Source organism: Sturnus vulgaris, chromosome 2, assembly GCF_052056855.1.
Source record: "Sturnus vulgaris isolate bStuVul1 chromosome 2, bStuVul1.hap1, whole genome shotgun sequence".
NCBI lineage: Eukaryota > Metazoa > Chordata > Aves > Passeriformes > Sturnidae > Sturnus > Sturnus vulgaris.
The window spans coordinates 94,918,840-94,990,928 of NC_142244.1; the positions used below are offsets into that span (position 1 = coordinate 94,918,840).

The 72,089-nt window shown below is 41.1% G+C and overlaps 1 protein-coding gene across 3 annotated transcripts; it reads right to left on the minus strand.

Annotated features, from left to right (window-relative positions):
* Positions 1–563: 563 nt before the first annotated feature.
* Positions 564–49,515, minus strand: NAXD (NAD(P)HX dehydratase). Of its 3 annotated transcripts, XR_015801735.1 has the most exons (13): positions 48,711–48,781; positions 47,480–48,060; positions 45,919–46,290; positions 42,422–42,572; positions 41,333–41,378; positions 39,658–39,746; positions 26,848–26,956; positions 12,618–12,668; positions 12,433–12,537; positions 11,951–12,071; positions 8,892–9,011; positions 3,401–3,521; positions 564–970 (listed from the first exon to the last, which is right to left on the minus strand). XR_015801735.1 is itself a non-coding variant. In XM_088160163.1 (12 exons), the coding sequence occupies exons 1-12, from the start codon at positions 48,764–48,766 to the stop codon at positions 820–822; spliced, it is 1,953 nt and encodes a 650-aa protein (XP_088016289.1). In that variant the 5' UTR covers positions 48,767–48,781; the 3' UTR covers positions 564–819. The 3 variants fall into 3 exon arrangements, 2 of the variants coding, with proteins under 2 accessions (XP_088016289.1, XP_014738715.1); XM_088160163.1 differs by lacking the exon at positions 8,892–9,011; XM_014883229.2 differs by lacking the exons at positions 8,892–9,011; positions 45,919–46,290; positions 47,480–48,060; positions 48,711–48,781 and adding an exon at positions 49,388–49,515.
* Positions 49,516–72,089: the final 22,574 nt, after the last annotated feature.

Genomic DNA, 72,089 nt, shown 5'->3' on the forward strand with positions numbered 1-72,089 from the left:
TGAGAGCTGAACCAGTTCTGCTGGCTGTCACGGAGTTTCTTGCCCCGCCTAGTACCTCTCCAAATGACAATTTCAAAACTTCATTGTATTGAGTCAAAACCAGATAAGAAAACAGAAATTTATTTCTTTTTCAGGTAAGCCTAATTATTGTTTAATGACTTTTACTTCTAGGATTTCTATAGCATATCTTTATTCTGCCAAGGGGAAACCTTTTAAAAAAAATTAACAAGACATTACAGGGATGCCTTGTCCTAATGAATGCTGCCTCTGAGACCAGGAATGGGAAAAGGCAACTAATTACATTCAAAATCTACAGCAACTCTCATGCATTCCCTTTCCAAAGAGGCTTACTTTTTGCTTTTTACTATACTAGCATGGCAAAACATGAAGTGCAATAGCTAATTCTAGACAGAGGGTCTAATAATGACAAGTGACAACCTTGCTGAAATCCAAGAAATTCAGTTGAGCTGGTGGAAGAATTTTATCTAAATATCAAGTGCATTTTTTTTGTTGTTGTTCACACTTTAGTTATTGCTCAATAACTATCAAAAAGAACAGAGGAATACTTTCAGTTTAGTTTTATTATATTATAACAGTTCTGCAACTACAGCTTATTTCAGCCAAAACATTTTTGTATTCCAAACTCTTAAAAAATATCTACATTAATCATATTTTTCTATTCTTAAAAATAAAAAATATCTACCTAACATACCAATGCTGCTACAGCACTTGAAAGGGTGCATTATGTAAATTCTACGGTACATGTAATTACTCTTGCAGTCATTGTTCTTCCTTTTCTTCTTCTCTGCAGCTTTGGCTTCAGGTTTCAAAAAGTTTGTTAAAAGCTGTTCCAACTTCTGAAATCATGTCAGAGGCTGTCATTGAACGTCCGAATTTCTGAAAGGCTTGGTGGTTAGACTGCCTTGTGAGAGAGCAAGCTCCAAATGCAGCCACTAGAAAGGGATTTTGACTGAAAGGAAAAAAAAAACAGAAAATTAAAAAGAGAATCTGAACACTTCTATGCAATTTATAAGGTGGTGGACATCATCTTTGTACTTGTAAATATTAGCATTGCTAGGAAGGCCTCTTAAGCAAACATGTTCTCAGACTCTTGTACTGCAGAGCATTTTTGTCTGAATTTTTTTAAACAAATACTTCCCTACCCATGGCACAGCAAGTGATTGAGTGAGAAACACCAGGGCCAAAGCATGCAAAAGGACAACAGGATTAAAAAATGGGGAGGGTGTTCCACGTTTAGTTTTACTCGTGAAGCTTCATGCTTTCCTTCAGAGGAGGACCAAAGGCTCACCTGACATTTCAACCCCCTTTCTATTCTCTGGGTAACTCCATTTAGTTTTGTCTTGCTGGGGTGGGGGAAGGTCATGGGGATGCAGACAGATGATTTTCAGCAGGGCTACAGAGACTGCTCCAGGGCTTTCAGTAGATCAGTTTCACAGGGGTACAGTGGCAAGTGAAGACCACAACACAAGCTAAGGCACACTGCTGTAATGCCTCCTACACAGTTATGAACTGCCCAAGAGAGTGTACCCAGACCCAGATCTGTAATGCTGAACCTTCCCCAGAGAAGCCAGCACAGTCCAAAGCCACCTCCACCTTTTACCTCCAGAGCATCTTTTCATAGGCTGGGCCATGGGAGTCATTCTGCTGCCTTAGAACAGAAAACATCTGCAGAGTAATTCAGCAGTCAGTGCTGTGCTCCAGGTCTGGCTGATAATAAACCTCACAAAGCTCAGCTTCAGCTGAGCATTGCTGCCTGGAACACACTAAGGACCTCCTGACTACTCTGCCAAGTTAAGAGTTCTGTGAAGGATCCCAATGTAAAACACAAAGAAAGCAAGACATGACTTTACAATTAGGTGTTACCTAAGCAAAATTTCCATGTACTCATCAAGGAGCAGGAGTATTTAAGCCACCTTGAGAGTGAATCCTGGATGCCCAAATACTGCTCTGAAACAAGAGCTGTGTACAGGCTCTTGGGCTCAAGGCAGCTAAAGCACCAAACACATCAGCATCCTCTCTACCCAAGTGAGGAATCCCACCTACTGTACCTCTAGCACCCCTGAAAGCCAGCACAATGTCAGTGTTTGAAAACCTCTCTGTACAGACCCATTTTGAAATGCCAGTCAGGCACAAGCTGGAAGGACTGGCTGGACTGCCTGCAGTGCAGTCTCCAAGTGGATGCCCTGACTCACTGTACCCAAAAAGCTCCTCCTCTCCTGCAACACATGAGGTAGGCAGGATTGGTACAGCAGGTGTCTGTGAAGGGTCACCTTAACACCACTGCAGGAGACACAATGCATTGCTGATGCCAATTATACTTTTCCTTCCTCTATAAAATAAAGGAGTTTCTGAGCGAGCTGTTTAGAAAAGCCATGGGAGCTCATGTCAGGAGAGCCTGGAAAACGTGCTGTGTTTGCTAATCTCTCCAACAATTTAATACTGCTGTGCTGTACCCCATGCAAAAATGAAGGCACTCTTTTAACGACTTAGAACAGAATTCCTCCTTTCGTGGCAGCTGCAAATTCAGATACCCAGGATGACAAAGGAAACCAAGATTTAGATTTCAGAATTTTGAAGCCTGATTCAACTCATTCCCCCTAGGGCAAGGACAAGCACAGCCTGGATAACTCCCATGGATATCTGACACTGTGCACTGCATGCAGCATCCCAAAGACTATGAAAGGTCTCCACTCCTCAAACTTCCATAGCTCGTTACTTATTGAGAAGAGGGACTGTAACTCCCTGACTGCTTATGTTGCTTCCAACTTTATTTAAAGCTGATGCTTTCACATAAAGACTCCAGGACTATCTGAACCAGCTAGTTCAGCAGGAACTGACATAATTTAACTAAAATGCCAAAAGCATGGCTGCTTTATGTACAACCAAAGTGGACTGCCATTTGGCCTTAAAACGATTACTCTCTTTGAAACTGTATTTTATTTGCAAGTTTCAGCATACCTGCCCCACTGAATTACTTAGCCACAATACAGGAAGACTCACCAAAAGAGAAAAAACAAAGCCAAACAACATGTCTTTTGAATTACAGAGATGTTATTGCCAATGACTACCATTTATTTATCCTTTCTACTTTCTGCCTACGTTCAATTGTTTTGAAAACACGTACCTCATACATAGAAGTCCTTGTACACAGATCTAGAGGCTCATTTTTCTGCCCCACACTTGGGAGACATTAGATTACTGAAAGGTTTGTCCTATTAAAATTATTACTGTTATACAGACTGCTCTAGACACCCTTACGCTTTTTAAAAGTACATGGATGCTTTTTAACCAAAATCTCCAATTTCATCTGGAAAGCAGGTCTACAACAGTTGCCATAGGTGAACACAGACTCACAGCAATTATTAATTAATATTCATACCCATTTGTTTTTTCAGCTCCAGCAACAAATGCCCAGTGTGCCATGACTCCAAGAGAGCCAGAAAGGAGGTCCCCCTGTCCACCACATCTCCGGCTGCTTCCTTCGTGACTGCACACAAGTACTGTGAACAGAAAACCAAAACCAAAGTCTTGTGCTTTCATCCCTCAGTTTACAATGACAGCACTGCAGTTCCAAGGGTTACCCTCTGAGGCACACAGCAACTAACAGGTGAGAGACAACACAGTCAGAAGAATACACTGAAATACACTAATCTTAAAAAAAAATTGCATTAACATTTTAAAAAACACTTTCCTTATTACCTTTTAATCCTTTGTACATAACATTACACAATGTGTGCACTTTCTTCACTTCACTCAGCCTGCACAGGTGAGTTTAGTTCATGTGCCATCATGAGCCATCACCCCAAACTGGACCAGGTCCTTCCACAAAGCCATTGCACAAATACAACTCTTCAGTGTCTCTGACCTTCAGAGCTTGCCAGTGTAAACCAAGGTGTTTACAAAAAGCAAATGCAAAATAGAACTAAAATCTCAAATATTCTACCATGTCCATCACAGAAGTATTTTATTGAAACAGTCTTTTCTTTAGGCTTTGTAAAAAGCACATACAAGACAGATTTATTTTTGCCTGCCAGTGGACAGTGTCCTCACCATCCGTGTATGTTTCTGTCAGCAGTGTCATCGTGGGTACGCTGTGTCAGGATATCAGATGTTACATTTCTATTTTAAATATACAAAGGACCTTGGTCAAACTGATCTTTTTGTGCAGCTTTAACTATGAGTACATGTAAATGGTTTCATTACATTTAACTCCTTTCTTTTCCACTCTCAACAAGCCCAAGCAGGAAGGCTGGAGGACATATAAGGCACATAAAAAGAAGACAGCATCAATTCTGCTAGCCTTCTCTGAACTCTCTTGTGGGTATGTACCTACCCTTAGCTTTTTACTTGCTTGGCTCTGAAAAAAAAAACCCAGAAGAAATTTATTTTCCTCTCCTAGGACGATGGAAGAGATGGCAGAATCATGACTGGCCAAGTGTGATCCTTAGTATCTCCAGTCAGCTGTTGCAGGATTCAGGATTGTGCACACAATCACTTGTGTGCTTCTGAGCATGCCAAATATACAAGCTAAGGATAAAGCAAGATCAGGCATTGCTTGGACAACAGCTCTTACCTCAGGCCTGGGCTGGGTTTCTCCAAAGAGTATAAACAGTGCAGGCCAAGTGTTTTAGAGGGAGTACTGCCCATATTTTTAAAATTCGAAACAGTTTTTCTTTTTCAAACTAATGGAAAAAACTTGCACAGAACTGAAGTACTTGCAAATACATCTTTCTAACTAGCAAGTGGTAAAATACTACATAATGCCAATAAACTCCTTCCAGTTCATTATGTGCAACAGCAAAGAATTGTACTTCACTTCCATTTCCTACCGATCCTTCCAGCAGTAATTGCGGGGCTAGCAGGGCCAGGCAGTTGTGCGTGTTTGCTGCCACGGAGAGGGCAAAGATTCATTAGTCACCACGAGCACACCACACACCACTGCAGCCCTGCCAGCAGTTCATTTTCCCAATCACTCTTCTCCCCTTCCCCCTCCCCCTCTCAAATTAAGATTCTGGATGTGTTTCCCAGTGAGCAGTAGCTAATGTCAGATTTCACAAGTGTAATGCCCTTCTGAGTTAGCTATCTGAAGAAGGTATGCCCTTTTAGGTGCCGTGATTTATTCTTATTTTTATTTTAAATACAGTGCTTTGGAGAAATTACCTCTAATTCTACTACTTTGAAGATGCTATCTCACAGGATTTTCACTTTGAGGGCTTGAACTCCTGGCAGGAGGCAGGATGGAAATCCTCTGTTCAAAAGCTTTGGGGCCTTCTGACTGACAGCTGAGCACAAGCCCCTGCTTATTAGCTGTATGTCACCATCTGCCACTATTCTGTAGCCCTACAACCTTCTAGTCATTTTTGAGCTGTACAGGAAAACAAGATCTCCTCAAACTAGGCCAATTATAATACTCTGCTAAATAACAAAAAAAAGTGGTCTTTTGTTTATGGTTTTAAAAAGTAAGTCTCGAAAATGTGCAGACTACCTCACAGGCAACAACAAAAGCAGACCTTTGTACTCTGCACACAAATGCTGGAAAACAAATCCATGGAATACCTTCAAAGAAGCAGAACTAGAGGAAATTCACTTGAATGAGGAGGGAAAGATATAACACACAATTCTTGTGCAGAGGCTCAGCTGATCAAAGAATATCTCAAAATAAAAGGATGATGAACATGACGACAGGCAATAGGAAAAGGATTTAAAAACACTTCTGAATTACAGCCATTATTAAGAGCTTTTAAATATAAGAAGGAATCCCACAGTGGCACCAAGACAAAGTGGCATACTGCTGAATCAACACAGGATTCTTTTCCCACCCTTCTCCTAGAACAGAAAAATGAAACTGCTGTCTTCACACTCCCCCAGTGTAACATCCCCCACTGCATGTCAGTTCCAGCAGTTCTTTAAGGACCATGGGGGTTTACGTTGCACTAAGAAGTCACAACCAGTGGCAAAATTACAAGAGCTCTATGAGCTGGACATGGCTGAATAGCCAGCCATGAGAAGGTGGGCAGTTCTATTCCCTGGAAACATGCACAATGCTCTATTTAGGGAAGGATGAAGCTGTTTTTGATCAGTTGTTCGTGTACATCAGCAAACATAGAAAACATGGCTCTTGGAAGAGCTGAGGAGATCAAGATGACTGGATGTGGGACAAAGGGAAACTACAAAGACTGAAATCACCACAATGTGTCAATTTTGAAAAGGCAGCAGCCAGGGCCACTTAAGGTCAATTAGTTTGACACCATTTTGGATCAAAACAATGGAGAAGTTCACTTACAGTTCCACTGACAGAAACACACAATTCATGCTGGTCAAGCTGGCTGTTAGAGCAGGGTGTCTAGTTCTGCTTTCCAACAGGTCTGAGCAACCAAACCCGATGTCATTATTTCTCAGGGTAATGAATCAAAGGAAACCCACCTCAGTGTAAGTAGCAGACAGTTTTTTAATGGAAACTTATTTACACCAAGTAACTCTCACGGATAAAAAAGTTACCCAACTCCCTAGCACTTATTCATGCAGCACACATATCAGAAGAAAAGGCTAGATGAAATAAAAATGTCATCACTGAGGAAATGCCTGCAAGGAGATCTGCTGGAGTCAGAACAACCAGAGTCCTATTCACCAGTTTCAACACAGTCTCAGCAAGTAAACATCACATAAATACTGCCAGAGCTAAAGGCAGCAAATACAACACATCCCTCACATATAATCACAAGGATTTCTTGTGTACCTAAATCCATGGAAATAATTGCACTGAAATGAGTGCAACACAGAAACAAAAAATTGAATGCTGTCACACTGACAGAATATTGTAATGTAGAAATCCAAGAGTTCTAGCCTTCAAACAATTCAAAACTCTGCCCCAGACTTTCTGGGTTACTAGGGCCAAGTTATTTAGTAGCTCTATGTTTAATATATTTCAGGCCATAAAATATCTTCAAGAAGTGCTGAAAAGGGAGCAATGGTAAGATATACATTTATATTTCTGAAAGCATTCAGACCATGGTGTCACACCTAGCTGTATCATTGCCAAGTTTTAAGCTGAAAGAACCCCCAGCCCAAATTTTGCTGCTGCCAAAAGCCCAGAAGAATGACCTATTTATGGGTATTGTATGCTTAATTTTTTAAAAACCCAAACCACAACAGTCTGTTATGTAACTGTAAGTAGCTGTCCTCTCTTTGAAGGAAAAAAAAATCAGAATGAAGTAATTTTGCTGACTTCAAGCACTACAAGTTAACTGGGAAGCACAGATTTTGATATGGCTGTATGCAGGCAGCACCATTTCCAATGCCAGCTTCTAGATACATCACAGTTAGAAATCCAAGTTTTTCTAACTATAAAAGGTAGTGTGTATCTGTTTCTTCCTGATTCACCATGTTCACCAAGTAGTGAAAAAAATAAACTAATCTCTAGGGTGGTTTTTACTTTTGCATTTAGAGCAGGGCATGTGAAACATGGGATAATTTAGTTCTTCTGATGATGGTTGAGAAGACTGAAGAGCCTATGTGAAATATCACATTTATTGAGACTGCAGACTGAAAGACTGGAGATTTTTAACTCCTGAATTTCAGACATCCTAAACAAATTCCTTGCACTTGTTTTCCTCTTATAGAGGAGGGGTATTACACTCACCCTAATGTGGTGAGGAATCCATGTATGAAGCATGACCATTCTAACCTCTGATACAGCCCAACTGGATCCATCAGCTAACAGCCATCCCACACAACAAACACACTCCAGTTTAATTAAAAGGCTCAAGATTTTCATTTTCTATGCAAATAATGTAGCTACCAAGGATCTTTTTGCCTCATCAATGCAAGATTTAGATCATTATCAGATTTTTAGTAAAATCTCTTACCAATATACATCTCTCACCTAGCATGTACTTATACTAGTAAGAAATTTATCTTTTTCCTTTTGCAAGTTAGTTCACAAAAGCACATAGCTGGAGATCATGGAATCCCGGGAACATGTCCCAGAGTGCATACAGACAGGGAAACCAAGTTTAATGACTCTGGCTGGAGAAACAACTCAACTGATGTGGAAAATGTAAGTTGGCTTTTATATAAAGGGTGCTTATACTTTTTTATTCCCTAATCACACTTTTAAAACTTAGATAAGTCCTTGAGTGCAAGATAGAGCAGGCAATTTGAGATGAAAATGACCCAAATTTTCCATTAGTTTTGCTGGATAGGCACAGGAGGCAGGGGCCAGGTGAACAGTGCCAGGGAGAAGCTGGCTGGGCTGCATGTGCCAGAGACAGCACAGTGGCACCAGGGACAGGAGCCATCACCTCCCCATTTTGCTCATTCTGCAGAAGCAGGACTGCAGACAAAGGTGCTCTCAGTTATAAATCTAGGTGAGATTTGCTCAGCAGCTGTGAGTGAGCCAGGCAGTGACAAGTATGGAACAGCTTCCTTTCCAGCTCTGTGGGGGGATGAATGGCTGGAATTAGAAGTACTACTTGGGGACTCATGGCCAGAGTTTGGCTTTTTACCCCACAGCCAGTACTCAGTATTCTGCTTTGCATGCTTCCTTGCTTCTTCTGACCATAGCTGCAGCTGAGCAACTGGAGAGAAACGCAAATTTAGCTACTGGTTCCAGGAAAAAGTAGTTCCAGGCAGTAGTAGGACAGTTCCCATGAAGCCTGCCTTTTGGAAGGGAGGAGGGTCAAACACAGAAAAGCTCACTATAATGTTTAAAAACCAAAATCCAAACACTCGAATTCAAGGACCTAACCAAATTTTAAACATGTTAGGAACTAAGGCTGGTATAACCACACTTTATTATTGACCAGTTCTCCAAAGAATAATAAAAAGATAACCTTAGAGAGCTGTGCCATAGTGAATAAAAGCTGACTTACCTTTTACCCATAGGCTGAGTACTCATTCCTACCCTGGTCAGTGATGGCACTGATATCACCTACCAAGAGCATGGTGAAGCTCATCTTTGTAGAGCAGGGAATCAACAACTGTAGACCAAGCTATAATGTGAAATTGCAAAAGGAAAGAGAAAGAGAGTATATAAACTTAATTTAAAATCTTGGTGATTATGTTTACAGGCCAGTTGGCAGCTCACTACTGAAATAGAGACAAATTTTAGAAAAACCTCCTTTATACTGGAGGATTGCTACTGCTTTCACAGAGGCCAGTATGTGACTTTGAGGCCATAAGGAATCACCTGCACCAGCTAGTCTGATCTGTGAAAACAAACTTTAGAGGTATCCAGATACTTCAAAGTTTGTGCATCTAGCAAAGTTTCAGGTATGTTGCTGTACTGGTTAATTTGTCTAGGTTAATTTGTCTAAACCTTACTTTGAATTTATTAAACTTCAGCTTCCAATCAGAGTTATCAAGTCTCTCTGTGTAGACTGCAAAGCTTTTTGCTGAGAATAATTCTTCAGCAATACTTGACACCAAATCACCTGGTAACCCTTTCTGTTTTCAGGTAACAGAAGTAAAGTGTCTACTGCATTTCCTACAGACTTATGAATAAAAGTACTGTGAAAATAACCACTACAATCACTCTAGGCTATAAAGCACTCACAAACCCAATCTTCCCTACTGCAAAATTTGGCATCTTCAAAAAGCCTTCCTCCCTTAACAACTAAGCATAAAACACTAAAGTTACATGGTTAAGTTTGCAATTTCTCAGTTTCTGGTTTCCCTGGAGAGCACTGAGATTTACTTTTCTCTCTTTTTTTTCCCTCCCTTGAAAGCACACATGTAGTATTTTCCCAAAGGAGATAGTTTAAAAGTAATATATGCAAACTAGAGTGTCAGTATGCTGAACACAGGAAGTCAAGCAGGAAATGCCGAATAGGTAGGGCTTAAGAACTACAAATAGACGATGACACATTAAATAAAAGGCAAGAGGAGTACACAGATCTTTTCATAATGTTTGATTGTGCTCAGAGGACATTGGCCCGATCCAATAACCTTGGATTTCCCTCATGTATGTAGTCTTAGCTGAAAAAAAATTACATCAGATGAAAAGAGACAGATGAAAAATACGAGCAAAAAACCTGGGAAAGAATTCAAGGTCAGTGACATGACAAGATATTCCATGTTTGGCACAGAGCACATAGTAGAATCTCCTTTTTCAACATAATTTTGCATTTGAGAAGCTTTTAAAAAAGCAGATCAGACCCAAAGAACATTGTTGTTAAAAGGAAGCTGAAGTCTTTAGCTTCTGCAGAATTCTCAAGAACCTTCTTCCAAGTCATGCAAACTCTAAAAACAGTTCTTGTAACAGACATTATAACCTGCTTTTTTAGTTCAGCAATGCTGCTTGTAATGTCTGTAATCCAACAAAGCATCAGTGATAGCACCAAGGTAAGAACAAGAAAGCAGCCTACAGCTGGACATCAATCAACTGCTGTAAAGGCACAGAACTGTTTTTATTTCAAAACAAAAGCCACTTCACTAATAGGAGAAAATGCCAGAACACAACAAAGACAAATAACAAGGTGGGAAAAAATAAAACCAATAAAAAACCCCCAAAGCACACAAGACCTACATGAACTTGTGCCACATATGAACATTCAAAATTGAAACTGGAAAGAACTTCACTTGTTTCCTGATTTTTTTTAATCCTGCATGGCAAGAGACATTGGAGACTTGTCCTGTCTCTCCAGGAGGTGTGGTGATACACCAATCTCAAGAATAACCATTCAAAAGGAGAACAGACATATGCTAGATGATGTACTCAATCTAAAGTGCTCACCCAGTCTTCCCAACGTTCATTTAAAAAGCAACAATCCTGTATAAAAAGAAAATTATTGACATAAAAGCAGAGAAAGAAGACAACTACAATGCTCTAAAGCTCTCTAGCTGGCATAAACTGGAGTCAAGACCTTTTATCCTCCAGCAGAGTTCATCCACCTTTAAGCCTGGCCTAACTGTCCAAGGTTACAAATCAAATCTGCTAGAGGTGCAAATATGACAGCAGACTTCCTGTGGGGAAACCTGGGTGCTGTGTGAGGAAGGTCCTTTAGCACACAGATGTAACCATAACCATATTGCTGCCAGGTCCCACTTGCTGCAGTCTGCTACAATGTCTGCACTAATGGGGTATGTGGAAGATGGCTCTGCACAAACCAGTTGTCATATTACATCTGCTTTTCTGTTATAAAAGGCTTCCATTCCTCTCAGTAATGAAAAATTGACTGTATATACAAAACAGTTCTGAAGCAGTATAAACATTTATCAGAGATTAGCATTTCAAGTAATTAAAAGCAGAGCTGCTGCTTGTTATGTATGTGAAATAAGACCATGCAGGCAAAATGTGACGAAGGCACTCATGAATTAATTTTACACTGATCATAGTAAATGATCAGTATAAAAAGCATCAGACAAGCAGCTAATATAAGTATACTTTAAACCACACTGGTATGAAGACTGTTGCAAGGGCAATCTAGAGTTAATTTTTTTAATTTGTCAGGGCTGCTGTAAAGTTGTATATGTGCATGGTTATCTGCAGCCCCATGATGGACAGCATAAAGGAACTGAGCAGGTCATAAGCCTCAAGACATCTTCACTTCTCACACACACTGATACATCGTGAACTAACAGTATTATTTTGTATCCATTTAGCAAAATACAGCTTCACTTACATAAACGATCTCAGCAAAGAACTTTCAAACAGTTCACAAAGATTAAATAATTAATTTCTCAATACCCATGTAATGTAAAATATAACATCTATAAATGTGAAATAAAATTGGCTACTTTTTTCAGCAAATAAATTCAGTTGCACTCTTAAAATATCAATTTACACAAATCATCTGAAGGTGATCTGCAAAGGAAGCAATCCCTTCATCTTCAACAGAATACAGCCAATTGCTATACACTCTACTGGACTATGACTGAAAGCAAACAGAACAGAACAATCACATTGCTAAAAGCAGAAGGCTTCACTTACCCTTCTCTCCATCTGAAATAAGATCTCTTTCTCCCTTTTGCACAACTGTCAAATTCCCCATGGCTTGGCTGAGTCTCAACACACATCCATGATGATCACTACTGTCTACGGGGTCTCTAAGCTACAACACAAGAATTCCATACACAGTACATATTTTGCTACTGGAACAACATGTTCTAACACATGCTACTTACATATGCATGGGGGAAAAAAAAGGGCAACATCATCAGTCTTTCTGTGTATTTTTTCTATACCCACTGCAATGTTAAAAATTCATGAGAATGAGTCTTCTTTAAAAAAGAGCTCAGTTTAGGAAAATGCATTGCTGTGGCAATTATCCCATGGAATAATAACCCAGAGAGTGTTTTTATCACATACAAGAAACAGCACACAATATTTAAGCCAGTAATAAGTTACTTATTTTCAAGGACAAACAGACTAAACTTGCACATAGTGAAATACCAAAAAGTCAAACAGCTCACCATGGCTTCATACAGTCTACTGAACTCCATATAGTTTGGAGTAAGAATAGCTCGCTGGTAGCCTTGAATTAGAGAAGGCTGCTGGGAAATGAGCCACAGTCCATCCTGCAAAACACAGTAAGAAGAACATCACTGAATAGATTCTTAAATGTTAAACCACTGACTGAAATTAAAAAAATACTTACTGCATCAATAATGATAGGAATTCCTTTCACTTTCGACTTCTCTATAATACCCTGCAAAAAATGCAGATACTTTAATGATGCTTGTTAATTTAAATCTTGTAAGATCCAAATCAAATTCAAACAATAAATCTGACCGTGTAAGTTGTTTTTACAAAGTGATAGAAAAAATCTACAGCAGGTAATATCAGCAGGTAATTTCACAGTCACAATGTTTTCTCCCTGGTTTAAGTGTCCACAGAGTTGGTATGTGTATTGGGTACTCAGGGCAAAGTTTTGGGAAGGCGAAGACGGGCAACAGAGCTTCTCTGAGAACTTGTTGGAAGCTTCCCTCTGTCCAACAGAGCCAATGCCAGCCAGCTCCAAGACAGTCTTGCCACTAGCCAAGGCCAAGCCCATCAGTGACAGTGGTTACATCTCTGGGATAATAGATTTAAAAACAGGATAAAGTCACCATGCTGAATCAATTGCAGCCAGAGAAGAGAGGAGTGAGAATATATGAAGGCCACAGAAATTCAGGTCAGTGAAGGAGGAAGAGGGGGTGTTCCAGAGCAGATATTCCCCTGCAGCCTGTGGTACAGTTCACGGTGAGGCAGCTGTGCCTCTGTAGCCCATGGAAATCCACACTGTAGCAGAGCAGGTGGATGTCCAAAGGAGGCTGTGACCCCATGGAAAGCATGCAGTGAAAGAGGCTCCTGGCAGGACCTGTGGCCCCACGGAGAGAGGAGCCCACACTGGAGCAATCTGTTCCTGAAGGACTGTACCCCATGTGAAGGATCCATGTTGGAGCAGTTTGTGAAGAACTGCAGTCCATGGGAAGTCCACTGGAGAAGTCTGTGGATGACTGTCTCTTGTCAGAGGGATCCCATGGTGGAACAGGGGAAAAATGTGGAGTCCCTTCCCCGAGGGGGAAAGAGCAGCGGAGACAATATGTGATGAACAGACCAGAGTATCCATTTCCCAACCCCCTGCACTGTTGACAGCAGGAAAATGAACAGTTTTGGAATTAAAATAAGCTTGGGAAGAAGGGAGGGGTGGAGTCAAAGTGTTTCACCATTTGGTTTTATTTCTCGTTATCCTACTCGGATTTTATTTGTTATAAAACTCCATTAATTTCCCCAAGTTGAGCCTGTTGCACATACTTCAACAAAACAGTAACTGGTGAATGATCTCTCCTGTCCTTATCTTAACCCACGAGTCTTCTGTTATATTTTCTTTCCCCTGTCCAGCTGAGAAGGGGAGTGACAGAGAAGCTTTGATGGGCACCCGGCATTCAGCCAGGGTTAACCCACCACAATAAGCAAACAAACAAGCAACCTCACCCACTCTGCCTGCCGTAGGAGGCATGTAATGCCAAAACAAATCTCACATAGTAAACATACATCTTCAATTACAAAAACCCCAGAAAAATCCCAGTGACTACTACCTTGACAGAAATCTACCAATAGCTATAATACTAACTTCAGTTGCTTTGCTGCTGACAGCTCCACTGCAGGATTAGTTTATGTACAAACATCTGAGATGAGCAGTATGTATGATGTCATTTCACCTGTGGTTCTGGAGGTTTAATGCTTTGAAAGCAAAGCCAAGGTGGCCCAGACAAGAGACCATTTGTCAAAGTGGTTTTTTCAGCAAGCAATATCTCTAAGCAGACTGTCTGCCCTTGTTCTCTCTCCTAACTGAGCAGCAGCAATGACTGATCCTCAGGCTTTTTAATGAGCAGTGGCCAACAGTCAAGTTTTTTTCAGTGTTAGTTATTACCAACTCATCTTTGAAGCTGGAGGGTTTATCTTTTTCCTGTATAAGATAAAAGAGCATGGTATCCACCCAAAAGTTTAATTAATTTTGAATGTTATTAAGCTCTTCAAATTTGCTATCATATGGCACTGAGCTTCACAGGTTAGCAAGACATGATGCAAAGAATAAGGAAGCAATTTTTTATTAATATTCAGGGTATTGAATATCTCTCTTTTTTTGTTTAGTGCTCAAAGTCAACATCATCCACCTAGCTGCCTGTAAATTATTACATATGACATATACATATCCTCACAAACATTACTACCTGACTTTGATTTTTCCAATACCAGTGGAAGATGTTCCCCTTCTATTTTGTTTGTTGGACACTGTTTGCAGTTTGGAAGCATGAGACTACCCACTGCTCCAAGCCTGAGGACTTGTCTCAACACACAGCTGGGCCTACAGTAGAAGCTGCTAGGGAACAGAAACCTTTCCTACATAGACTTGCACAACTTGGGCTGTGTGTCAGACTGCCAGGTGCCCACCTCCTTTGAAATCCCTAGGGAACACCTAGGAAAATTATTGGTTCAATAATTTTGAACCAATGGCAAGTTTTACACAACTCATACTGTTCAGCTACTGCTAAATTATTCAAACTTATTAGTAAGTAAATTTAACAGCTGTGTGAGGAGGGGGTCTTAAAACCCAGAATTAACTGTGGCATTCTGAAAACCAGAGTGCCTTACTTTCAAAGCTTTTAAGAAATGTATGAGAGAGTAATTTCTTAATTCATTCATGTTAATCTGCGCAGATGTGCACAGCTCTGTTTTCCTTCACAGAAGTTGCACTGCTTTGCCCCTGCTCTGTTAAATTCATTAAAAATTACATTTAACTCGGCTCACTTTGTAACAATAAAATAAGGCCGTGGATCTAGCAGCCAGAATTTGTGTTTTGCTGTTTGTATTTTCCTTGTATAAATGAATGTTACAGATCCAACAGCCCAATTATTCCTGAACCATACTAAGCTCTTCTGATTAGATATCACAGGGCACTGAGACCCAGACCTCAGCAAGATCCTCCTCCCCCAATCTCTGAAGGTACAAACACTTTTTACTGCAACCTGGTTTTCTAACTGGTTATAATTAGAATATTTTTGTACATTAGCAGCTTCACCAAACTCCTTCAGTACACTTAAAATGATTACTGCTCCACTTCCCACTAACATGAATCACCAGTTTATTCTAGTATGGCAACTTCAGTAAGCCAGTCTTTCATGACACTTGATTTTCTAACACAATAAAGATTTCTCCACCAGAGTCAGTAAGGAAGTCTGAAGGAAGACACCAGATCTCAGGAGTCCTTATCCTTCCAAACTAGTCTCTTAAATGCATTATAAGCAATCTAGGGAAGGAATTTTGCCAAAGTTCTGTTCCCAAAACAGCTGAAGTTTGGCAGTTGTTGTTATTGTTTGGCCCCTTTTCATGTTTCCTCATAATTGGCATCGTGGCTATTGCAATCTCTCACTCTCTCCTAAATAAGCAATCCTGAAGATCCATGGTATACCAAAAGAATGTATAAGATTAAAAAAAGTGGAAGTTACAAAGCATGACAGTGTATCTACAGCTAAATAGCATCTGGAAGCCCAGATCACTGGTACACTTCAGAGAAATAAGCCATTTTTTTCCTAATAATGTTTTGAGTTCCTACCTCTCTAGCACATCCTCCACAATCCTGAAATATTGACCTCTACTCTGAAGAGAAATTTCACCTTGCTAAATAAAACCTACTGGGCAAGCAACTTTTATTGTGTACCAAGTCTCTGAGGGATCAGTTTCTAATCTAATATACTGAATGATCTTTGCTTGTTCTTCCTCTCCTTATAAAACAAATAATCAGGGGATACAAAGTTGTTTGTCTTTTTTAGAAAGCTCGTTTTTGATTTAAAAAATGCCAAACAATAAAAAACAAACAGAGCTTTTATCCTAATCATTTTCCTTTCCTCTTCCTTTCCTAAACCCAGACAGAACCTGCTTGGAGACAGACAAGGAACCTCAGAGAGGAAGTTCTGGGGAGGGAAGGGATGATTTCAAAACTAGAGTAAACCAGTAAAGACCAGGAACCCCCTAAGACAGCCCCACGTTTGAAGGACACAACATTCACGGGAGAACCCGTTTCCTACTGATGGTGGGCAGGACCACTGGAGAGCAATTCATCCCATGCAGCTTAGACACCTCGTTTAGGGTGGGATGAATAGCCAATAGACATACCTGTCTCTCCTCAGCTATCACAGGGGGTGCAGAGACTCTTTACTGTTTTATTTTTAGACACCAAGAATTAGGTGAGATGAAGCCCACTTTTAAATACTCTATTTCTGCAAATACCGTATTAAAAAAACCCTTAAATATTTGCATTAAGAGGAGTTTATGGCAATAATGGCAACATCCTCTATGCAGAGTACTTTGCTCCTAGGAGCAAAAACCAATTTTCAGCTGTATTTGTACCTTGGTATTTGGCATGGACTTTTTTGATTAATACCTGTAGATACAGAAGAACCTTCACTGGTTATTGCCCAATTAATACAGCTCAGACTAAGTCTGCTTTCACACCAAAACCTATATAACAGTTCCTGATAGAATTCTATGTATGAGCACAAACCATTTGTTCATTTTTATCCAATGTAACAATTATTTCTATGGGAAAGGATTTAAAACAGAACATTGACGATTAAAAATATTAAGAAATGTCACTAAGATAAAAGCTGAAATCAAAACACCAATGACAAGTCAACAGCAACACATACAGATATCAATGACAAGCCCAAGACATCATCCCTTCCCTTCAAACAGCATTGTGAATATTAAGATTTTGAAGATTCTAGCTCCAGGATATCCCAGTAGAAAAACTTCCTGTGCACAGAATGTCTTATACTACAACAGTGGTGGTTCAGCTTGGAGCAAGGCAGGAGCACTTCCTTCAGTTGATTCCTAAGCCCTCAAGGACATCCAAAACTGAAGCACTGGACTCACAAGGGAACCTTGGCACGAGTCACAAAGCAGAGAGGACAATGATGACAAGATGATGATGATGCACTGTTGTCACCCAACCTTAGCTACACAGTGTGCCTGTAGGTCATAAGATATCAAAGACTGAAATTTGGATCCATCCTCTGCAATTCACAGCCTGGGCCAAAATTCAGTCTCTTACCTTTCATACTGAGAGTCTTAATAATGGGGTTCGGGCAATCTCTTGCTAGAGATATTCTTCTTTGTATTGGCTGGCTAAATACTTGGTAGTCCTCTGAAACAGCGATTCAACATTTGTGTGAGAAAAGGAAAAGAGGTGTCAACCCCCTTATTAAAATCAGTGATGATTAACTGTATTGCAAGACTGCAGTACTAGTGCTAGAACAAATCTGTAACAGGAGTTTCCTCTCCTAATAACAACACCAAATCGGAAGCTTCTGTCCTCATCAATCCAAACAGGAAAGTACCTGGGATTCACACATCCCACAAAAATGCTCTATGGGACAAACTCTCTCACAGTTATTATAATTTGTTAGCAGCACCAAATACTTGACATTTAGTGTTGCCCAAAATAATATTTCAGTCATTTCAGTTTTTGATGGCGGTGGTTCAGGGGAAGAAAGCCAGAAAGGGTAAAATTAACTTGAATCTACTCCTACTCTACTCTTAAAATACACTATTTCCTGAAAAAATCTTTTTCTTTGACTCGTTATTCAGGACTTCTACATAAGCAACCTACTCGGTAAGAACTGAGAAAGAACTTGTGTCACAGTAGAAACCACTGGTCTATCTGAGGAAAGGTAACTCTTTACTGTAATTACAAAAATGTACAAAGTAAGGATGAAAAATTAATGTGTTTTAATTATTTTTTTTATTTTCATGGAAACGATTCCCTTAAATGCAATGCATTCATTGCAGTAGAAATCTGTTTTCTGTCCCAACTTTCACATGGGAATTTTAAAAGTGATTCCCAAACCCAAATTCCAATCTTTAAAAGAAACCCAAAAGGCAAAGCTGACACACAAAAAAAGCAAAACCACCAAAACAAAACCAAAATACACCAATCACTGCACTTCCCCCAAAATAACGTGAAACACAAAACCTGTATAACACACACACAAACACAAAATTATTCAGGTTGGAAAGGACTGCAGGAGGGAGCAGCCTGAAGGAACAAACACAATGCAGTAATGCAGAAAAGCATGATATGATTTAACCATTTGATAGACTGTAGCTGTGCTGTGAAATGCAAGGTTCACCTGCACTGTACTATCATGGACATCCAGGACTCCTGCACACTTCCACAAGTATTATGGAAAAGGGAATGGGGCTGAGATGAGCCACTGGTTCTAAGAAACAGCCACGTGGAGAACAGTGGGGAACATGTGAGGGAGGAATAAATTGCTATGGAGCTCCTAAGTACAAGCAGAGGATTCCTTATCAGCCATGCAAGTCTTCCCAGAGCAGCCACCCTGAGGCCGCAGGGGCAGAGAACAGGTGGTGCTCTCTCAGTGAGTACCCACAGCCTCTTTGGAAAGAAACTCTGCAGTCTGGACTTCTCCACCCGAATCCACGAGCCAGCAATAACTCCCATCTTATTTATGCTGCCCACATGCAACAGCATAAAAGCTGGCTCTCCACACATCCACAGAAAAGACAATTATGTAGGTTTGCCACACTTAAGCGAGATACACTTTTCAGCTTTTTTAATTAGATGTGGATTAGCGGAAGAATGCCTGCAATGACTTTTAATATATTAGTTGTTTTATCTTAAGTTCTTCCCCATGAGCTAGTTCAGCTACACAAAACTTTGGCATTTGGTATTTACAAAGGGAAGAATCAGGAAATTAGAGCCAGTCATTTAATTATAAGATGGAATTTTAATGAAATGAACAGAAAACCAGATTAGCAGAATATGTAAAGCAACATCTATCCCACAATGGTAATTAATATTCACACTGCCATTTTTCTACCTAGCAGAGGAAAGATTGTTTTACTTGACATCAGCAAAACCCACTGCGTTTCCTCAGTCTCTTCAAGAGTCATGTCTTGACCCACTCTCAGGAAAAGTCTTATTCATGTTCTCAAAAAGAAATTCAAGCCTTAACATGCCATAATAATGGATAGTATTGACCAAAATGGCATGCAAACACTTTAGGAAGCAGCGTCTTCAGCCCACTGAAAGTACACTCCACTGCAACCTGCAAATGCCAAGTATGTAACTACAAACTCTGGTTTGGTAAAGACATGCAAATGTGCATAACCTGGCATTGGCAGTGGCAGTTCCTTTTACAAAGAACCCTCTCCTGAAAGCTGGGATCAGAAACTGCTGTTGAAACACCACATGCAATTGCTTATATTTTCTGCATGGATGCTGCTCTCATCCAGCAATCTTGAATCCATGATTTTGTCTGAAACAGAGAGATAAAAGAAGAAAGGAGCCAAAATTTTCCTGCAAATGTTGCAGCTCAAAGCATTTCTACACATCTTCCTCCCCAAGGTGACCGGGAGGAACAAATAAGTTCCACCCCAACACGCTGCAAATCGATTCCTACAAACAGGCATTGAAAGCCCTAGGAAGCATTTCTGCCTTGCTTGCTTCAAGTCTAGATAAATGCAGAGTTAGCAGGGACTCAGCTGCAATAGAGGTCAGGATGCAGCTCTCTGGTGGAGATGCCTGGAAAATGGGCTTGGCAAGCAGGAATTTGTAATCTTGCACAGCTAGAAGTAGGCAAATATCCCAGGCACAGGCTGTGCTCAAGGCTACAGTCGTAGCTGGCAGGGGGGAGAAGCTTCCCTTAATATATTCTATTTGATGCAAGAAGTTTGAAAAACATTACGAATGGAGTTCTACTGTTTGAGATTCTTCCCATCAGAAATTTCAAAACTGGTTTTAGGCTTTTTATTGGCTTACTGGTTAAAACGTGCAGCTGTCTCTTAAACGTGCTTTTATTAATTCCTACACATTGATTCAGAGAGTCATCCTCCTTTCAAAATTCAGCAAAGAGAATGAAAATCTCTCCTTGTGGACAGGATATATATAAAAATCACCTTTAAGAAGCCTAATTGCCTGAGTTTTACTTCAGGTATTTCTGTATGCATACCTATCACTAATTCATTATTGCTCCACTAAGCCCTCAAAACTCATGCAAGGAATGGCCACCACTTGTGAATGAAGAGTCACATAATAGAGATGAATATCCCTCCTCTGGAACAAATAGATTCTTCATCTCATGGTTTAAGATGGTCTTTTGTCTTTTAAATGTAGTACCACATGCTAGGCCCTGTTTTCCAAAACAGATCTTCAGGTGCACAGCAAAATATTTCACTTAAGCCAGGCAGAGTGTGATAAGGACTCTGAAGAGTACCCTCCTACACCATCAGGCTCATTAAGTGTTTTGGGAGATGTTAGAAGCTGTTACAATTAAGCTGAAGACACTGTAGATGGTAGCTAATCAAAACTGCATTAAAAAAGAAAAGATATGAAAATTATTAATTTCTAGATTCCTTCTCTGAGTTCAAATTAGATCACTTGCCTGAAGCATGGAGGAAAACTGCAACCAACAGTTTCTTAATATCAGCTTCAATCACATGCTAAATTCTTAAAGTAACATAAACCAAAACAATGCCTGAATGCAATAAGAAAAAGCAAAAGCCTCTGAAATACTCTCCTAGTTATGAAAAAATCCAGAGCACTCCTTTTTGCCTATGCTCGCCCAAAATGACGGCCAACCAGAGACCATTTGAGAAGCTAAATTTATGCATACATTTCAGCCATATACACATGAAAATCCACTTTTAAGTATTAATCCCTTTTATTGTAATCCAAAGTATAAATATCTACATTAGAATAAATAAAAGCAGTAATTTTTCTCATGCTCTCATTCACTGAATGTTTGTACTCACAATGAAAACTCTACAAGGTTTCCAATTTATGGCTGATTATGTTAACTAGATTTGGCTTAAGATATTCATGGTCACCTGTTGGCACTGTCTTAAATAAACATAAACTTAGAATGAACTTAATGAACTGAATTTATCACTGCCAATTTCTTTTTAGGATTTCTAGCTGAATGAGCTCAGATAGAGTTGAAAAGATATCCAGCACCAGTGTTTTGCTTACAAATGCTTTTGCGTATCAAAATCAAGTTAAACAACAATATAAGCCTACATGCAGAAAGTAAATAAATATCCCACTTCACTGTGAATGATTTTCATCAAGATCCATTACACATATTAGAAATAAATTCTGTTTGCAAGTTGCATAAACCTGTATTTAAGGTACTGTTAGCATATATTCAAATACTATTTTTCTAATCAAGACATCTGTGAGGAAGCCACAGAATATTAATAGTTCTTACCACAAGCAGCAGTAGTTTCCTGACATAACCAAGAGGGTATCTCTGCCTTGAGCTGGTGTTCCCAAGCTTTATCCACACCAGTAACACCACTAGAGATAAAGACCTGCACCCTAACTCAGCAGCTGCCCCACCTCAGGGGACAACATCCACAAATCCCGAGTCTCCTCAGGCCTTTTGAAAGCAATGAAGCTTGGCTAGCTGGAGATCAGTTTTTCACTGGATTCTGTTTGTGATATGTGCATCAATGCTGGGCTTTGGGTGAAGGCTGACAGCACACGTTCTCACAGAGAGGGCATGTACATCTCACTGGATTTTTGCCCTTGCAGTACCCCAAACACAAGATTTCAGCTACCTAACCTCCTCCTAGCTGAGGGCTGAGAAGAGGCACATACTTGCTGCTTCTTCAGTTCCTTATGAACTGCTGAATCCCCACAGCAAGAGCCTCCAAGGGGTATAAAGAGGGAGGAAGCAAATGCACATGACCCACTAAAGAATGAACTTTCTGGAAAATAATTCTTCTGCTGATTTGAGTTGCCATGAGCAGTGACTCCGAACAATAATGCATTCTGTTGGTTCATATTTGTACATGGTGGCAGGTACCACAGGCAATACTAATCTGTCACCTGCAACATTCACCTGGGATGCTTCTCAGGTGTCTTACACCTGTGTACAAATAGAACTGAGAGGGCTACTTAGATACCAAGAGGAAAATCCTTTTCAAGGCCCACAGTGACAGATTCAACTCTAACAGACTTATATGGTAACAACAGGTGGCTCTGTATTCTGCAGTGCTTTTGATCTTGCAAAAAATGAGTGCAGATAGTGTAGTGAAGCACCTGGTTCCATTCTCACAACTTACTAGGGCTGTGAAGCATTGCCTAAATCCTGAATGCACGAGGCTTGAAAGCAAGAAAATAATCTGACTAATCAAACACAGAAAGGCTGATGGCCTCAGTCAAGGCAGAATTGAGATTCAACCCATCTGAAAATTTCAAATGGGTTCTCTCTGGGCACACCTGATGGAGATGATCAGTGACAAGGGCCCAAACCTCCCTCACCACATAGATGTTAACAACAGACAAGACATTTTAACATAACCTTAAGAGGATGTCACAAGGGGTGGAAAATGAGATTCTGAAATTTATATTCCAAGAGATAGCAGAGATCTTTAAGGGCAAATGGCTGGCTGAGGGAAGCACTGCAGGGCAAGGGGGCCAAAGGAAGAAAAACAGCAAGAGCAATAGGCACAAGTGGCAGCTAGGCAGGGCCTCAGCCAAAAGAAAACCCAGGCTGGTATTCCTGACATGTTCTGGAAGTTAAAACAAAGACTGAGAATTAAGCAAGAGGAACAAGCATATGGTTTGAAAATCTAGTCAATTTTATCAAGTAATCTGAATTACACAGAGCTATTCTTGCCATTGATCATTACCTCTCTCCTACAGGAGGAAAGTAAGCAAGCTCTGCTGAAAACAGCATTCTGACTTCAAGCAAGACACAGGAAGTCTGGAAGACCAGAGTCCAGGACTTGGTGCTGCCACTTCAAGGAGAGAGACAAGGAACCCAGCAACAAGCAAGGGAAGATTCCAAAATCAAAGAGTTCACTTAAGGAGAGGGCTCTTCATCAGGACGAATGCTTATCTATGAGATCCCTACAGTAACTGCTATTCCACCAGCAGTCCTGTATCAGTCCATTTGGCCTCAATGCCAGAAGGAATAGGGGAAAGGAGGTGACAAGAGGATGGAAAGTGACGAAGGACATGGCTCAGCCTGTAACTGCCTAACTGCTAGGTGGCAGCAGAATGCAGAACATGCTGGAGCATCAGGCAGCATCTCCTGCTCTCCCAGGAGGCTATGCAAGGAACACTGTATTTTTAACAAAGTCCTCTCAGAAGCTTGTACTCATCACCCTGTAGGTTCTCTCACACACCCAAGAAACAGCTCTTGATGGGACAGGCAGAAATTTCCCTACTTCCAAACTTCTCCTAGAACGAAAATCAGATCAGAGCAAAGCCAGAAGTGCAAACATACATGCAACAACTGAATGAAATAAACTGTGATTGGTAGATGTGATAGTGACTTAACACTGCTGCTGTGTGAAAAAATGGAGAATATCCAACAGCTTTGGAAATATGCTGCTTCTAAGCTGAGGACAGTCATCAGGATCTTGGCCTTGCTTCCACATAGCAGCTAAACTCTTTCTCAACAGGCTAAACCACCAGCAGCAGCACTTCAACTGAGCTGAACTCAGTAGCATAACATACTAGTATCTCTGGCCAGAACCAATCATGGACACTGAAAGGAAAAAAAAAGATGGCCTGATGTTCCCTACACGAAAGTTGACATCTTGGCCAACTTTCACATCAGATGTGGTAACAGCATTTCATAAGTCTGAAGTAGTACGGGGAGCAGAACCGCTTCAATCTGCACATTCGAGAGCTGAGAAGTGGAGCAGAAATGTGTTTGGGCTCTTTTCTCTTGAAGAGAAGCTTCTTGGACTGCTTATTTGCTTTGGAATTGGAAGGTCTAACCAGGCTGAGACTAGAATTGCCACATCTGCAAGGGATCCAGGTGTACAGCTATCAGGACACAACAAATGATTTCTTTAGGAGAATTCTCTGAAGCTGCAGCTCCTGGTCTCACAAACCCATGGCTAGAAAGCTCTGACAGAGCATCAGCTCCAAGCAGCTGAGTAACAGCATGTGAGGGTTCTGGCACAGACCCACACAAGTGGCTTATAAAAGAAGGATATAACTTGCAGAGCAGCTTCTTGTAACAGGACTTGTAAATGGAATTACAGCCAAACCCACAAAATTGCAGGAAGCCAGTAAATATGTATTCAAAGACTATCAAGGTGCTCAAGGAAAAAAAAATCAAATCAAAGGAAACTGATCACAGCGTGGGTTTTTTAAAATCAGACTGTTGAAAGGAGCTCAAATGCCACAGTGAGTAGTGCAGGCGTTAAGAATGAGGGAGGCAGGTGACACAGTAAAGATGCTGAGGAAGTAAAGCATTCTTTGATCTGGAGATGCTGCACCATCTGGTCAACAAGCACTCAAGCTATTCCACAACAAAACACTGTCTCTTGGCCATATACCACAAATTGAAGGTTACAGCACTAGTAATTAATTTCTTAATTTCTCAATGCTCAGAAGAGAGAAGCAACCCAAACACATGACTGTTTGGAGAAGCACATTAATTGGAAATGTGTTGGCACAATACTAACAAGAACTGACATAAAAACAGCTTTAGAGAGATGCCAGAACATGATGCCTCAGCACCTTAATGGGACAGAAGGAGGCAGAGGGGAAGCTCTATCCCACCATCACTACCACTCTGACACAAAACCCTGACCAGAATGCACACACTCACCTACCTCCCAGCCCTGTGTTCATACATTAGCTTAAAGGGATCCAGAAAATTTTATACCAAGCCAGCCTCGTATAAAAGTTTAAAATAACAATGCTATCATCTCTTGGTTTTTTTCTTGACACTTAAAATTCACTGTTGAAGCAGGAAGGAGACTCAGCTTTCTCTCAGCACAGAGCAGCACCACTCTTCCTCAGCCAGGCAGCCAGGGTTCACCTGTCCCCAGTGACATGTTAAAAACCTCAACACTGGGCACTAATGAACACTTACACAACTACAGTGCAGACAAAGAACTTGAGCTTTAATGTGACTTGAAATTAATAAGGTCAGATCCACAGCTCATATGAATGTGCCCCGAGATTTTAGCAAGCAGTAACTTCCAAATGCCTTGTCTTTATTGGCTGGGTTTGTTTCTTTAACTCTAAGCTGGCTTACACAAGACGGCCAGACTGAAGTAAAAGTATGCTTGTAATTCACTAAGAAAGCAATATTATTTTTAGCAATGAGGAAAAAAATACAATCAAGGAATCTTCCAGATACTTCTGTAGTACAGATAAGCACATAAACCCTGGACAGAATTCTGACATAAAAGAAGCTTATATTAGATATTCTAAATGAATTCTTATTTTCTTTTCCTTAAAGTTGTTTTCCTTCAGGAAAAAACTTCATCAAACTAGTATTTTTTAGCCAAGAAAACAAAGAATTGTCTCAAATATTTTTTCTGTAAAAAAAATTCTGAAAAAAATGTTTTCAAAAAATAAAATCTGCTTAAATTTTTCACTCATAATACAATTTGATTTCTTCATCAGCTGTAATATATTTATTTTCTTTCTTTTCTAATCTTTATTAGTTTTGCACCTCTGCATTCCTTCAAAAAAATGAAAGGAGCAAGAAATTCCTATAGCAACTTTCTCTAACAAAATCCTAGCAACATCACCATTCATAGTTCTCAAGGTATTCTAAATACTTGGATAGTGTGATCTCCAGTCTCTTGCCTGCTCTGTTTCGTGATTTCACTGTGTAACTGTCAACATTTCTGTAAATTATATTAATTCCACTTGTTAGTGCCACTGATTAATTCAGTAATACTGCTCAGGAAAAAAAAATACATTGTACAAAATTAGATTGACATTAGACGGAAAGACACACTTCGAGCACACAAAGATGTGTTGAAAGCAATACAAAATATCATTGGGAAGATGGTCTAAGTACGTATTATTCAAAGTAAAAAAACATCTAATCTCCTGTTTCACCTCTCCACCAAGGCTCGACAGAAAATAGGATTATCTCTTTATCCAAAGTAGAAATCTGCAGCATTTATAATTATGACTATTATTTCTTATTGCAAGAGGACACAGTCCCTGTTCCTTGGTGCATCTGATACAAGCTGTCAAAAATTAGGAACTCAAATCCATATTTATGTGCTTACAGTACTGGTGCTTTGCACCTAAGAAAACACAGAGCCTTTTATCTAGATATGCCAACACCTATTTCTTAATCAGTGACTTTCACAAGCTAAACAAAAACAAGTCAGATCAACCATACAGGTGCCTAAAATTCAGACTGAAAGTTACATTTTAACAATGAAGACCACAGATAGAAACTGTAATTTTCAGTCAACAATATTTTATTAAATTTGATATTTATCAACCATAACAAGAACATTTGTGTAATGACGTAAAATATAGGAATGGTTAATACAATTCAGCATAAAGACACAGGATAAAATATCAGTATGCACATTACCTTAGCATTCTCAAGCAGAACTTCATCTCTACCTAAGCCAGGTCCTATGACAACTGAGTGCAGCCGTGGTAACCACTTTTCCACCTCATGGATAGCATTGGGACTATCACTACAAGGAAGTGCAAAGAAGAAAAGAAAAAAAAGAGAGAGAAGTTTAAAAAGGCTTCATTTTAATAATCATTTAGTAATCATTTTAGTAATCTCAGCAACTGAATTCAGGATGCAAGATAGAAAGAGGTATTTCCTATCTTGAGTGTCAGGCAATTTTATTCTCCAAACTACCAAGAATCTGTGACCCAGGAAATACTGAATTGTTGTCCAAATAGCTAAAATGAAAAATTTCTCTCGATTCATTCCTTAGGGGATACCACATAAAAATGACGAGGTAACTGCAAGTATCCACTACAGCTGTTACAAAATGAAAAAAATAAAATCCAAGCAGGAAATCAACAATTTTTAGAGTCTGTCACAATTCCCTATTTAATGCTTCTCTGCAGAGGTTATACCCCGGAGAGAGATCCACCATTTCACAGGTATATATTGCAGCTTGCTGGAAATGATGCAATTGTTTATTACCCCATATGGCAGAATGATAAATCTACTCATATGCTTTTTTTGTCAGTTGCTTCATAAGAATTTGTTCCAACTGACTTACAGCCAAATTGTCCCATTTCCCCAAAAGGCAACAGGAGAAACAATTCAGTATGGGCACTATCTGCTTGTAATGCTTAAAATTTCTATAGCATTCTGGGTTTTGTCTACATTGGAAAAATTATGAGAAAATTCACTGCCAAATATAGCTGCCACAATACAGCATTCAGCCACTGACCAGAACTATTTATTTTGTTCTGATCAGTTTTGTTGTGTAAATAGGTCAGAATATTTTGAAAGCACTGCCCAGCATTTGCAGTTAATCCTTACTGACAGTATGGAAGGAAAATTTACCCTCCCTCCTCATCTCTGACATCAGTGACAACAATAAATGAATATTTTAACTGAAGCACGGGGGAATAAAGCTCCCTGTAGGCTGAGCAAGGGGGTACTGCTTCATAGTATTGCTCAGATTATTGTAAGCTTGCAATACTCCAACAAAGCTGTATTATTACAGACGAAAGCCACTGCATGTTTTTCATAACCAACAGCTGTCCTGATGGGACGCAGCACTTGGGAACAAGTGTTTAGGTTGTGTCTGGCAGAATCAGCAAATTCCACAATGATTTCTGCAAATGCCAGGCAGGAGCCCAAAGCTTTTGCAGCTGCAGGGAGCGAGGCATCCCACTCAAGGGCACAGGGATGCGGTGCCTGGCCGCAGCCCAGCGAGCCGTCCCTGACAAGAGCTGCTCAGAAAACCCAGAGGTGCTCTGTGCTGACACCACAAAATTGCTCTGTCTAAACAAGGCTGCTGCAAGGGCAAGGGACACAGGGCATCATGGCAGGACATGGCTGTCCCTGGAGCAGCCCCTGTTTTAGCAAGCTAAACTTCCATCTGAACACTGCAGCTCCCTCCCTCCCTCCTCCTCCACCTCACATGGAGACTACAGCAGCTCAAGAACTGTTGAACAGCTCACTTTTTATTCATCTCTGTACAATCACCTATCAGTTTATGATGTAGACAGAGGCTGGAAATAAAAATTATTCAAGAAATAGTTAAAGCACTATTAAAAAATAAATAAAAATACAGGTCTTTAATATGTGGTAGGTTGAACACGTGAAAAACTGCCTGCAAACCAAACTCCAATAAAACATCACCACTTCTGAATGCAAACCACTTTTCTTTGTTCACATACTGAACTTATTTTAGCTTTGAAGAGCAATATATATCTCAATACATATATATTTCTCAAATGTATCTGTATACCATATAGTTGTAAAAATACTACACCTAGATATATATGGATTCAACATCCTACTTTGGATAGTAGAAGCCAAATACATTAAAAAAAAGCTTCATTAAACATAAGATAAGAATAGAGCCAGAGGTAGTATCATAAATGCTCTGCTCTTCTACAGATATCTTACGCAAATTATCTAACCATAAAGTTGGTCAATTTATTTATATTTAGGGTTGAAATAAGGTAATTTTGTCTAAAAATCAATAATGTGCACTTTTCAAAACAAAGCCATCTCTTGGGAAATAAACAGTCCAATATTAAGCCACTCCTGCACACTTTGCCTCTGGTAATAATAAAAAACCTACTGTGAAGCTTTTCATCTTCAAAGCATTTTACAAACATTATGTTCAACTCCTTTGCAACGTCACATCAAGAAGCAATCCAAGATGTGAAGGGTCAAGAGATTAAAAATGGTGATAATTACTACGCTGCAAAATCAGCTATAAAAACATGTTGTAAAGTAACTGATGGATTTTGAATCTCCATAAAGGAAGCAGAAAAATACTGTCTCACAACAGCATCATGCCAGCTTCACTTCAAGACACTGGATGTTCACAATAGCTGTGGCTAGGCAGCTATGGACACCGTACTAACATCCTGTAGCTACAGCTGCTCTGGAAGGGCTGTGGTGTTATCTCACAGTTTATGTCCACACACATCAAACCAAAGCTGATAGGGTACCAATGATCAACAAGCAGCTTTCTTCAGACAGGGGTAAACCTTGAATGTTCCTGACCATGGGATTTAGCACAAAGGCAGAAATTCCTCTAGCTCTTAACAGCTACAGTCTACACACAATGTTTAAACACACCCAGAAAAGCTCTTTGACTGAGATCAGATGGCCTCTGCACTCTCAGGCTTCAAACCAGACAAAGCTCAACCTGCCTGTTGGGCACAGTTCCTGGATCATGGTAATTTCTCATCAGTGGTAAAAGTGGTTGGGAAAGGCTAGTTGGCATGTGCCAAAATCCTTCCTTAAAAATCATTTGTATAATTTGCCCGTACAGATAATTGCATACTGAGGAATAAATATTTCTTGGCAGTATTTAGTTTATCATTACAGAAAAATCCAATGCATATTTTTGTTTGCCTATGGATCAAAACCAGACAAAAATGTATTTGGAAAAAACTACTTTGGAGGCACCAGCACAGAATATCATGTCAGATCAGCTGTTCACGGTGTACTACGCTCACACAAAGAACACAGTTAACTCTTTGTCACTTCATGCCAATTTCTCTGCCTAGTTACTAACCTGATCTCAAACCTCTCCTTTTAATTATCACTTCCACTGCCCAAGACATTGAAACAACAACTGAAACTAGTACTGTATGTAAAAAACCCCAACACCTCTCTAGAAAGGTACAAGGAATGAAGAAGACGTCCCCTTGTTGAAAAGAGATGTCATCTTCAAGCTTTGACAGAAATTTATCAAGTAAGCAAGAATCACTATTGCCTTTAGAGGTGCAGAGCCATATGATATCCCACTTGATTTTTTTCCAAAAGAGATATCACAAATGCAATACCCTCACTCTAAAGCACAAAGCTAGTAATAATATAAAGAGGAGTAAAGAAATCTCTTAAGGTCAGAAGAAAATAGTATTTCAATTTCTGAGAAGAGAGTAAAACCTTTGAGAGAGACTTTGATTAAATAAAAATCTGTGATTTTCCAAAATAAAGCAATTTTTTTGGAAGGTGATAGGGTAAGACTTTGGGAACTAGTCTGGCTTTCCCCTAATATAAAAATACAAACTCGGCACCATAGATATACACAATAGAAATGATTGGGAAACTGAATCCTAGCAGTAACACCTGTAAACATGGAGAGTGAACTACAGTACCATTGTGCAAATGTATGTAAAAAAAGATTCCAGTGACAAAGCACATCAGGGAATAAATGGGGAATGAACAGATCTTCAACAGCTACTTCCAGCTAATCACTACGTGACATGTTATCAGATGCCATTCTGATGAAAATCTAGATTATGACAGTTCACTGTTGTTCAATCAAGCAACTAAGCAACACCCCTCCAAACTCCCAAACACTTCCTCAAAACCTTAGCTTGTCTCAAAGCAACCAATAAACCTCTGACTGAGCACATTAAAGGACGATCACAGAGTAAACACATAAATAACAACTGCAAGACAACAGAATAATTAGTAAGAAAAACAGAAGGAGCTTCTGTAACTTGTGTCGTATCTGTGAAGCTGCCTAGGTAAGACAGAGTCTAAAGCTAAAGTCAGCAATCACCACTGAATCAACTTCACACGTTGTCCATTCGCCAGATCTAAACAAACAAACAAGCAGACGGAGGGGATTACATGGAGGCACACGAGGGAAAAGGACACCAGAGATGGGGTCTGATCAGCTTTCCTTGCCTATTAGTGACAGGTAAGGGGAGGCTGGGATGACTGATGATCTCTTGGGAAGGCAGACACAACACCTTTATCATTTGCTGTCCCTGAAGCTGCTGGGTAGACAGGACAACAGTATGGTGTTCACTATCTCACATGTTTATCTTTTCCTCTTTTCTCTGCTTCCAGGATGTATTGAGAAGAGTACTTTTCATGGCAGAATAGACAAGGATTCTTCAAATTAAACATCACTGAGTTTCTAAAATGGTGAGGACAAATTTTCTTTGTAAATTATTAGTGGCTTTAGATAACTTTTGCCACATTAACCTCATGAAGTTCAGTGACTGCAAGGTGCTGCCCCTGGATTGTGCCAATTCTAGATATGAGTAGAGACTGGGAGAAGTCATTGGAGGCAGCCTTGAGGTGAAGAGCTAATAAAGAAAGAAGAACTAAGTTAAGCTTTTTGCTCTTCAAAACTCTTCTGTATTTCACTATCACACAAAAATTGTCCTAAAACACAGTTCTGTAGATCCTCATCTTAGGGAAAGCTTGATGTAATAACCTTTCTGAAAACAAACAAACAAAACCTCCTAACATTAAAAAAACAAACAAATAATCCCCAACAAATACCAAAGATGGGTGGCTACTGCCCTAATATCACCCACAGCTCCTAAGCATCTTCTAGAGCTGTTAATAACAGACACCTGGCAGGTGCCATCTGCTTGAAAGTCTTCTCTAGATTGGTCACTGCCCAGAGTGGGGGGGGACACCTGACAGCTAGGACCTGAAACACCACTCCCATCCCAAACTCTCCAAAAAATAAACTTTTGTTCTATGCTGCATTTTATTCAAAGACTGGCTTTTACCAAATGATCAAAAGGCACCAAGCACTAGCTTTAAATAATCACAGAAAGCTCTAAACACAGCAGCTTTCCCCATTCAGGATGAATGACAGTTTCTGTCATTGATTTCTAGAGGAGGGAAAGTAACAAGAGATAAGGTGCAGCCTTGTCAAATTTTACATGGAAACAAGAAAATGTGAAGCAAAGTCAGCAAGGGTATAACCAGGAGCTACAGAAATAGTAGATAAGCATGAATGACAGCACAAACAGGAGGCAGCAGGACTGCAGCTCTTCACATGGGTCTTAGGCAGAGCTGGTACCACCTTAGTAATCAGAGATGTGGTTTGGACATCAGAAAATGCCAATCACTGGGACCTCCTGCTAGAGAAGAACACGGGACAAAAGCAAGACTGCTGTCACCCGATTGACTATATGGCTCCTCACTGGAGAGTACATTATTCAAATTCTGCTCATTATCTGTACACACTTGGTATGACTGAGGCAACTCCAAATGCATTCAAATGTACCACTGCACAAGTCTGTTTATGCAAATTCAGACAAAGCCACACTCAGGGGGCAGTTTCATAGCAAACCTACAGACTTACATTCAAAGATGGGGAAAAGTTTCTAATCTGAGGATGAAAGTTTCAGTTTTGTTTGTCCAAACACTGCAGGTAATTATAATTAACGTGAATCAAATGTTAGACCTGCTGATGCTTGGAATCTGTCATGTAATACAACACATAAAAGCCATAGATGAGACACAATGTGTAGCTCTAGAACTGAAGCTCTCTCAGAAAGCTAATTGTTACCAATTGTGGTAAACCTTAGGTGAGGTTTTTATTGGAAACTGGGAAAATAAGATAGGGAGTGAAATTATCCTGGAAAGGAATGAAAAGCAAACCCAAACAATGCAAAAAAATGTTGAGCATAAAATTAAACTAATTCTCCATTCCAAGAGTGGCTGTATTTGCCAGCGTTTAAATCATCTTTCTCCTAAATTAATGGCAAATTTTCCGAAGTCCAAGGGCTTCAGGCAGCCACTTTCTGTCCCATGAACAGAACTGGAAATAATAGCTTCTTCTAGAGAGCTCACAGAGCCCATTATCAACCCGTGTATCTCTCAACTAGCACCTCAGTCAGGTAGAGCAAATCACAGAGACAACACACTGGCATGAAACTGTCTGGATGCAATTAGAGAACAAAGAGGTACATTTATTAAAATTAGGATTAGCATATTAAAATGTCCCCCAAAAAGCTTAGAAGACAAAAGCGTCGTTTTCACCTAACAGACTGTTTAAATCTTTAAATTCTGTACAATCTGTAAACACTGGATAGACAATATGTATTTTCCGGCTACAATTTGATTAAATAACAGGGAAGAAAATGAAAGAAAAATAAAGACCTTAATGAGAGAGGGGTTGAATTCTATTCAAATCAAGTCTTCATTTCCAGACATTGAGTAAGCTAACTTAGACACCAGAAGTGAACCTGGTAGGCTTCTTCTGAATATTGGCAGCAGCAGAGCAGCAACCCATTACCCAGAAGAAGCAGGTGTTTCACAAGTTCATAGGAAGGGACTGCTCTTAATGTGCAGATACCAGAGTCTTTACTTGCTCCCTATTCTACTTTCAAGGTAGTAAAATTGTGAATGACCTATTGAGGTAAACATTTAGAAAATAATGCCATATTGGCCATATTGTTATTTTGTTTTTTTTTTTCATAATGACTGAAAGTGTTTTCCGTAGCTGCTACTTGGACACCAGACTCTCACTTAGGTATCACATGTTCTGCTTCATTAGGAATTGGGTGGTCACACACTACAGGCATCAGAGCTACAACAGCCTCTATGACAATGAACCCAAATACACTACACAAATGGGATCACCACTCTTAACCAGAGCAGAGCCTCTCACATCTTGTGAGAGAGTCCCAAAAAAGAAGAAGCTGTGGCCTGACTGTTTTCTGAGATTTCTCATACAGACATGACAACAGCACTGAAGGTCAACCTTATCTAGCCTTGTAAAGATACCACAGCTACCAACACAATCATCTTATGACCTGTATTTAGATATACATAAATACTTAAAGCAGTTGTAGTTTGTTTTGAACTCAACCACATTACCAGTGTGTATTATGGCAATCCTCCCCAAAAGCATAATGATAACCAAATGTCTTGACTTCTTATTTTCAGAGTTCATGGAAGTGGTCTTGACCCATTATACTTCCTGTGAACTGAACTGATAAATAGAATCTGTCTAATATTTTTCAAATGGACAGCAACAACCAAACTTGTGACTTTAAAAGTCACAGAACGAAGATGACAACGTAATTTCCCTCAGAAATGAACACATTTAAAATGTCCCTAGAAAAAATGCTTTTTTTTTTTTTACCATTAAAACCAGTAAATAAAGTGACAAGCTTTTATCACATTGCTAGCCCTCGTATTCAACCCTTAAGGCACAGATAATAGTTGAATAAACACCCAGAAGGCTAGAGTACTTCCAGTCAGCTGTGGACACATGAGAAGACAGGACAGGTCTCAGCCTAAATATCTGCTTTGCTTACTGTCATCAGGGGAGGGAAAAAAAAAGGGTGGGGGGGGGATCCTAAAACCTTCAAACACAAACTCCAGGGACGTGTGCCTTCACTCAAACTCAAGAAAGATTGAACACCAAAGAAATTTGATCCCAGTTTGAAATCACAGCAATATGGCAAGCATTCAGGAAAAGAAATTTGGCCAGATCTAACTGGAGTACATCTCTTTCTGACACATCAGAAGGCAGCAAGGACAGCAGCACTCCCTGCAGCAATGCTAAAAATCTTTGGCTACTTCTCACATTTTGAGGAGGTGACAAAATTTCTGCTGGAATCCCGTGGGACCGCTGCAACAACAGGAAGGAAAGGGACTATAGTACGGGTGAATACACCTCCCAGCTTTTATTCACTCTGCAACACGCAGCAAAGGAGGAGCAGTTTTTTGCCAAGAAAAATGGACATGGGAAACAGGGAAGCAAGTTTTGGCCATGGCATTGCATGACAGAACAAGAAAGAGTTTAAACATAAATTCTCTAAGTCAGCACATACAAACTAAACTTTATCTCTCCCTAAGTACTCAAGAAAAAAACCCAAACTTTCTCATGTGATTCCTAGCCAGGCTGGTATCTAAATAAGGTTTTAGAAGGAAGATGACAAAGTTTATGTCTTCCTTCATCTTCTCTGCAGGTGTAATAGGGACCCAGCAGCCAAGTCACTTGTGAGGCATCTTTTTGATTGTTGGAGGAATCTCTGTTTATTCCCTGACTTTCCCTGGTGACAACAACTCTGCACTTCTTCCAGCAGCTGATCCAAAAGTGAGGTTAGTGCCAGCATTACACTGAAGTAGTGCTTAATAGCTATCCTCAGCTAACACAACTAAAAGGTATGAGCATCCTCCCACATTGCATCAATGCTTTTGCATCTCCTCTCCAAGTAATAAAGCACAGGGAGCCAAAAATCTTAAGATTATTCCTGGGCCTTCTATAAGAGATTTGGCACTGGTTCAGAGTGCTCAAGTAACTTATCAGGGCCTCAACTACTCATGATTCCCTTTCATGACTTTTTCAAATGGTCAAAACATAGACAAAATTCAATAAAATTAGGTAAAATACGTTCCAGAAACCCCGATCTTCATTAAGTTTCTTCATTAAAGGTAACTGGCCTCAATATACAGCCCAGCCTCAGGAGAATTTTCTCCCCAATTATTCTTATTTCAAACTCAAAAGAATAATCTTTTTCAAAATGCAACCCAAAGCCTGAACTCTGCAATTAACTGTAAGACTTCTAGTAATCCTGACAATCTTTCCTAGTCCACACAAACCCAGAGATCCAACTGGCTAAGAGGAAGGTATTAGCTCTAAATCCATGCCTTGTTCAAGGGTGGTTTTTTGGTGGATAATGAAAAATTACATCACCTCTTTGGCACCACAAGAAATTAATGACCTCATTCTACTTCTCTGATAAAACCCTGGAGATCAAGGAGTATACTGACTGTTGACTTTACAAACTGATAACCAGCTTACAAGGGTTACTCAGTAGTATCTGGCTCTCTTCTGGCCTACAGAGAAGAAAATCTCAGTACAATTACAAAAAATCCCTGCCAGAAGGGAATATAGCACAATAGATTTCTTCTCTCTTCTTTCAACATACAACCAGCTGGGTTCATACAGCTCATTTAGCTCTGTGATCATCACTTGCCTACCAGGACAGGATAAGCTAACCAACACAGGTATCCAAGAAGCCTATTCAATCTGATCTGAGCCAGGCCACTAACAGCCAATATAAAAAAGTTGAAAACTCTGAAAACTCTTCTCTGGAAATGCATGAAGGAAGCGTGCATAATCTACAGCAAAAATCCACACAGACAACACCTGCAATAAAACTTAATAAAATGCAAAGCTAAGTTTTATCTTGCCTGTATTTGTGAAGCATTTACAGTAGGAGCACATTAGCTGACAAAACAGGCCAATGCAGCACAAATCTGGGGTAGCAGTGACAAGACCAAGGACAGCAGATGTCACCAAGACTGGGTATATTCCACTGTTCAAAAGACCCCAACTTCCCCGATATGTATTTTTTGCTTCTCCACAGGAAAGCAAAAGTCAGACATCAACAGTATTGAACTGGTTAGTTGGTCAATTTTTGAATAATACCAGGTCGTTGTGGAAGGGGCCATAATGCATTTGACAGAATCCCTGAATAAAAAGGAAAAGTTACTCTTGATAATACTGACTATTCACAGCCCCTAGACACCTTGCTTTCATTATTCTGCCCAGGTAGTGAGGACACAGAGCCAGGTGCTCAAGTGCCATCTTTCCAGATCCCAGGCTGTCACATGCAGTCCCAGCTCACACATTCACTTACAGGGAATGAAGTCAAGAAACAAAAACCACAGAGAAAGTGGCACTATGGGTGGCCCTAGCATGGAATGTTACACCAAAAGGATTCCTGAGATGGACTGCATCTGAGGTCACACAGAATTGCCCTGGCAATGCTGCAAGATGGATGTTCATTTTCATAACCTTCCTTCTGCAATCCTGCTCGATCATTCTCACATAACATTTTCTGCATCCTTCAAGTGACAGACATTTGCCAAAGACCTGAAACACTCCAGTCCAACTTCTAACTCTTACATGGCTTCACCAGTCATGCTGGCAAAGATCCGCAACAGCAGCTCTAACGAGCCAGAAGAGCCCAAGCATTCAGAGAGGGCAAGAAAAGAGTATTTTCTTCCCTTGAGGTGATCCCCTGTGAGGTGAAGGCAGTAGAGAAAGCAGTGGCAGCTAAGATGATAAAATGTCAGACTCTAGGCAGTACAAAATGGCAGCTGAACCCTGGCGAAATGCCAAGCTGTTCAAACAGGGAGTGGAGTACACTGGGCCATAATCACAATTAGCATAATAAGAGAGTGGTACAACAGCTACCTAGTTACTCTGAAGGGTCATGGAGAAATCATAACAAAGCAAAGTTTTAGGGAGAGACACAAAAGAAAACAATGACATAGCTGCTCGTGGGTTTTACCCAGAGGTTCTCCCATGCGTGAAGTGTGGCCCGGGAGAAAGTACAAAGCTGTTTAAGGGATCAGGCTCTGAACAGAGAGCAGCCGGCCGAGCCTGCAGAACTCCAACGGCTCCACAACACAGAAAGGATCATGTGGAAAGTGTGACACTGAGGACAAAGGACCTTACAAGAAAAATAGGCTACTAAGTGTAAATTTCAATAAAACCTGGGCTCAGTAGAGTCAATCAAGATTTTTTCCTTTCTAACCAGAAAAGACTTTCTCTTTCCCTCTGTCCTGGTTTGAGAATGAAGCAGAAGAGATAAAAATATGAGAAAATTTAATAAGTAAAATCTGTCACTCAGATATTTGCATTTTTTTCATTTTGAATGTCATGTAAACAATATTTACAGATCCACTGCATTATGCAATTAGCCCAGCTGTCTGCATGAAATTAATCAGAGTTTTAATAAAAGTATTAAATACTGAGTCACAGACTTAAAGATATACGGATATGAAAATCTGTAGACTGACTATACTGTGTACAGCTGCAGGAACTCATAGACAGAGCAGTTTAAAATCAAAAGTTCTCTTTGCAGGTAGAAAGATCAGAGTTTTCACTAACATTTGAATTCCACAGAAGACACTGAGAATCTGTGTATAAAAAAAATCCCACTCTTAGCAGGCACGATCTGGTCCTTCATGAACAAAGTTTACTGTTAACCCTATTTTCACCTTCCTTTTCCTCTGTGCTGCTTCTATTTCTCCTATTTATGTTTTCCATTACCAGACATCAAGAACCCCCATGTACACAAACAATGCTTTTCCCAAAGCAAGGTCAACTTGTTAGCATACAACATGGCCATATGCTCTATTTCAAGTGGGACACATCAAGACACCCCAGGTTAAATGTTAATATTGCCATTAGGCTTCTCCATTGCATTTGATATTATATAATATCAGACAGAACATCAACTGAAGAGATGCTTTTCAGATTGAAGAGGTAAATAGTACCGGTAAAAACCCTACCCATCTCTCCCTTGTTTTCAAACATAATTTCTATTTTGTCTGAAATCCATAAAGCTATGGGTTTCTTCTGCCTTTGGGGAGTGGGGGAAAAAGCAGCCAACAAAACGCAACCCTGTTTAACTGCCTTCCTTCTAAGCACCTCTGTCTCCAGCGACAGGAATGAAATCCACCCTCAGAATGCAATAAACTTACGATTTCCAACCATCGACATCTCCATAAGGAAGAACATGTTCTTGTTCTCAGACACCAAAATATTTCTGCTGTCATAAATCCTTCCTGACAGCAGTATCTGACAAACACGTTTTTAAATTATGCTTTTCCTGCCCTAATCACAGCTTTGCTATGTACACCAACAGACTTTGACATGCACTGGTGTAAGCTATGCACAGAGCATATACCCAAGGCACACATCTAAATTCTCATTTGCAGTGCACATTGCAAACCATCATAACATCTAACTGAAACAAATTTATCCTAAGAAAGTTCATCAATCAGTAACACATGTCAGAACAAAAATTTAGAGAAGCACACACACCTTGATTTTCCGAATTAGGAGGACAGTTATTCATTAAACTTTACATCTTCTTAATTAAACCCTGTATTTTATATAATTTTGGAACATCTATTTATTCCCAAGAACAGGTGTGGATCTCAAGCAACATACTTATGAAAAAAAAAGGAGAATTAGCATCTCTCTTGCCTAGTAATTTTGCATAGGTGTCTATATACACAGAAGTGAGAGGAAAACAGATACACTATTGTTAAATAATATTAGGGCTGAAGAAGCAAGAGAATACACTCCATTTGCCTTTCAAATGCAGATTGCAAAATGCTGACTTGTAGTATTTTGTAGTTCTGGATCTTGCTACTGTTCACTGATAAATGCATTACAATCACAGAACACATCAGCAAGAAGCAGAAGATCTTTGCTTTCTAGAAATTGTACTTTGACAGTCATGAAAAGAAATTCACAACCGATTGTCCCATATTTAATATTAAACTGCTTGTAATGAAAGGAAAAAACCTGAAGTTTTTGGGATCTCCAACCATCCAGTAAAACTCAGCAAAAGAAATAACACAAAGTAAATGATTAGCAGACTGAAATATTAAAACTACTAAGCTTGACTAGCTCATTTAAACAAAATATAAGTCACTTACAGAACAGGATGAACAATCAGCTCTGGACTATATGATTTGATTACTGTTGCTGCATCTTTGGTACAAAACACATGGGATAAATCTGCACCCTAAAAAAGAAAATTTGCAAACAGTATTATCAAATTTATACTTAATAATAACTTTACCATTCCAAAGATTACTCAACTAATAATTCAACTGAATTCTTCTCAATAGTTTAAACAAATTTTATTGTGTTTCTTCTATTTCGGCATAGACTAGTATGAAATATTCTGTTCTTTTTGTATGTAACTTCCAATATAGGTTTTTTTTCTGTTTCTCACTAACAGAATGACTGAAAACACAAATTGCAAATTTTTATCCACTTAAGAAATATTTCTCATCTGTAGATGAGCAAAGACTACAATGTCTCATGTACAAAAGAAAACAGATGAACATGAGAAAAACTACATAAGAGAGCCATAATACTACTGTAACATACTTGCAATATATAGCTATGGCAACCCATGCATACATTTCTAGTTCTAGTTTTTCTCAATGGGCCAAATTCATACATGAAAAAGACTTGGTACAATTTCAGCAACACACTCTATGTTAAATAAACATTAAAGCTGAAAAGTTGAGTCTCAAGCTTCTGCTACCAACTCAAAAAATCAGAATACATGTAAAATTATGTAAGCAGACCAGTGATCTTGTATTGGTCATGCATACTGAAATTTCCCAGTATTAAGGAGAAGTGTCTTCTTTGCTTTACTACTATACATTTAACATTTCAAGCCACTCTGACTGTTTATGTGCAGATGTAACAGTCTGAAATCAAGTGACTTCTGTAAGGAACCTCCTAGTATTGCCACTGGATTTGCATATAGTGGACAGAAAGCTGAGTGGCCTCAGGATCTTACAATAACATGGCTAAATAACATCATTTCAGTTTTAAATCTTTGAGGGTTTGCATCCTGAGGGAAGAGGTTACCTACATATTGAGAGAAATCTTCAAAAAGAAAAACATATACAGTGAACTGAAAGTACTGACACACTATATATAGCATTCTGAAAATTAGATGTATTATGTAAGTGTGACTTGTTTACATTTGGACAATCACCCTGTATTTATGTAGTCTGTTTAGCCATTTAATATGTCAATAAAATAAGGAAGTTCATGCTTTTAGGAAAAAATAGAAGCTTAGGAAATACTTCTGCTGAAGATTAAAATGCAAATAAAATGTGCTTTTAGAAATTACACTGAATTCCACCCACAATCTTTGAACTTAACACATGTAAGAATTTTACTAGGCTAAAGTTTTATCAGGTCAAGAAAAAAATTCTGAAGAACTCACTATAGTGCAAAAATCCTTAACTTTAAACAATAATCTTAGGTTATTATACTGTTCACTTTTGGAGAAAATATTTCAAGTCTTGAAATTTCCTATCCAAGTCACTGAAATTGTCAAATTCTGGATATATTTCTAATATCACCTTACACAGAGAAAGGAAACACAATGAATGAAACACTGTAAATAACACAATTACAAAGTATTTCTACAAATTCTGGACTAAAGATATTCTTTGCCCAAGAGAAGATCTTCTAGAGCTCAAATTTCATGTGCACTACAGAACGAATGCCATTTTTAAAATTACACCTAGGCAACAGGAATGATGAAAAGTTCCTTTTGGACTTGTATAGAAGAACACATACCACTTTGAGAGCTGTAATTGCAGCAAAATACGGTGCTCCAGTGTATCTAAAATGAAATAAAATTTAGATTAGGAAACACAGTAATGACATTAGATAATGATCTTTAATGGAAATATTTACGAAGATCATGCCATAAACCAGCAAAATTTTCTCGAGTAACAGAGGTAAAACTTTAGAGACAAACAAATCAAGAGTCGAAAACTGTCTGCAAGCTAAATATGGGATCTGTGACCTGGATCAATCCCATCTGGCTTTAGATGCTTAACTAAAGTGCCTAAACTGTGATTTCAGTTGCCCTAAATTCTCTTTATAAAGACTGAAGAGAGAGATATGAACACAATCACCCTCTAAAGGTGCTTACTTCAGCCAAGAGGTAAAAACTTATGACCATTAGCTCCTAACTCCTGGCTATTTGACCCACCTAGAAGACAGCACTGTTTTGCTGTTTATGGAATGTTTATTAACAGCAGATGTCCAACAGTAGATCCCTCTTACAGGAGAAAGATGTCATCTCTTTTTCAAAAGGGGAAAATGAAAAACAGGAAGGTGTAGGGGCTCATTCAAAGTACTAGGTCAGTACAGCATTTAACTGATTTATGCAGTACATCTTCTCTTACTTGAAATAGGGTATTTCCATTACTCCAGTACATGGTATTGACAGAACCTAGTAAACACCAGTATTTCTCAAAATAAAAAGCCCACAAGAAAACATAGCATAAGAAAATACAGAGACACAGTTCCCAAGAAACCAAAAAATCAGATGTGCCACTGTTTCACTCTACTTATTCTAAAACCTCATCATGCAATGGGAAAAAACTAACACTGAAAGCAGAGAGTTTGGTGGCCAAAAAATACAGAGAAGGTAGACACAAACAGCATTTTAAGTTCCTATAACATTCAGTATCAAAGTTTTGCAACACAACTGCAAGGTACCATGTTATTTCCTAAGTATGCATGGTCAAGATGGAGTATTAAAGCTCTCTGGAAGACTGTGGTTTAAGTGTAAAGTGAGTCTGAATGGCTTCTACAAGTAGTTGTGACATCCTGAAGCTTTATCAGAAGCAAAAACCAAATTTCTATTTAACTTACTCTCGACATCCTCCAACAATGCCTATACGACCATCTTGACCTTTATGCTTTTTCCCTGTTAGAGGAGGGATAACATTGCGCACCAGCTGAAAAATATTCTCCATATCCTTCAGAGTGTGTGTCCTGTGCAGTGAAAAAGATCTCTCTATAACTGAAAAGAAGAAAATAAGTGTTACTTCGAAGAATGTTCTTCCTTAAGCTAATGCCAAGCATTTCTTTTAAGGACTCATGTACACTAATAAAATCACACAAAGATACACAAAGTGACATACTTCTAAAATCCAAATGCTTTTCATTTAAAGGCCTTTAGAACAGTGAGTAACTAGGGAAGGTGATGATTATAAAAATGCATTCAGGGTCTGATGAGGAGAATATTCTCACTGACTGTTCACAGTTCTAATTTAGGGCTCAGGTACAGAAAGAAACAACAACCCAGAATAGTTATATGAACGTTTTGTAACTAGAAATACCTTCTTAGTTCAGCCTGAAATCAGTTCCATAATTAAGCTCAACTGAAATAGGAACACTTAGTAAGGACTAAACACATCCACAGAGCAAGCACAAAGCAACTGAAACCAAATTTTAAATGTACACCCTACCTTATATTTCGCTTCCCCTTAAAGACTTCCACCTCTTAGCAGAATCAGGGCCTATCTCACTGCTTTTTTATTTTGGTAGGCGGTTACAAAGCATAGTGAAAGTCTTTCTGCAAAACTATAATCCAACACACCAGATGCAAACATCAAAATATCACAGAAAGATCATTTTTAGCTATAATACATCTCCAGATCTCTGATGCAAAGCTACATGTGAAGCCACACACTAAAACAACTGAACACTCAGTAGGCTCTGTGTCAAATGACTCTTTTAAAAGGCTACAAAAATTTAGAAGAAAAAATTATTTCAACAATTACAACTAGAAAGAATGAAAACATTTACCTAACATGGGAAGAATGTGAAGACCACTGCTTCTATCAACAACGTGCTAACTGTAAACTGCAGCAAATACACTAAAAGAGCAAGTTCTTAAAAGCTCCTCATTACCTGTAAAGCTCTGTTCAGAAGAGCGCCTTATTTGAATGCTAATATCAGTGTCCTAGACCACAGCCATGCTTACTTTCTTTTTTACAGATCTTCTAAAAAGCCTTCAAGGAACTGCTACACATGTATAACGTAATTATGTAGAAAATAACTCCCATGATACTCCTTATTTTCAGCTGTATAAAACTCAGTAACCCCATCCCCCAACTACAAAAGGAGAGAAGAAAATAAGGGGGGAAAAAAAAGAAGAAAAACTGTTCCAGAAATACATAATATGGGGAAAAAAACGTAATAAACAAGAAAATTCCAAATGTGTGCTATCAGCAAAATGCATCTTTTTCTCTGTCTTCCACAGAAATTAAACCTGAACCACACATGCTAATCTTCAGTAACAGTATGCTTTAGTCTTCAATAATGATAAATACTCTTGGCTGATCTTTTGCTTTTGAATAACAGTCATTCCACTCTTACTGAGAAATAATAAAAAAGGGGGAGAAAAAAGGAAAGGAATGAAAATAAAAGAAAAAAACCCACAACTTGTTTTGGATTTTGGCCAAAATAGCAATGCAGTGACCCAGAGGAGAGCAAATGCCCATCTTCCCTGAAAATAGGGCAGATTATTTTCTTTAAATCACACCTCATACACTCGCTGGTTTTCAACCACACAAGAGTATTATATAGCTTGGAAACCTTAAAGTGCAGTGTTGTTAAGAAGGCCGCCTGTTTATTTGCTGCTGCTTTTTGTTCATGCGTGAATATAAAGTGACTACATGATAAATGGAGAGAAAACAGAGAATTATGCAAAAAGCCATTTTTAATATAGCCTTACTCTACCTACAGAACCACTACAGCATATTCAGCTCTTAACAAATGAAATCTTAATTCCTTAAAAGATGTGTTGCCTGAAGCATTATGCTCACATTTTAGCATACTTTTTTACAGCTTTGCCAATTAGAAGATTAGAATCTCAAATTGCTCTTGCTACAGTTAAATAAATAAAATGCATTTTGCATAGTGCAACATGCCTGTACACCTATATTATGAAATCCAGCAAGAAAAACTGAACCTCAGTTTCAGGTTGTTACACATAATTAAGCTTTTCAGGAAAAAAACTTTCAGAAGTAATAGTAAGGCCTTGTAGGTACCCTCACTCCAGTCTAGAACCTTAAATTATTTCCTACAGAATTTTCTAAATCACACCATTTTTTCTTTATTTTAAGTGAAAACAGCATTTGAAACACTGTATCCATTCATATCCCATAAATTATCTACAAAACTCTGCTGCCACCAGGAAATCCTACACATCAACTATCCACTCAAGAAACACAACCAGATCTGTCAGCCTAAACCCTCGACAGGCCTAAGCACCCAGTGTGCCACGCATTTTACAGGGAAGCAGTAACTAACACACAACTGGATTTTTTTGGTGTTTTTTTGTTTGGTTGGTTTGGTTTTTTTTCCTCCTTTCAAACGACACTTTTTTCTTCCAAGCAGTGTGAAATTCAGAATTAGAACAGAGTAAGACTTGTTTCATTTCCACGTGGCAGGCTACAATCACTAAGCCCCAATCTGAGTCTAGTTCCAGCACTGATGGAGTAATCCCTGATTTCCTCCTGCCCATGCAGTCTACCTCCATGTACAAAGAGACTATGATAAAGATAAATGCCACAGGCATGCAGATCCCACGAAGTTTGTTAATGATTGCTACCATCAGCTTCTGGCCCACACATGAGGTACAGAAGGAAGAGTTTGTGCATAAATACCAATTCTTGAGATACTGCTTTGCCTTTTTCTTTAAAGTAAATTCAGATGCCCATTGAACTTATAAAGAGCTGATGTAGGAAAAAAATATAAGCAAATATTTTCATCTTCTATTACACCTACTACAATAACACAATGTTAAATTGGTAAGATTCAGAATTTTGTAACAAATAAATTTATTTTAAAGAAGCTAGATCTTGACATCTGACTTACTTCAGTGTAGGCAAAATTCCACTCTTTTCCCAGCCCTGAAAAAACACATGCATAGCCTTAACTTCATATACTGGGTTATGCTTAATAACTTCAAGCAGAACATCAGCAATAATTCTGCTACAAAGTGCTAATGCTTCCAGATTGCTTCCAGCAACTCTCCTACTTGCCTTTTACGTATAAAACTCCTCCTAACTTCACTGTATAGAGACATGAATGTGGAAAGAAGTTCCCAAGGTTTACATAGCTCAAAAGGTATGATTTTGCTCATCAAAATTTGTTATAACTAATGTACCTGTATTAAATAATCAGTGCAATGGTACGAATAATGATTTCATTTCATGTGACATCAGACAAACACCTTCACCACAGTATTAAATAATTCCAATTAGCCTTTATTTTCGAAAGCTGCTTACTACCAGTGCTTTCACAAAGAAGTTTTTAAAAGTACCCTAGGCTTTTATTTATGCTGTAGAAAGAAGTACCTATCGGTGGAGAAAGTGTTGCTGTCATAGCATTATAATTAAAGTTATCCGCATATGAACGATGGTTCGCTCTCCGAGGTGGACTTGCTGGTATAGATTGTGACCTTTGTGATACGGTAGAAGAAATTCCAGCCAACATCTGTCCCAACATCTGTAACATCTGGAGTTCTCGAGCATGCTCAGCTTCCCGACGCTTGTCCTCAATTTTGAGCCTCTGCTCTTCGAATCTGTAAAATTTCTCATCTGTATCCATGCTCTGCTGCAGGAATTTTTCCATCATTTTATCCAATGTCAGATTTGTATGGCGTTTTTTTGATCTTTTGGGCTGATTGAGAGGTGGGGTAATAGTTGGAGCATTGACTTCTTTAAAGCCTAAAGCAAGGAAAGAATCTATTATTTTTCTGATGGAAAACAATTTTCTAAGAGGAAAGCAGCTAAAAATCTCCCTAGATGTGACCTAACGTCTCACAAAGCATTAGGTTACATCTTCTCGTTGTGAGTTGTATTTATTTGAGATATTTTTCTTTCAGAGTACTAAAGCAAACCCACAAACTTCTACCAAGTTGCAAGGGTAACACAAAAATCAGAGGCATTTTAAAAGTGTTGTAGTACTAAACTTCAACAATAGGAGTCTTTTTCATCTTCTAAAAGGTTTGAGTGAAGGTTATTAAATAGTATAGCCTCATTTGTGTATTGCAGGTAATTAATCTAAATTGAGTTTCAGTCTGTTGGTATTCTAGATTTGCATTTCAAAAGAACATTAGTGTAAACAACTCTTTGATGGGGTTTAAGTGTAAAAAGGTTGCTTAAACGTCAACCAATCGGCTGATTCCTAAGTGATGTCAACTTCTGAAGACAGGTTCACGTTTGTATTAAAAACCTTGCATTAATCTAGACTGAAAACAAACAAGCGACATTTCCCCCGCACCTCCACAAAACAAATGTGGAGGGTAATGAAGGCGCAGGGAAAGGACAGGCTTTATCGAAGTGCTGTTTCTGTCCGCAAGCTAGATAAAGTTCGAAGCAGTGTTTCTGAAACAACCCGTGCAATTTATTATGTAAAAGCTCTCCCCTAGCTTTCTGGTCCATCTGCAACAATAAGCAGATTTCTCAGGTATTATCGTCATCGTCGTTTTAATACCGATTAGCAAAATTGCACACAGTCTGCAGGGAACAGGAAAATCCTCCAGCGAGAAGGATGCTTATTTTCTCGTACAATGCTATCTGACACTTTGTCTCGATAATCTCTGCGCTAGTTTTCCATGGGTTTCCCATTGATAAATGCCGATAAAAACTCACTAGGGTCCCTATCCGCAGCATGTCTCCCTCCCCGGTATGCAGTACTTCCAGCACCCGCAGCAGCCCGCTCCACTCCCGGGCTCCCCAGGTCACGGGGACGCGCAAGGTGCAGGAGCGGGGGGAGGCACGGGCGGCTTTCAGAGCGCGAAGGACGGGGCGGGAGGCAGCAGGATAAGGCAAAAGCCACTGAGAAGCGCCGGCAGTCGGGTTGCGAGAGCCCGCGGGGTGAGAGGAGGACACCCGGAGCCCGCCGGCTACTCACCGTCACCGGGCGGCACGGGGATGGCGAAGGACGGGCACTCCACCTTGATGGGGTGGTCGGCGTAGGAAGAGCACTCGCCGGAATCCTCGGTGAAGTTGTCGCGGGGGGACTCCGGCCCGGCGTCCTCGTCCAGTTCGGCGTCCAGCTCGCGGCGGTTGTGCGGCGTGCCCGGCGTGGGCGGCGCGGCGAGCGGCCCCGCGGGCGGCTGGGCGCCGTCGGGCGGCGGGACGAGCGGCTCGGGGGCGCCGTCGGGGCCCCCCCGGCAGCTGAGGATCCGGTCCATCTCGTCGTAGTACTTGCATATCTTGCGGGCGTGCCCGTTCTTCTTCAGCCCGTCCCGGGCCTGGTAGTACTGCCGCTTGAGGCCCTTGATGCGGATGCGGCACTGCTCGGGGGTGCGCTCGAAGCCCAGCTCGGCCAGGCGGCACGCCACGTCCCGGTACACATGGCTGTTCCGAAAGTTGCCGTCCAGCGCCGACTGCACGTCCGCCTCGCCCCAGATCTCCAGCAGCGCCCGCGTCTCCAGATCCGACCACAGGAAGCCCCGCGTGTTCGTAATCATCCTTGGCCGGCCGGGGTCACTGCAATGGCCGCGCACCGGGGAGAGGGAAGGAGGGAGGGAGGGAGAGAGGGAGGGACGGAGGGGGCGGAGGAGGGCGGCGGGAGGAGGGAGGGGGTTTAATGCCCGCACGCGGCTCTCCCAGGGGGCGCCTACGCCAGCCCCGGCAGCCGCGGTGCGGCGGGAAGCGGCGGAGAGCCGGGCCCCGGGACCTGCATCCCGGGCCGCCGCCGCTCGCAGCCCGCACGCACGCAAACAAAACTTTACAGGCGCCGCTGTGCGCTGCGGGCACCTGCAACAAGGGGGTTGGGTGAGGTAGCAAAAAAAGAAAAAAAAAAAAAAAAGAAAAAAGAAAGGAAAACGCCTCTTCCCCTTGACTCGCCCCCTTTGAAAAGGATGATGATAAATAAAAAATAAACAAGCGGGCACCCGGCGCGGAGCCGCGATCCCCTCCTCCCCCCCACTCAGGCAGTCATCCGTGCGCTGCCGCTCCCCCGCCCCGGGCTCCGCTGGGAGCGACAGGACGCTGGCTGGACTTGGAGGCTCTGCTCATCACAGTGCGCCTGCCTCCCTCTCTTCCTCCCCCTCCCTCCCTCCCCGCCGCAGTGGAGCGCGATCCCTGCACACACGCACACACACACACAGGGCGCTGCAGCTCCGCTCGGCGCCTACCTCACCCCCGAGCACCGCCGTGCCGGGCCGCGCCGCGCCAGCGCGGGCAGCGACATCGCTGCGCCCTGGCCGCCGTGTCACCCAGCCCGGGGCGGGCGGGCTTCCCCCGCGCCCCGCACCGGCGCACACACGCGCGGCAGCGCTGCCCCTGCAGGCCGCCACAACAGCCGCGCCGCAGCCGGCGCCGCCCGCAGGCCCGCGGGGACCCGGCAGCCGCTGCCCTCGGCAGACCCTGCGGCGGTGCTGGGGGTCGGGTCTGTGAGCGCTTCCCCCGCCCCCGGCCGTCCCTCCGCGGAGCAGGTGAGCGGCCCGGCCGGCCCCCGCGGCAGGCGGGGGTGGGCTGCATCGTGCTGGGCCCTGCTGCCGCCCCTTCGCTTCGGTTTTGCTCTCCGGCAGGAGCGTCACGAGGCCGCCACCGCCTCCCTCCCGCCTCGGCCCAGCCCCAGGCGGGGCTGCCGGCCCGGGGAGCTTTCCTTATGTGGGGAGCACGCACCGGCCCGGCCGCCCGCGGGCTCCGGCAGCACCCGGCTCCCACCCGCTCCACCTCGGCCGGCGCTCGGAGGTTTGTACCTTCGTCACGCCGCAGCCAGAGGGCCACGGCCACTGCGGCCAGGGCGATGACAGCGCCCCGTCCCCACATCCTCGCGGGGGACAAGGCAGGGCCTCTCCGCTCTTACCTCGGCACAGCGCGGGACTCCGCACGGCCGCTGCCCAGCGCGCACAACTCATCGGCGCGGCTTCCGCCTCCGCTCCGCTCCGCGCCGGCGGGGCCGGGCAGAGCTCCGCGGCGGGCGCGCCCTCCCGGCTCTGCTCCGCGCCTCCCCGCGGGCTGCCCGCGCCCCGCGCACACACCGGCGGGCGGGGCCGTCGCCCAAGGTTGTGTGCTAGGGTCCGGCTCGGCCCGGCAGGGAGAGCTTGGAGTGCTTGGCCCGGCCGTCACGGTACTTTGGGGCTGTCTTCCCGACCCTTTAATTGGCAGCTCTTACAAACTCCCAGGAATTTACCATTTATTGCTGCCGGCGTTTCACGCTCTTCCTATCCCTCTCCTCACCAGGTATTTCTGAGAATACTCCTCATTTGCAAGTGTGATTTGCTTCTAAGGTGCTATTTCTTGCTCAGATGCATCATTTTCCCCTATACACAGCACGTGCCCTGTACTCCACTGGTGAGGCCACACCTCGAGCACTGTGTCCAGTTCTGGGTTCCTCAATCCACAAAGAACGCTCGAGGTGCTGGAGCAAGTCCAGAGAAAGGAAACAAAGCTGATCTGGAACAGTAGGAGCGGGAGGAACTGTGGAGTAGTCAAAATAGGAACTGTGAGGAGCAAGTGAGGAAGCTGGCATTGTTTAACCTGGAGAAAAGGAGGCTCAGGAGAGACCTCATCACTTTACAACTATCTGACAGGAGGTTGTAGCCGGGTAGGGGTCAGCCTCTTCTCCCAGGTAACCAGTGACAGGACAAGAGAACACAGTCTTACACTGGGCCACAGGAGATGTAGGTTTACATCAGGAGGAAATTCATCACAGAAAGGGTGATGAGACCTTGGAATGGGTTGCCGAGGGAGATGGAATCACTGTCCCTGGAGGTGGTTAAGGAAAGACTGGATATGGCACTTAGTGCTGTTGTCTAGTTGACATGTGATCCTGTGATTTTATAGCAGCATTCCATTGTTATTTTCTTTAGAACACAAAAGGGCTGGTAAAACTACCTATGGCACCTGCTTAATCTACATAATGAATCAAAATGCAGCATCACAAATTTAACAAGATTATATACATAAGAAATCTGAAACAGTTTTTTAAGCTCAAAACGACTGTAATTTCTGCTTTAAGACTCCTGGGTATTTCAAGAAGTTGTTAATAACTCATAAATGCTTGTAGCCTAACTCACAGTAAAATGTCAATGTTTCAGTTAATATTTTGAAAGGGTAAAGACAGACAACGTTTTCCTTTACTGCTCTGTGTTATATATAAGCTGTGGTCAAACAGACCTGCTAGTGTTACCTGGACCAAACCCAAGCACATGATATTTATGTCTTTCAGCTTCAGAAGCATTGCTTAAAACAGCCATGCTGTCTGCAAAGTATAAGACAGACAACCTGAACTCTTAGTGACCCAGGTTGATCAGTAACCCATGTTCTGGAGCAGGACTTTGGATACCTGATGACTTCACCGTCAAGTATTAACTTGTTTATTGAAAAGTTGCTCTTCTATAGGTCCTGGTATCTGGTATGATTTTAAAGCCAATACCACGTCAGTGACATTTTCCCTTCATTCTCAGCACAAGTAATGCTTTTTACCCTCTGATTATTTGAGTGGCAGTCCAAAAGACCGATTGAACAGACAATCACATTTAGTTTGCACATGAATGTTAAACCAGAAAAGAAATGTTGAACACTGCATTCCATACATTCACGTTTTGATTCCAACTGGAAGGATAATGAATGTGTAGATTCCCATAACTCCAGCACTGATTTAATGTCTGGAAGAGAGGAGGGAAAGAGTAATGCAGATATTTTTTTCATCAGGTGTCTCCACCAAAAGCATGTCTTGCGCCCAGCAAAGGAGAGGAACAAAGATATAATTGTAATGGTTTTTGCTGAGTTCTCTGGTTTCCTTTGTAGCAGAGATGGAAGGGAATTCTGATGGTGCAGGCCCCTCAGAAGTTGTTAGTGGAGGACGCAATTCTCAATTTGTGTGTAGAAGAAAACCTAAGGGTCTTTGTGGGCTTCCCCTATGCCACGGTTCTTCAGCTCTTTATACAAAATTTTGTTGTGCACAACAACTTTTTGTAACAATGGGAGTGTAAAAACCTTTGAGCAAAACACGTTTTCACTCCAACATTCTCCTGCCCTGTATCTAACTCAAGGCACCTTCTTCTGGTATAGTACTGGCTGCCATCTCCATACCTTGTAAAGTATAAATCCATAACTTCTGGTGCCATCTCTGAGTGCAGCAACAGCAATCCTACTTAACCAGCAGATGAGACAGGGGAAAAGGGCTTTTAACAGAACTACAGAAGGTAGGAGGTCTATGAGGCAAAAGTTCGCACTCCCACCAAAGAGGTAGAGAAAAAGCAGCTGCAAGAGGTACTTACTTCTTCAGGTATATACTATGCTTGTCCAATTTTTTTAATTGAGCTTTCTGTTTTGAAAGTCTTGTCACTTTCTCTGCTTGTCCCTCTTACGAGAAAGGAGGAATGACCCTGCAGAGTTCCATTTCCTTCTTTGTCAAAATCATTCTGGCTTCATTGCCTGTTGCTCTGTTGCTGGCCCCTACCTCTTCCTCAGTCTTGTCTCTCCTTCCCTAGCTCTTGATCTCAAGCTTGAGTTCCAGCATTTTAACCCTTCCCTAGCTACACTCTCAGTATCCTCCTCATTAGTGGATTAACTACTGTAACCTGTCCCTCCCCTGCTACACAAAAAAAAAAGGCATCAGTAGCCAGCCTGAGAATGTTCTACTGCTTGTCAAGACAGAAAAGAGCTTGGAGGTTTGACTTTGTAGTAGATGGCAGCAGTCACTGACAGCTGGTGCTTGCTGAGAACAGTATGGTGAGGGATGGACTGTAAACTACATGTCCCTAGGTGGAGACTCCAAAATAGTGGCTGTTCAGGACCCATCTTTTCTTTTGCAGGTTGCTGATGAATCTCTGTTCACAACATTTTGGCTCTTTGCTTCTGATCACTTTGCACCCACTCAGCGCTTCAGTCGTTTCCATCCATTTGGTAACTGTTGTGCAACCCTGCCTACCAAAGTCATTCCAAGGTGAATGTGGACAGCAGGTGTCAATAGCAGAGTTTGCAACATCCTTTGATTGCATTCTCTCCACTCAAATAATTGAAAGCCTGTACTGGAATCACCACTTAATATCATAAATATTACAAACATATCAATGTCAACATATGCATATTAATAATTGCAATAGGAGGTTTAAGCATATATGTGGAAAAAGGTAATGGAAGAACTCAGAAGTAATAAGTAGCTCTAGTTGAAACTGCTCTTAAAATACGACCAAGGATTTCCTTGTTGTTGAAATGGGAATCTGGAAGCACCTTTCATTGTGAAAAAGATAAAGGAAGTCTTAATTTTATTTTAATGATTACCTAGCCAAATTGCAGCTGTTAGCATTGATAGTGGTAATAGAGAAGGCAAAAATTGTATAGGTGTTCTGATGAAAAGGGGGCCAATCCTGCAGGTGTTATTAGTAGTGCTATTTACTGTCATTAAATTGAGTGGAATAGCATGTTTTACACCACTAATATGCAGGTTTTACACCACTAGGATATGATTATCTTAGTAAAGGACAAAATGTGGCTATATGCTGTAAATTTTAGTTTATTAATTTGATGTCTCTCTAGGCCACAAAGAAACTAGTAACACCTGAAGCTATAGTAATTATTCCTTTCTCTTCACTTTGTATATTTTTATGTTCAAGAGAAAGGATAGCAGCAAGCAATTGACAACAAGCTGTTATAAGAACACATCAACATGGCTTTGGTTTCCCTATAAAGTTTAGTAAACGGGAATGTTGTATGGGCTGAAGAAGGAAAAGAAAACTGTGTATGGAAAGAAACACACCCACACCTGATTAAATACTGTGTTAAAAGCTTGTGCCTACAGCTTCTGTGATTCTTCATATTCTTACCAAGGCAGTATAGATATTATCACTTCTGGATGTAGTATAATAATATTTGTGAAGTTCTGTGCTTCACCAGGTAATTTTTGTTTTACCCAAAGTGAACACTCTTTCTGCTGCGTGTTAATGGTGAAAAAAATAAACATGAAGGAAACAATAAAGAGGCTCTTTCTGGTTTGTACTCTCCTTAGAGAAGGCAATAAGAATGATCTATGTAGTGCAATAGAAGTGAAGAGGGTTTTTTTGGGATCACCTAAATTCTTCAAACAAGTTACTGATATCTAGTGCAAACAATTATGTAAAACCTCTTAAGCAACAAGCAAAACGTTTAAACAAATGGCCTCTTTTCCAATAGGAAATAATGCCACTCAGAAAGTTGATAGTGGGGAATTATACAGGGGTTTTTTTAACTGCTTTATCCTTTTCTTTGGTGGCAGAAGGTAACATTTGCCAAGTCCGTTAACTTACACAATTTAGAACACTGCTATTATTATGAAATACACCATTTATTTAACTTTTTTTTCTGTTCAGTAATGTCATTTAGACATTATTTATTTTAGTTGTTTTGTAGCTGAGCCTGAAGGCTTTGCCTATCATCTTACCCATTGTACATATACAAATATTAGCCCCTTGCTCAAAACTCAGTTTTATGTGCATTTAAGAGAGACACGAATACTCAGATGGACAGATTTGTAAAAAATAAATTGGTTTTACCTTAAGTGATACAGCTCAGTTCAGTCTTGGAAAATTATAGTGCATATTGAACATGACTTCTGGAGGAAGGCTACATGCTGAATTCATGAAGGGATTTGAACACTGAAAATTTCCTCTTTCAGGTACCTCACTTCCTTTTTTTCCCCCTGTAGTGTGCTGCTAGTTATCTCATAGATCCAGCATATGAACTTTAGCAGCTGTGTCCTCAGGTTTCTCTGAAGACTGTAGTTGCTTCCCCTGCAGCCCTTAAGCCTTGCATTTGTAGTCAGGCTCAGATTGCTGTAATGCCATGGGTGATGTCTGCCTGCAGTTGCTTCTGGATTGTGCATAATCTTGTTGCCCACAGGAAAAAGATAAAGTTTTCTTTCCTCCCTGGGAGAGCTGTTCCTATTACATATTCCTGAGCTCTCATATATAGAAATTATATTCTAGTCCTTAGTATGCCTGCACTTCAATTTACAGGTGTTAGAATTAAACACACGTACCCTGGTTTTGGTTATGGCATCCTCTTCTTCAAAGTCAGCATATATGCATGTACATTATTACTTCCTGTGATTGCCACAGCTGTATAAATATATAAGCAGCAACAATTCATTTTCTCCATGCCAAGGCCAGCTCTGCAAGTTCTACTGGGATAATTAATCCCATTGTGGGAGGAGAAGGTCATGTAAAAATAAAAGCTAAAATAGGGCAAGAGGGTGGATATAACTATGTTGTTATAAATATGACACATCCAAATGATTTCCCTTGCTGTATGGGAATAGCTATCTCAGTATAAAGCTATAGACTTGACATGTCAGAAGTTGAGACAGCAGGGAAATTGCATTGCTTTAGTTCTATCACAATAATTAAAATAGGACCTATTTTATTTGGGACAAGCCCCAAATAACATATGGCAACAAAAAATTACTTCATTTGGTAAATGATTTTTCACAACAGAAGCTCATCCTTTCATGTGAAGTAAACTTTTCAATCCCCCCTACTTCCATTTTCTGTCCTTCATTACTCTTAACACCCTTCCAGAAGGGCACACCACATCAATGAATCCAGTTCTCCTACTAGCACATTTTCATGAAGAGTAGTTAATTAAGGAACAGTAAAGATAAGAAGAGGAGAGGATTTTGTGTGAGGGCGTGGAAAGGAGAGCCTTGATAGGTGGCTCTCCAGGACTAGGTCTGCCAAATGTCATGTGTCAGGAAAGAGGATGCATGGCCAGGGAGGAAGGGATGCAGGTTCTGCCCTGAGCTCTGCTGTCCCCTCTAGGCTCACATCAAGAGTTCAGACAGCCCATGCCAGTATCACCACTGGGTACCAACCCACCCCTCCTGCACTCTTCCACCATCTTCTGGTGTCTTCCATCAAACCCAAGTCTCACGGACAGATTAAATGAAGAGTAAACTCTCAGTGAGTATACAGTTAGGGGAAAATCTCACTGCCCTGAAGATATCTTGCTGGTGCTCCCTAGCTCCAGGCCTTTCCCTCCATGCCTGTCCATGCTCAGCCCCTTCCCTTGCCAGCCGTACTGGGGCTCAGCACAGGGTGTCAGCTGGCCCCAGCCTTCCCATGCCAAGCACTGAGGCTGTCCACAGTGACCTTCTGATCTGTTGGATCCCAGAAACCTGAGTTTTTTGAGCTTTCTGTGCTTTCTGACAGTGACCCCCTGGAGAGCACTGCTTTTGATCTGAGGCCTTGGAGAAGGCTTCCAAATTTGAGTGATGAAGTTAAAATCACGAGTGTGTAGTTAAATAGAAGTGTGTGCTTTTACATGTTGAAGGGTTTTTAATTTTAGGATTTTATAGTATAGTAATAGGTATGGGACAAGATGGAGGATTTTGGGTGGTGTCTCCTTTTGGTGCTCATCCTTCTTCTTCACGGTTTCAGGTAGTAGTTTCTGCTTGGACAGTTAGTGCCACACTGAGAGTCACGGGAATTTGATTATTGGGTTAAAAGTATAAATAATATGGTGTTATTTCTCTATTGGACTGTTTAGCTTTAAGAGACCTTGTAGCTAGCTGGATTCGTCTCCATTTTGCTCACTTCTAGCTGGTGGCTAGAAGGGTTGTGAACATTCTGTACTTTTGATAAGATTTAATAAACAACCAAGTCCAAACACGAGAAAATCCGTTTCCTTCGTGTGTTTTTTAATCCTGGCTCTGAGTGAAGACAGAAGAGACTCCAGACAAACCACTCATTAAGTGGTACAAAACACCACCACCATTACACCAATCTCCCTGTGCAAGAAGCAATGTCCAGCAGCTCCTGCTGCTGGCAGTCAGGCAGACACAGTCTGCACTTCCTCAAAATCCACCCAGGCAGGATCCTGATGGATTGAGGGAGGTGTGTGTGGTGAAACTCGGACACCTTAGCCAGGAATAACCATGCCAAGCCCTGGTACTGTGGTGAGGGAGTCTGTGACAGAATGATAACTGGGGTGTCTTTGGTGGCCAAATTTCAGCAGGGGATGCAGAGCTCCACTGAGAGTGCAATATGACTGGATCATCTTCAGCCTGCAGTGTTGGCTGATCTCCTGTCACACTAACCCACCTCTTCAACACCATGCAAGGAGAGGGGGTACCCCCTCTTCAGCTCCCCCCACTCTGCAAATGAGAACAGGACATTGCTCTTACCTTCCCCATTCTTTAGTGATACATCCCACTCCCTCAGGCTAGCACTCCTAGCATTGCATCCCTACTCTCCCCATTCTTTTCTCTTTAATACCTCCTTGTCCCACAGTAGAAACCACTTTGATCCTGCTCTCTGTTTTCTTTTATAAAGTGGATCCCAGCACTGTGCTGAATGTGAGGGAAAGGCACCAACAGCTGGACACTGAGCCTCTCACACTTTGACCAGATTGCAGAACAATCCCAAACAATCCTGCATGTGTCACAGGTGAGCAGGTTCTGCAACTGGTAACAACAGAGGACCAAATCTGTAAGGTGCCTTTAGTCCAGTTGTTAGCTGGTGAGTTACCTGCTGTAAAAAAGTTTTTTAAGACACTGCCTTCCAAGTGGCCATGAAGGCTTTCTCCCATTATATGGAAACCAGATCATTGCTGAACTTAGGTGATTCATTCATAGGGAGTAATAAAACATACATTTTGCTCAGTAAAACTCCATCTGGTCTCTGAGATATATTGGCATGGCAAACATCCACCTTCCATTGCTGTCACTTAAAGTCCCCATCCAGCCACTTATCAGTTCATCTGTCACAAGAAGCAGAAAGATTCCCCTTGCATAGACAAAAAGTCACCTCCCTGAGGCTTCTAGTAACTGGTCCTGCCTCTATTCTGGTAACTGGAGTGGCACATTTTAAGGCTGTAAAAAGGGTATATCAGACTGTCTCTTCTGCTCAGGCATTCAGAACTGTCTCTGTAACAAGGAAACTGTGTAATGGGGAGGAAAAGCATTGGGAATTGAAAATTAATCACTCTTGTGTTTTTCTGTAGGAGCTCTTTTGTAATGCTGTAGAGCGGACAGGAGTTAGAGGGTTAGGAAAATCAGCAAACTGAATGCCTTCTTTTGAGACAAAATGCGATTAATTTGCAGCTGTGCAGACACAATCTTAATCCACCCCATGTTTATCAGGTTGAAAAGCACTTTTATCAAATTCACCAGAGAAAAAGAACTGCTGCAGGTTTGAGCTTAACTATCCTACTGATATCTGCAGGTCAAGGCTGAGTCCTCAGGTCTTTCCTTTCATAGAGGGGGACCCACTTCCCTTCCTTTTGGTCTAAGTTTATTGAAGCATCTGGCCTGTTGCAGTTCATTGTGATTACAAAAGTGACTTAGTTACTTTTCAAAAGGATCACATTATTTCAAAACAAAAATATTACTGAGTAGTATCAAGACCTGTTTGTCAGGTTTAATTGATGCTTGGGGTTATTAGTTTTTATGTTGTGTGCTTCTGAATTTTTCCTGCTCAGACATGCTCTGTCAGTGTGCTCTTCTCCCTCCCTGCTTTTTGTCCTGTTGAGCCAAAATCCATTAGCGTGTTGCTTGAGGGCATTAAGCTTCCCAGGCTTGTTCAGTTGTAAGATTATTCTTAACTACTCTTTTAGGATTTCAAAGATGCAAAGGACACCTATTGATCCATTAACCTATGAACATTTAATGTGTAGGGTGTCTGGAGATAAAATTTTTGCTTTTTCTGGGCTTTCAGTCTCATGTCTTTTTTGTAAAAGAGACACTTTGCACTTTGACTCAGTGTGAGTAAAAAGGCTCAGAACTGGAGGTCAGTGACAGACAACAAAGTTGACCTAATTGTGGAGGTGTGTAAGGACTGTTTCAGAGTAGTGAGAAAAAATGGGTATAAAGGAGGTCAAAGAGTTTCAGAAGATGCTTCTGACTGAGTATTTTTGCCAGGTCCTGATCTGTAGTGGGAAATATAGAGTGTAATTCAGCTCCAGATTGTAGACACCTAAATTTAGATGTTAAAAATGTAGGTGACTGCCTGTGAGCCACATATCTCAAGTTCCATTTCAAGCAATGGAGATCAAGTCCTTAGAGTTATTGGGGCCTGGAGAGCTACTGAGCTCATCCTAAATTAGACACCTACCAGGGCAGCCTGTCAAAGACCCAGTCGTGCTGCTGCTAAGATACTTCTTAAACTTTGACAAGTCTATTTTATACTTCCCAAGATGCCCAGAGTTCTCCAAAGATAGAATAATCACACACATCTCTCTGGTAACTGTGTTGGCAGAGGAAAACTATGATTGTGTTTGCCCAGCCAGGAACGCACCAGATGGTTGGAACAACTGAGTGTAATGCATCCTTTGGGGCAAACCTCCTTGAATTTCCCAAAACCTGCTTGTATACTTGCTCATGATACATGATAGACACAAGAAGGATGTAAACATGACATCAAGTGTTCCTGGGCAACCAAAGAGCCTCATTTGTTCACAGTCTCTCTGCCAGGCCTTCTTACTATCATGTCCATAGTCTCATCTGTGGGGCTATGGGCAGGAGCTGTAGGACTCAGGGCTCTTTTCTAAGAGGGGCTGGATATCTCTGCAGTAAACACTATCAACTGCTAAGACATGGCAGGACGATCCTGGCACTGTATACACATGGAACATGTATATATGGAACATGTAGGGAAGGCTAAAACAAAATTTTATAGCTCCAGCACTAACATCTATAGCTCACTTGTTTGCAGGAGAAAGGGCATGTTCATCATGTATTTCTCTTTTAGCTTACCCTCTACTCAAAAGGTTAAAAAAAAAAAAAAACAGGAAAAGCCCAAACACACCCACAATGACATTATCAGAGCTTATTTTTATCTCTTTGTTTGTAGAGTTCACTTACAAGGTTACAAATCTTTTTGGTATATTGCACAAGAATTACAGGAATTCAACTACTAATGAATTTTCACCATAGAACATGAGTTTTGAACATTTCTGGGAATACAGTATGTTCATACTGTTCAACATAAAATGTGTGAACACACAAATACTTAACAGAGTATATTAAGAATAGACACCATCAGTTAATATAGGAGGATATAAAGGTAATTGGCTTGCACTTAATGAGAAAGTTCTTGGTCCCTTACTACTCATTGCACATTCCCTTCACAAGGTATTTGTGGTACATATCTGCCTTGAAAACATCATCAGTTTTGTCTGTGCCACTGTTTTTACACTGTCCTGCCCTTTCTTGCTGTTGTTATGCTTCTGTTTGCAACTAAAGGCTGCTACTCCCATCTGCTGTGGGCAAAATATGCTTCTGAAAGACTCTCACTGACCCTTGGCAGCATGCCACAGAAATGTTTCTCTACAAAAACAGTAGCTGCCAGTGCTGGATTTTAGGGACCGATGGATCATCTTGAATACCTTACAGTGTACCTTTATATAAATAATTAGTAGGTTCCTGCAGAATTTTCTGGGCCTGGGCTTCTTAGCCTCTTACATTTCCGAGGTGAGCAAAGTGACTGATGTACAGCTCACCGTTCATGCAAACACAGAGCAGCCTGACAAACCGCAGTGCTATGAATCTGCCTCCTTCTCTTACTTTTAAGAGATCTTGAAAGAGAAGTGTTTCATCTTTTGTAATCCGTATATATCACTTTACTGCTCAACACAATATTTCTTCTCTCCAATACTCTTTGTAATCATTATTGGCAGCAATATTCTTCTGATTGTTCATCAGATTTATAACCTGAGACAACACTTGAGTGGGTACAAACAAGCAGACAGGAAAATAGAGAGAATCAAGAAGTTATTAATGGTCAGCATGGGGAGGAGAGTACTTCCAGCACATCTGCAGCATAAGAGTTTCAAGATTTCTGCTGGAAAGCTTTGAAAAGTGCAATACATTCACTCCAAAAGTGCTTGTGGCATCCTTCACTCTTAATGTGATGGCTGAAGGAGGAAGTGCCAAAGGGATGCATTGGGAAATGCAGCACAGGACCAGTTATTGGCTGGAATCAGCATCTTTATGGAGAGTGAAGGATAACAACAGAGTGCAAACATGCTAAGGAAGTTCTTGAAAATGAAGACAAGGATTTATTTGATGAGCAAGAAAAAAGAACAGAGAATAAATGTATGGAGTTCAAGGACAAACTGGTGGAAAAGACCTGAAAGAAACAACTGGAAGGCAGGAGCTGTTACATAATGTGGTAAAATTTGACTCAGCAAGTCTCTAAGCTGCTGGCTATAGAAGACAGAAAGGAACCCTCTCTGTTTCTAGGTTTTCAGTCATCTCTGGCTCTCCACAGGTGATTTCAAGGAGTGAAAGGTAAATACAAACGAGAAATCTTACAAGTTAGGAAGGATTAGGAATTGTCAAATATTTAGGAGACTTTGCACTGAAAAGTAATGGTCTCTACATTATTTTCTCTAGATAGATTTCTCTAAATTTCTCTTCATTTTCTCATCTAATGACCAGCAGTACAGTATGTGTTCAGAAGTAATGTTTTTGTTACCAGGACTAATAGGAGAACAAAGAATGTGCATAGTGTATGAACTCAGCCCCAGAAACTTACCTGTATTAGTCACAAATGTCTTAGTCTTATTTAGCTTGCTAGAGAAAAGCTGTGACATTTAAGACACTGGTATCCAAATAAACCCAATTCATGCACAGTCCACATCAGATTATTTGTATGATACAGAAATTCCTTAAATTTGCTGAGTTTTCCCTCCAACCTCTCAGCACCTTTTGTGCTACAACATTTTACCCAGAGCTTCTCTGCCATCCGAGCCACTCACCCTCTCTTAGCCTTTCTTTCCCCCTTAATATAAAATGAAAGAAGTTTTGAAGCAACAATTAAAATGCTGAAATTCACTTCACCTAACTCTTGTAATTTAAAATTTAGCCTAATAATCTAAAAGTCAATCTGCTGATTCAGTTCAGGGTGAATAAATTGAGAGTGGTTAATTTAATTTCTTAAAAATACCTATGTGCTTACATTTGCAAAGATATTGTAAGCTCTTTAATGTACAACTTCAATTTTTTTTCTTGACCTTGATATCAAAACCATGGTTCAGATTCACTAGAAGGAAAATCTTATATTAATAGTCATTGATTGCCCACATCAGGGTACCTGGCAGAGGACATCACTGCCCACTCCTTTCTCATATATATAGACCTTCCTTGGGTGGAAAAAACGTCCAGGGAAGGAAAAGCAGCACAAACATCGGGTTTTCCATCCAAGTCAGGGTGGAGTCAGAGTGGATATCTACTGACATAGTAGATGTTGTTTGATCTATGACATATACCAAATAATCTCTCTCTCTCTCTCTTTCTTTGTTAAGTAGGAGTGGTGCATTTTTTGAGCTGTCAGACACAGTCTGCAAATCTGTAACTTCTTTACAAAACAGGTCAGAAACCCAGGATAGGGAAGACATGAATAGGACTATATTCAAAGGTCTTTAAAAGCCATTTCTGTCTCTTTCCTGTATTTTTATACTAATATTTTGAAATTTTATGATGTTGGTTTCATATATATCCTGTGTTTATTGCTGGAGAATATTTATATATTATTTATTATTTATTTATATATTATTAGCGAGCTGTTTAGGTATCCATGGCTGCTCTTCTCATGATTCTTCTTATTTTTAAAATGTTCATTAATACCTTTGTTTGAGAAAAAAAAAAGAAGCATGCACAATAATTTGTAGCCATAGAAAGCTTCAGAAAAGCTGTTTGTGTTTCTGAGCTCTCAGATTTAATTCTGTCTGTCCCTTTAATGTCAACTGAACACTTAATACTGATGAGAAGACAGCTGGCTGCTTAGACATGGATGTACAACATCTGTTGGCTGCTGTATGAGCATGAGACTTGGAACAGCTTCCACTCACTGTGCACCTGACTTTTCTGAAAATGATCCAGTTTTTGTGTTTGTGAACCAATTTGATGCCTTTATTCATCCCAGAGCATCTCCTCATCCGTTCTTTATTCATCCTTGAATGTGTGCCACACCATCTGAAAATAAAAGATTGAATTGGAAGGATGACACTTGTTTTTCTAGCTTTTGCACAATTCTTCCAATATTTTCTTTCTTTAAAACAAAAATAAATTAGTTTTAGCTTACTAGTCTGTGTGATTCTTAGTGTCCCTTGCCACAGGTGACAGAATTAAGAAAATGAAACACCCAAATGCTCACAAGCTCAGAGCTATAAGCAAGGCCATGCTAAAGAATCCATGTAGGGATGAAGAATCTCTGGTTCTTCTCTACCTGAACTGTGTGGTCTCTTTTCTTTGATTAAGAATCTGGTAAAGCTTGTGACTAGGAAGAGTGCCTGAGAGATTAATTAAATCAGCAGTGTTGGAATCCATTTCAATAAAGAAATTTAAAGAGCTTCTGAGTGCCTGAATGTAGCTGGGTAATCCTGAGCAAGGAGAAATCTTTCTGGGGCTGTAACCTGCACTCAGAGTGCTTCCCATGCTGCTGGTAGCTTTCAGCAGAGTATCACAAGATGTGCTGCAAATACTGAATATGTACATATACAGATGATGGCTTTCTAACTCTGAAAATGCTTTCTTTCCAGCACACAACACATGCATGCCATTCCATTCCACTGTGAATTTGTCCATACAGTTTGCTAAAATCATCCTTAATATTAAAGGAGTAAACGGGGAGATGGGAACTTTATTTACCATCAATACAAAAGTAAGAGGGGATGCATTTCATTACTTCTTTCCACTTCACCTAAGGCACTCTCTCAGGGCAGGACCTGCACAGTCATACACAACTGTATAATCTCCATACACACCTGTGTAATCTCAAGTCCAAACTGATTTTTGGGGTGGAGAGGGGAGGTGTTAATACTCAGGTTTAAGCACAGGGTTTGCAGACCCAAAGCTGGGAAGGTAAGTTCTCCTGGGACATGCATTCCCAAGCAGCTGGGTGTATATATCTTCAACAGCATGTCATCCAAAATTCCTGTAGCAGTGTTTGCTGCCACATCACCTGAGTGTGTTGGTCATTATAACTGGCTGCAGATGGTGCTTCATGAATGCCTCCACCCATGTTCTGGGTTGAAACTATCTCGCTTGAGTGAAAGTGAGGGGAGCTTACTGGGATAGGTACTAGGTGTTATCCAGTGTCCAGCATAGCCAGGACATTGGGTTTTGCCCAGAACCTGTAGGTATCATTGCCATAGAAATAATCCTTTTTGCCTACTTTGTCAAGATATGAAAGGATTTAGGCTATAAATATTTCATTCCCTTTAACAGGGAGAACAAAATTTGTTCCTTTAGCTGGTCTAATGCAGGACATAGGTCAGGATAGCAAATCCATTTCAACTACTTTTTAGCTACAATAAACTCTGAACTGGAACACCTAAAGCTTGGTTACACTGGTACTCTTTTGGGTGTGTGTGGATGAATTTAAAAAGAATTGAAATTTCTTTTGTGCCTATAGTGACTTTGTTCAGGTCTCTTCTAACAAATGTGAGAAAATAGGGGCACACTAATTTCCATTTTTTTTTGTAGACAGAATCAGATTTGAGCTTATGCCACTGGTTGTGCCAAGGCTAGTGTTTGCATGTGAAGATATCCAAATCCTCCTGACATGTGTTCTCTATGAAGTCTGAAAGGTAAGGGTAGAACCCATTTGCTTTAATTTAGGTGTTTGAAGATGAAGTATTTAGCCTTAGATTACATTATAGACTCTTTTCATAAGCAATGAACAGGGAAATATACCATCGAAGCTGATATGTGTCATCCTAAAATGAATGCCTGTGAGAAGTTAGGCAAGTACAAGAGACAATTCCTCTGTTTCCTTCCATTCCACTTGAAGAGAGCATGAGGTACTAGCTCTGGCTGCTGTGGATGACTGTGGATTGGTGGCAATATTTCAATGCTTATGGAACCCGGCCATAGAATCCCTCTTCACAGATGACAGAGTAGAACACAGCTATGATGGCACTCTCACAACTATGACAAGAATAAGAGCAGAAGGACCTGGGATGACAGACATTTACAGTGACTGTCTGGACTGGATGGCTCTCCTCCAGAAGAGATGAAGAGTGCAACAGCTGACTTGCTAATAAATATCTTACAAGTGTTCATCTCACATTTATTATGCCACACTGAGATGAAACCCTAGCCCTGACTCTAAGTCTAGCCCTAGGAGCCCTAGGAGTTAAGTTATAGATATTTTATTTTTCCATTATCCTGAGGAACAGAAATACTGCTAACACTGAACTCATGGTAGAAGGATTCCAAAGAAATACCAAGTACGAACCAGAATAGTAATCAATAAACTCAGTGAGAATGACAAAATACTAAGGGGCTTACAATTTAAGAGCAGCTTTCATGAAGAGTGATTCTGATTACTTTTGTGTCCTTTTTTTTTTTTTTTGGTAGCAAATTAATAAAGGGAGGAAGAAAAGGAGGCAAATAATTTACTGGCTGAACTTTCACACAACAGGCAGTAAAAGAAACTTGAAAACCACAGGGTTGCAGGAGCTGTTCTGTCATTAATCAAAACTTGCAAGAGAAAGGAAGCAAAGGGTTATAAAATCAGTTTGAAATGGGATTAAATTTGAATTGTCCAAGTGATCACTACACGTAAAATTTGCTTGTGTGCTATCACCAGATATAAAAACAGAACTAGCCAATTATTATAAAAAGTTGTATAATAATTAGCACACTGTTACAGATCTAAAAAATTATTCAGAGTCTAGCATTACTTTCATCAAACTTCATTTTATTAATCTATGCTGCAAAACCTTCCTACAATATTACTTTATGCAAGAATCTCATGGAGTGAAGAAGGATTCCATTTCTTCCTGCATATCCCTGGAATGCATCCATTTGCTACGTTGCAGGTTCTGCATTTTTTGGTGCCCATGGAGTAGGATGGGAGCGTAGCTGGTGGCAGTTGCTTGTGCTTTATACCCCTCGACATCTGAGAGCCTGGCAAAGAGCCGTGAGTGTGCCATCACGAGTATGTTGTCCTGAGCATTTGGCCAGAGGTGTGCAAAATAGAAACCCTAATGCCTGAACAGTTGCACTGACCAGGTGTCCTCAGAGGTTAGCTGGGGACACAGACGCTTCTTTCTGCACTTTCTAGGAAGCATCCGGATGCAATTGAGTGAGCTAGGAAAAGGTATCTGTTCTTCATTCCTTGGAAAGCTGAGGTAGTGTGGAAGAAATGCTTCAGGTTTTCCAGAACACATTCCAAAAATGTTTTGGTGAAGAAGAAGCGTGTTTGACCAGGGAAATGGGCAGTATCACGTTTTTGGAGGAGTGGAGGAACTCCTGCCCTGTGGAAATTACCCAAGGTCGTTCCTTGATGCCTTCTGTGCCTTGTGGCACCACAAAGGTGTCACACAACGGGAGCCACGGGGTCTGACACCGGTAATGTTACCACAACCTGTGGAGCTAGTTTTGTTTATTTGCCCTTTCCTTCCCAACTGGCTACTGGTATTGAGTGGAGGTCTCAGGGGGGACCAGCTTCTCCTAGAAGCATTTCCTTGTTTACAAGGATGAGAAAAATGGGTGTAACTCAGTCTGATACTTTCTTAATCTCATTTAAGTCCTGCTGAAGACAGAGTCTTGATCTTACCCATTCTTTTTGTACACTCCTGTCCTTCAGCCCTTGGAAACACAGAGACTTTCTGGACAAGAATTTTTTCTGCAGCTGAGGGAGCAGTGGCTAACCAAGTAACCTGCTCCAGAACCACAGTCAGCATCACTGACACATCCATTAAAGCCTGCGAAGTGCATGCAAATAAAATTTGTGAAATATCATGGTCATTAGCCTGTATGAAGTGCCTCAGATTTTCAAATAAAGTGTTGAAGATTAGAGCTTTGTTATTCTCTCTATTGTAGGCATAAATCAAGAGGTGGAATAGTGAAATATGAATAAAGTCACTCCTAAAGTTTTGGCCAGGATGGCATATTATCAACAAACTATTGAAGACTTTGCAGCATCCCGCCTCTTTTTTTTAATATCTTTAATACCTTCATGTGGGGTGAGGGTCCCTAATGGCACAGAATCTCCAGGCAGGTGCAAAGAAGAGCAACTTTATTGCAAAAACCAGGTCTTTTAAAGCAGTTAGCCCATTATCAGTTGCATAGTTTTAAATCATTACGAACACATTAAACCAACCACATACACCCCAATGTGAACACATAATGATTATATAACTTGTTTTTCTACCCCTAATTCAGCAGAGTCTCTTTCCCACAGTCCTTTCCTGCTTAGCCAAAGTAACAGGCCTTAGCCATGATTTTACAAGGCCTTCCCTTTGTAAGATTTTACCTATATGCAACACCTTCAGATTAAAATGCCAACCAAATTAATCAAAATTAGGAATGTTCAGCAGAGCAGGAAAGACTGCAGAGTGCTGCTCCTGCAAGAATTAATAGAGACATTCTGGAACCCTGGCTCCATCGCATGAATGAGTCCGTAACCTCAACTATCAAAAGTTCATTATATATGTAGCTTTGGGGGATTTAACAAACCCTTTCAAAGATTGGAGATTATAAGAAAAATGCAAAATAAATTAAATATGTTCATTGCAGAATCGCTACTTCATTTTGCCTTCAGAAACTGGCACGTACAGTTTGGCTGAACAGACGTGGAACAATTTATTTTGATCAGTATGAAATGCAATGCATTTTACCCTGCTCCTCTTACTCTTTCCATGGCTCAGGTTGCACAGGGTTTGATTCATGTACATGCTTTACACGGGCTAATTTTTACTTTTATATCCCCTCTCATATCTATATCAAAAGGCAATATCTACCCTGGAGGAGGACTCCCTTGTGTTAGAGAAAACACACACATATGCATTTCTTCTTTCCCTGAATTTTTGCTCTATGGTTTTAAAGGAAATAACTTTCAAGCTCATAATTTTTTCTCTTTAGTAAACATAGTATTGGGCTAGGAAGAGAGCAAACTTAGAAATGAATAATCGGCCAGAGCCTCCTGCAGAATACCACCCTGAGAAGTACAGGCTTGGTCTTATGGGATGCACTTTAATATAGTCTCTACAGCTACTAATTGAAGGTAACAAACACCTTATGGGCCCTATCAAGACCATTTGATGTACTAATCTAGTTTTAGGTATCCAAGTAAAATCTGTTGCTCCCAATATTCTATATTTTTGTGACTGGAGTGTGCGCATTTAATTGGTAAATAAAATTGAAAGCAATGGATTGTTTTTGTGGTAATATTTATATCGCTGATAAAAGACAACCTACCTCCAAGGTGAAAAAGTTCAATCATCCCTTTTCAATATGGACAAAAGTAGATTTTATTTCTTTTTTTTTCCTCCCCAAAAAACTCATGTAAAATTTAATTTCTTCAGTGCTGTTTTTGTTCTCATGTAGATATATGCCTACAGGCTTCAAAATGCTCCATGTAAAAGTTATTTAACTTCAGAAGACTTGTCTAGTAATCTCCATTGGTGTACAAGAGCTATTGCATTAGAACTATTTGGGTTGTATCAACATTTACAATACTGCAAATGTTGTTAGATATTGACTCCTTGAAAGTACAGCAACTTTTCAGCTTTTTGCTTCGCTGCTTTATTTCTAATGGATTGCAACACTACACTGTGCCTGACTAAGAATCTGCTTTCTCTGTCATTTTCTGATTTTGACTGTGATCTGCATTTCAAGGCAGCAGAAGTAAAAGCAGCATTTCTTTTTAACTGTGCCACTGACATAAGGGCATCGCTGATAAACTGGAAACAAGGCAGTTCACCTCTTGTGAAAGTGTTTCTGACTGGCTGTGTCAGTGCTGCTCCTGTGCCCTGGCTGCTCCACAAGCTGCTCCACCGATCTCTGTAGCAGCCAGGGAGAGCTTTTTACTCACTGTGAGCAACCACTGAAATACCATGAAGAATCCACATATTAACATTAGGCTAATTTAAAAATGGGGGAGAAATCTCAAATTCACCTAAAACTCTCAGCATCTCAGTTTGCAACAAAATAAATGCTCAGCTTGTTTTTGACCCCCTGCTGCTGCTTCTTTACAGCAACCTTTTCAATTCAAGGCATCTACCCAGACTTGGGTTAAGACAATAAGATACTTAGATCGCAACTAAATTAGAGAGGTTTATATATTTTCTTATCATATGAGTGGCTGTATTTTTTATGTTACCAGAGTGCTTAATCCAGTCAAAAGGTAGTTTCTGAGATATATGAGGAAAGAATGAATTGACATTTTGTTATTATAGATATACCGATATTGTGTAGAAATAGAAATCATTCTTTGGTAAGCAGGGGATATAGAGGTGAAAAATGTTGTTTGACAGCTGACAAAGTAATTGGAAGCTGACTTGAGAACCTTCACTCCTGACAGCATAATTCAGTACACCCACTCATTCCCACAGGCTGTGCACTGAATATAGGGGTGAATAGTTCTTCTCAAAACCATAGAAATATCATCAGGTGTTTCCACTCCTGCAAGGTGAAGGTCCCTGTGATTCTTGTGGCCAAGGCAGTATCCATCCACTAGGACACTGCTCTGGAGCCTCCAGGGTTTTCATTCTGCTCTGGACACTGTGCACATCTCAGGCACCAGAAAAGAGCTTTGGCACATCTTGCAGACGAACTTCCTCCACACCAAGGGGCTCTCTGTTGGCATTAGTTGTGCAGAGCTGGGCCCTGCAGCAGCCTTGCTGCCCTCCTGGCGTTTACCAGTGCTGGGGAAAAGGACAGACTGGAGAAGGAAGGACTGACAGAGGTCTGTGTTCCAGACAGTCCCAGGATGGGCAGTTCTGACAGCCTGCACACAGAGCCACTGCACCAAGGCTGTCACCTGCTGTTGGTGAGAAACAGCAGACTTAATACACGTGTGTCAGCACTGGAGGGAAAAATACACACAGCAGCACACACTGCACACACAGCACAGGTGATTACACACAACCTGAAAAATATCCAGCAGGAAACAACAGGATGCCTGATACAGGTTTTGTTCAAACAGGCTTAAGCAGGGTATATGCATGCATAGGAGGGAGCAGAGAGAGATGCTGAGCCCACATGACTATGAGAGTGAAAGCAGTGAATATAACATGCACTTAAAATGAGGTTATTTGTTTTCATGTCTTTAAGGAATGCTGTCAGTCTCTATGCTCATCAGCACAGATAAGTTTTTCCAGAAAGTGAGTATGATCTTAACAGCGTCTGACTGTTGAACATTTTCTGAATACAATGGCATTTATATTGCTTTTTTTATATAAAGCATTATTGGGAAGAGTAGTCCATGACAGAATATTTTCTGTAAAAGCAGGACAGAAAAAAGTGACTGAAGGAGGAAACTCGTCTTATCTCAGCACTGTAAACATGGAGCTGGCTGTTTGCATCCAGCTTGAAAGCTGAGATTTTGCACCAGCACTCTTCCCGTGGCATCCATTTCCAGAGCAGGAAGAGGGGTCTCACAGTGGCCAGTGAATCTCCAGGCAGCAGCAGCCTCTGGGCTGTCATGACAACCACAGGGCTACGGCCACGGGCTCTGGACACTTGCACACACTGCATGGCTGTTGGCTTTGTGACTAATTCCTTACCATCAGCTGACTCTTGCCCTCTGCCAATGCTTCTTCCGGTTCAGAAAACACGGGAAGTCATTTCTACCGGGCAGCTCATTCATATTGCTGAATTAATGGTACTTTTCTGATGAGTGGAACAAGAATATTTTACAAAAGAAGGCATCAATTGACCCTTTTATGTATGGCCTAAAATAATATACCATCTTTTGTCTCTTTATTTTCAGTGGTGGCCCCTAAACCATTTCTTTTCTAGGCTCAGGACATTCCTGATTACTCCAGCAGTGACAGAACGTGAACAGCAATATCCCAAGACTGTCAGCATCTCAGTGCAATATGACTGCAATACATATTATTTTTGGACTCACGCTGTGGCTATTTAGGGGAAGAGACTCTCCATCTCCACCACAGTACCTTCATAGAGCTTATCAGCAGAGATATTCCAGAGAGTGGACAACCTAGGTAATCTCTGCTGCTCGAATCATTCATCTTTATCTAGTATTTCTTGCTGTGATAAGCTTTCAGTTTAATTTGTGGGTAGAATAATTCATATTCAGAGCAGTGGTAGCAGAACTGTATCCAAACAGGATAACTGCTGGCCCTTACTTGCCACAATACCACACAGTTTCAAGATGCTGATGTTTGCTTAATTAGAGAGAGAGGGGAATGAAGAGCTCTGTAGTCCTCCACTGGCACACCAGGGGTGTGAGCAGCCCCTGCTCACCAGTCCACATCTCAGCATTGCTGAGACCAGCACTGAACTGCAGCAGGGCCCCAGCCGGCAGTGACTCCTCTCCCTTTGTGTGAAACCCTCGGAGCAGCTGCAGTGGCGGCAGCCGTGGACGGACTCTAGGCAGCTCTAGGTCTCCCTCTCCAGGAGCAAGGCTGATAAAAAGGCAACTGCTGAGGCTGATCATCAGGTCCTTCATTTGCCAGCTCCTTCAGAATGTAAGATTGTGAATCCACCACTGAATAAAATCTTTCTTATTGCACTTACTCGACTGTTAGGTGTTTGAGGTTTCCGGTTAAGCAGTTAGAGAAGAAAGCATAGTGAGAAAATACTTAAGAGACAGACAATCTCCTGGGCCTTCAGAGCAAAGGGACTTCCCCTGACTCTTTGCAGTAATTCATTTATTAGCTGCTGGGAAACAGCAATAATAATAAGAAGCATGTGTCAGTATTTAACAGAACTTGTCCCTTCCCTACAAAGAGGCTCAGCAGGTCCATGAGGGGCTGGCAGCCACCACACAGCAATGAGAGCTCTGCCGAAGGTACTGCTACCTGTAGCATTGCACCAGCTTACTTAAATTTAATGGCAACTTAAAACACTATAAACAAGTTTTCCATTAGATATGGTTTCACTTGACTTCCATGGGAAGTGTACACTTTGGACTCCCGAGCCTATAGTGATGTCCCCTTTCCTCCTTGAGCCATGGCATTCGCATTTCCCCTAGCTCATGACTTTAGCTAGCAGCAGTACCTGGTTTTCAGAAAGTCCTGAGCCTGGCCATCAGCAGCCGGGCTGGTGTGTCTCATTGCTCCTCACTGTCATTCCTGTTAGCTCAAGGGCCCGAGCACAAAGACTCTCAGGCACAGTAGAAATCTCTTGCAGGACAGCAAGAGGAACGTGATCCATCCCTCAACAAGATTCCACGTGTAGCCTGAATTGCCCAGAAGCCGTTTCATGTTTGGGAGCTGGTATCGAGTTGAGAATGATGCTGAGAGGAGGAAGGGCGGGCGGGCGGCGCGGGCCGGCGGCTCCCGGTGCGGAGCGCCCGTGCCGCCACCTGCCGGTCCCGGAGCCGGCCCGACACCAACCAACCCCGGCACCAACCCCGGCACCAACCAACCCCGGCACCAACCCCGGCACCAACCAACCCCGGCACCAACCAACCCCGGCACCATCCAACCCCGGCACCAACCAACCCCGGCACCAACCCCGGCACCAACCAACCCCGGCACCAACCAACCCCGGCACCAACCAACCCCGGCACCAACCAACCCCGGCACCATCCCGGCACCAACCCCGGCACCAACCAACCCCGGCACCATTCCGGCACCAACCAACCCCGGCACCAACCAACCCCGGC

Coding starts and splice junctions, on each gene's coding strand:
- NAXD (XM_088160163.1), bottom strand. CDS start 48,766: ATGTCGCTGCCCGCGCTGGCGCGGCGCGGCCCGGCACGGCGGTGCTCG. Junction 42,573..45,918: donor AACACTTTCTCCACCGATAG/GTACTTCTTTCT, acceptor TCTTCTTTTCAG/TTATAGAGAGATCTTTTTCA. Junction 41,379..42,421: donor ATTGTTGGAGGATGTCGAGA/GTAAGTTAAATA, acceptor ATTTCATTTTAG/ATACACTGGAGCACCGTATT.